Here is a 72,089-nt window from a genome sequence, read left to right on the forward strand (position 1 = left end):
TAATAATAATTCTGCAAATTGTTTTCATTGTATCACCATCAATCACCAAATGTTTGACATTTTTCAACAATATGTATACATATATAGTAAATATATGTCAGTTTCAGTTACATGTTCAAGGTCATTTAAAAATGAAGCTTACTTTTCTCATATAATTGCCTGAAAGTTGTGCGACTGTCCTAATTAATATTTATTCAAAAGCACATGCACTTGATAAATATAATAGGAGAATGTCCAAAGAATTTAATAATGTGTAATGTGTATATTTACATTATTTCATTATGAAAAGGTCATTTTATCACCTTCCAAATATTATAATAAATCACTGTCACTTATCTACACATATTATTATGCATGGAATCAAATGAGTAACATCAAACATGTCAAATGAGTAACAGTTTTAAATAATAATTAAATTTGGGGATTAATAAAGTGAGAAAAATAAGTGCAAGTCTGGCAATACAAAGAATACTGACATTCACAAGACATAGGACAAAACAAGACCTATGAAGTACAAACTAGCAGTATTGGGATGTTTTTTTTTTTTTAAATGACGCATTCTACATATTTTTTTTATGTCAGCTATTATATAGACAACCATAGCTAATAAGGAAAATAAAAATATGAATTGAGTGTATTCGAAGCACTTGTCTGTATTTTGCTTTCATCTGAAATGATCCAAACCAAACCTTTAAAAGCCAAGTGTGTATAACTTGAACATGAAAGCCGCTGTAGACCAAAAGATACCAAAAAAGAATAGCCCAATTTATCTACAGTAACAAATACCAAATTTGATAGACAGGAGCTCCGTCCACCTAGGCTATTTACTTGTGCAATAAATAAAAGCTGTATTTGACAGATGGGTTTCACTTAAAGAAACTTTAACATTTTGCAAAGGCCTATTTTACCACAGTCATGAGCTTTAAACATAGGTCTTATTTGATTTATTTGTATTTATCAAGTCTTATTAACAGACTTAAGTAATGTTTCATGGCATATTTTGATAGAAATAGTCTTTATATGGGTAAATTTAAGACACTGATCATCAATTTCATACCAATATATATAATACAATCAAAATACACAATTATGATCATTGATGATTTTCTGTTACAAGATCCTCTGTATGACAGTGACTTCCCCCTGATGTGGAAGAATTGTCACTATTATCCACATGATTTGTTTCTATGGAAGTCCTTTTCTTCACTTTTTTAGGAACATAGTCTGTAATTATTACTGTAACATTATTCACTGTAACAGAGATTTTCTCTTCAGATCTTTCTTGTTTATCTGCCTTCTTCACCTTTGGTAGTCTGAAAAGACAAAATAGATAAAAAAAGTCACTAATAAAAAAGGATCGAGGATTTCATTACAGTTTTACCTAACAACACGCCTTGAATATATAGTATAGACTTTACAACTGCCAATAATTATTATTATCATAATGACTCATTTTGATTGGATAACCTCATTTTTATGGCATTGATTCACAAGTGTTGTCTGCGCTTGCTACATGCAAGCGCAGACAACGCACTACAGTTTTAAATGTATGATTTGATTTTATTCCTGTCAGTTTCATTAAGATGGAGATAAAAAATAAATATTCTAAGCTCAGACCGCATCAATTGGTGATTTGATAGTCGCAACTACATGTTTACTGGCTCCGCTGACTCGTTGCCAGTCAACTTAATCTGTGACCATCAACTCACCAATTGATGTTGTCGGAGCTGAAAATACAGTTATCTCCTAAATGTTTAACAATATATAACAACTATTGTCCACATTAAGATATGGACAGAATACAATGAATGTCAGCAAACACACTATGAACTATATTATATACAAAATTTATTCATTTAATTCTGATGAAGAAATAATTTTAATCAATGGAAAGGCTTTAGTGATGATATGCAATTATTAAAAGATCATTTTATCTCCTCATAGTTCTTATAGAGAAAAAAAATCATATTGGGTTTGCCTTTTATTTCATAGGAATTAATTATACAATTCAAGGTTATTAATATATATTGCAGTAGCATTTTTTATGTAACCATTTTCTTTAAGTGACATGTTTATGCCCAATTAACACCTTTGATGATTATTAATCTATTGATCATTAGATCTTGGTTTTGACTACCTAATATAATGACTTTGCAATTTCCTTCAATCATAGCCCTCCTTAAGAGCTAGGTATAACAAAAATTTATTTAAGTAAAAAAAGGGTTGACCACAGACTGTATCTTTATGTATCTTTATGTAAACTGCAAAAAAAAGACCTAAGTATTTTTTAAATAGTACAAGGTAAAAAGATTTGAAAAAAAAAAAAACACATCTTTTGCTGTGGATACTGTATTTTGTGTTAATCATGTAAATTATAACCACAGACTTAACCCAACTGCTGATGACAACCTGAGAATGTGGGATCACTATATCTTCCTACAGTATAAAGATGAATTAATCTAAGTGATGTCCATTTTAAAATGTCAAGACAGACAAAATAATAGTAGTGACAAACAGAAGAACACAAAAAGTTAAAATATACTCCTTCTTCCTGAAAGTTTTGGATGTTAAGTTTTTTTTAACAGAATTTTTCTCACTCATAAGTTACAACTTTCTGTGTTCATTCAATCACTACAAAGAACTAAAACTATTTTATATATCTTTTTGCACAACACTAAAAAGCTTGTAGGTCTATTTAAGTCTAGAAATAGCCTTTGTTAGTCCTTATAATAGTTTTCTTTTCAAAGCAAGACCATAGATTTTTTTCTTTTTCCATAAACACAGTTTCTTTAATGTTGAAATATTAATATATCAGTTTTGGATGTTAGAATTTTTCGTTACATCTTTTTCTCACTCTAAAAATACAATGTTCCATGATCATGCCGTCACTTCAAGATTTAAAAATATTTCATATATCTTTCTACACAACACTATAACAGCTTGTAGGTTTATTTTACTTTCTACACACCACTGTAATAGCTTGTAGGTCTATTAAGGTTTAGAAATTGCCTTTGTCATTCCTTTATTTTATTAGTTTTCTTTTCAAAACAAGACCATAGAGTTTTTTTTTTCTCTTTCCATAAAAGCAGTTCTTTAATGGTGAAACACAACTATATCAATAACTTCTTAATGTCTATAAATTTAATTATAATATCATATTTTTTAGCATAAATCTTTACCTTCTTTTAATAAAGGAGATTATATCTAACTTATACAGAGATCTGACTCCCTATTAGAACACCAAGAAGCAGGCCACCCAAGCAATTTCAATCTCTACTATTAACCCAAGATCAAAAGATTCTGCTACTGGTGAATATGTATGGAAGGTTTGCAGCTATAATGACAACTCTGTTAACGACGATTGTTGCTCATGTGTTTAAAATGTAATAAAATTTCAAAACATTAATGAAGTAGTATAAATCAAATAGAATGGTTGACATTTGTGATCATGATGCTTCATAACATAAATGATATTAATGTGTTTTGTCAAATCTAACAGGTGTCACTATCAACACATTTTCCCCTTTCTATCAGTAGTGTTATAATCGTTAACTTATATATATATATATATTATATCTAATTATAAGGAAAATATATTGATAAAATATGACTAAGTATCTATTTTTTTTCTTTATTTGGTTTATTTATTTCTTTTTACCTGCCTAGTTATTTAATTATAAGCAAAACATGATAAATCTCTAACCATTGATAAATGGGCATCAGCGTTTTTGTTATAATTTTTGTCTATCATACTGATTCATTCATTGTTAAGGGAATTTGATGCATGCTTTCCTGTGCAGTTTTATTCATTAATTCTATTTTTTTGTGCACTGTCTCAATATGAATTTGTCAATCATGAACTAGTTTTCACAGCTGATCATTACTAATTGTTAAAATTAAAACTATAAGGATTAATTCAAATGCATGTGTTGGCTATTTTTAGGTACATTTTACATACTGAATTAAGTAAACCATTTCCACAGGAACAGATTGATATCTTGAACAATAATCTTATAGCCTGCTGAAAATATGATCTTTATTTGTACTGTGTGAATTATCGGATGAATGCACGAAGGAATGGATGCACAGACCAGAAAACATAATGCCCATAAATGGGGCATAAAAAGAATGAGGACACCTAGGGCCATTCAGATATTAAATACTAAAATACCTTTAAGTTTGCAACATTTCCTACATGGGACAAATTTTCTTGAGCATGAATTCAACAACCCTGTCCCATAGAAAATACATGTCATGTTTGCTTATAAGGATCTTTCATAATTTACCATTCACAAGTAATAATTTTGAAAACCCTATTTTTTAGTCCGAAACTAGACAATAATCAACAGAAATAAAAACAAATGGAGAATGCCTGTGTAGGTCACAGATCCCCCCCCCACACACACACACACACACTATAAATGAGTCAACTTCCACACACTGATACAGGATTTAGGTTGTCAATACACTTTGTAATTAAAAGCACTGTGTATAAGTTTCATAACATTTGGTTATGGCAAACTAAAATTAGTAAAACGGAAACCTAAAATCAGCATTTTTTATGTTTATAAAGGGCATAACATAAGAATGGTAAAAGTGACACCATCCCATTTGGAGCTTGACCTGAGTTTTGAGGTTATAAACATTGTGTTTTATACATTTGGTTGAGGCAAACTAAAGAAAGAGAAAGGAAACCATTTTTTGGGACAATTACAATGAACAAGGGTAACACTAATATATTATTAACACCCCCTCCGCTACAGCAGGGACATAATACTTTTTTTTACAAAGCAAAAGCTGAAAATTCGAAACTCAAGGTTTTATTGATCCTTTTCAGTTTCTTATAGATGCCTAATAAAAATAAATTTTGTAGTATAGTTAAAATTTTATATTTAACTTGAAAATGACCACTGCTTTAGAATATTGTAAAATGTACTATGCCCTCTTACCACACCACACCGATCTCTGCCTCAAAAGATCAAGAGTCACTTTACAAACTAAGTTAAATTATTCTAATTTCCAGATGTCCTATTTAGCAATACAATTATAATACATAACCAGATGCTCCGCAGGGCGCAGCTTTATACGACCGCAGAGGTTGAACCCTGAACGGTTGGGGCAAGTATGGACACAACATTCAAGCTGGATACAGCTCTAAATTTGGATTGTGATTAAATAGTTGACACAGCATAGGTTTCTGACACAGAATGAATGTGGTCTAATGAACTTAAAATATTTTTTTTGCCTTTGAGCAATTCACTTTGTTGTTGAATAGTAATCCTCTCAAAAAAAATGTTTGAAGAAATTTTCTTTTTATTTATGAAATCTGAAATGAGAAAAATTTAACCCCCCCCCACATTTTTTTTTCACATCCCCCTTTCCCTTTTTCCAAAACTGATCTTAATTCAAATTTCTAATGGAGTTTGCAACAATAACTACTCATTTAATTACATCATAAAATATTAAAATGTAACAAAAGGTGCTTGTTATCACTGAATGGTAAAGATTGTTTTAATTTATCAGTTGGTAGTAAAAGTGAATATACATTGTATATTGTATAAAACAATGATTTAAGTTGACTCAACTACTATTCTGGACAAAGAAAGATAACTCCAATCAATTGAAAATTTCTTGCTATTGCCCAATATTGTGCAATTAGATATTTCTGGCTATTGCGCAATACTGTGCAATTGAAAAAATTTGATATTTCACAATACTGTGCAATTGAAGATTTCTTGCTATTGTGCAATACTGAGCAATTGAAAATTTCTTGCTATTGCACAATACTGTGCAATTGAAGATTTCTTGCTATTGCTGAATACTGTGCAATCGAAAATTTCTTGCTATTGCACAATACTTAATATAATAATTTTGGATCCTGATTTGAACCAACTTGAAAACTGGGCCCATAAACAAAAATCTAAGTACATGTTTAGATTCAGCATATCAAAAAAACCCAAGAATTCAATTTTTGTTAAAATCAAATTTAGTTTAATTTTGGACCCTTTGGACTTTAATGTAGACCAATTTGAAAACGGGACCAAAAATTAAGAATCTACATACACAGTTAGATTTGGCATATCAAAGAACCCCAATTATTCAATTTTTGATGAAATCAAACAAAGTTTAATTTTAGACCCCGATTTGGACCAACTTGAAAACTGGGCCAATAATAAAAAAAATCTAAGTACATTTTTAGATTCAACATATTAAAGAACCCCAAGGATTCAATTTTTGTTAAAATCAAACTAAGTTTAATTTTGGACCCTTTGGACCTTAATGTAGACCAATTTGAAAACGGGACCAAAAATTAAGAATCTACATACACAGTTAGATTTAGCATATCAAAGAACCCCAATTATTCAATTTTTGATGAAATCAAACAAAGTTCAATTTTGGACCCTTTTGGGCCACTTATTCCTAAACTGTTGGGACCAAAACTCCCAAAATCAAACCCAACCTTCCTTTTATGGTCATAAACCTTGTGTTTAAATTTCATAGATTTCTATTTACTTATACTTAAGTTATGGTGCGAAAACCAAGAATAATGCTTATTTGGGCCCTTTTTGGCCCCTAATTCCTAAACTGTTGGGACCTTAAGGGCACACGATACAGTTTTGATCCTGTATTTACAAGTTGATGAAAATTTGCATATAGGCTATTTTAAACCTGATCAAATCAAATATGTTATAAAAAATATACCTTCATGTGCTACTTTTTGAGTAAATTGAGGTTCAAATTTCAGATATTTCCTCAAAATACGGATTTGTGGACATATTTTTCCTTTCGATAGAAATACATAACTTTTTTGTTTTAAAAGATAAACACGATCTGTTTTTTGTTAAATTATTTGTAATTTGTGAGTTATATAAATATTGCATAAATTTGTACATTTTATTTTTACAAATAACTTAACTTTATCAAATGATCATGAATGTAGGAAAAAAACGTAATTTTTGGCTGTATATTTATCAAATTAAAAAAAATTGCACTATTTACGTTTTCATGAAAATTGGTACACATAATCTTCTTACGTAATCAAGCCAAATGTCATTTTTAAAAAAGGGTGTCCATGAACTCGTTTTCAAGTTAAATCAGTTTGAATGCTAAAAATAAGCCGAAAACTGCATCTTTTCCCGATAAGTCACCGTTTGACGTCGCGAAAATAACTATTTACGTTAGCAACGTCATTATCTTCCCTGTAACTGTATCGTATGCCCTTAACTCCCAAAATCAATCCCAACCTTCCTTTTGTGGTCATAAACCTTGTGTTTAAATTTCACTGATTTCTATTTACTTATACTAAAGTTATTGTGCGAAAACCAAGAATAATGCTTATTTGGGCCCTTTTTTGGCCCCTAATTCCTAAACTGTTGGAACCAAAACTCCAAAAATCAATCCCAACCTTCCTTTTGTGGTCATAAACCTTATGTCAAAATTTCATAGATTTCTATTCACTTAAACTAAAGTTATAGTGCGAAAACCAAGAAAATGCTTATTTGGGCCCTTTTTGGCCCCGAATTCCTAAAATGTTGGGACCAAAACTCCCAAAATCAATCCCAACCTTCCTTTTGTGGTCATAAACCTTGTGTCAAAATTTCATCGATTTCTATTCACTTTTACTAAAGTTAGAGTGCGAAAACTAAAAGTATTCGGACGACGACGACAACGCCAACGTGATAGCAATATACGACGAAAAATGCGGTCGTATAAAAAAACAACCATCAAGTAGTGAACTGTGGTGACAATGTCAATATGTTTGTCAAAAGTTACATAAATATACATCAATTGTTTAACAGCAACATACACATAGTGAACACAAATGACTCAATCAATTATGTTAACAATGTTCTAACCATACAGGTGTCCAATAATACCTACATGCTCAAATGCAGGTTATGATTAATACAATACCAAATATCATATGCATCTCTATTATCATTATGCACATCTAACTTAAAATATATGCTGATTACAGGTGCAAATAATGTTGAAATAAGCTCTGACAGAAATAATACAGTAGATTGTCTAACTACAGTATTCATTGACATTTGAGAAGTAGTATCATGTCAAGCTATAAAAACATTTTGTACTCTACATTTTTAAATGAATTTGTTTATAGAAGTCATTTGGTGTTTTTCTTTTAATCAAAAAGAATAAAATGAGAATAAATTCATAATCTGAAATTAAAGGTAAAAAATGCAGTAGAAAATGAATATATTCACTACTAGAAACTTCGGAGTATAAAGTTAACCTCACACAGAAATGAACATAAGCTATTTATCTGAATTAACATTCCCCTTATACATGCATATGTTGTAGCTTAAAATAAAGTATACTGTAGAAACTTCTACATGTAATTCTGCTTCATACATGTACAAAATTGTACCTTGACCAATGGTACATCTACAGATTGGGTCGGAACTTAACTTTAGGACTGTAAAATATGATTTCAACTTTCAAATTGTGATCATTCCATTTCATCAATTTCCATACATGTATCAACATGCTAGCACTCTTTCATTTGGAGTAAATATATGTATACCGTAATCCAGAGACAGCAATATTCCTACCATGATTTCATAGACAGAATGATAGTTGTGAGTTTGTGACTACATGTAAAGTTTGGCAAAATTGTACTCTTTGTAACAAAGATAAAATGTTCTTATTGTTATTTACATTGCACATTGTTTTAAGTCAATATTTCTGAATATGTCCTTATCAATAAAAAAAATTAATTTTGTGAAGCCTACACTTCATTTACAGTTCAATGGGTTTTTTTTACCTGAAAATTATTGAAATCTTTTACCCAAAGTCTTAACTGTTGGTTTCAGCCTAATCTGCTTTAACCCAGTCATTGTGGAAAATTTCAACAATAACTCATCTATCAACTAACTATACTATTTTTTTTTATCTAAAGTACAGGAAATAAAAAACAAGCAAAAAACAACAACAAAATAAACTCCAAAAAACAACTAGACAAACATATTGATTTCAATAAAATTAATGATTAGTAACAATTACATTACCGAAAAATGTAAATGTCTATTTAAGGTCAGCAATAAAACAATAGAATTACACCTTAATTTGCAAAATAATTTATTACATATTCATTTTAACTGTAATTTTCTTGTTTTAATATTTAACCTATGATGCTTTTCAATATATTCTAGTCAATAACCATAAAATACTATATTTTTTTAAGTAGCTTGGTAACGTTGGAATTCGGTGGGTATTACATGATTTCAATGAGGTATCTCAAAACCTAAAGCTGAAAACCTCTGCATTCTCTTTTTGACTCAGCTATGGTCAAAGCTGACCGTTGGTGATAAAAAGTTGCTTCATCCTTCCTTTAATAGAATTATAAATCACTACTATTTCTCAGTCACTAAAGGGAAATTTTTAATTGTCAATTCTCAAACTTAAATTAATAAATTTAAAGACATGATAGACAAAGATTGACACATTTATTGCAATAGAAAAACCTTCTTTTATCATGTTTATACACTTCCTAATTTTAACTTGTAAAAACCTGTCCATCTGCCAAATTATATACATGAAATGTTTGTCAAACTTTATTTGCTATTACCTTACATGCCTCATTTACACAATTGATATGGAACCAGACTGATTAGAAGTAGGCTAGAATCAGAAATTGTTTTTTTCAGGAATTTTCAATCATCATATTTTATAGATAACTGCACATTCACAAATATTTTGCATTCATTTATCAATGTGATTTTAGTAAAATATGTATACATGTAGTACAAATGTAGTACAGCTATTTGTATTTGATATCAAAATGTTAAGTTTTTATCATTGCAATATCATTGCAATCCTCACCAAGTTGCATAATTCAACATAAAAAAACTTGTAATAATTTCTGAATTTACAGTATAACATGATAAACATTGTTATCCTCAAATCATTACATACATTATTTAAATATTTTTGTGGGTGATAATAATTTCATTACTAATTTTCATTTTCTCTGTGAATTGTAATTTATTTTAACCAAAATCAAATGAATGCATCACATATAAATTTCCCCTTCTTTTTTAACATGCAATTAACATATAACATTTGTAGAACATGGAGTAACAAACATGTAAATGAGCTGTTTCTGGTCCCTGTACCATGTAAAATAACACATTTCTTCTGTTTTTAGGTGAAAATGATTCATGTTAAGATTGGCCATGAAACATGCAGGATCATGGTTTGATTAAATTGTGTTAATCACATAATGACTAATTTTAATTCTTTTCCTGGTCCAATCTTCGAGCAGAAACTCAAGGAAGTTATCCTTGATGTACTTTAACATTTTAGAGACAAATCTTAGACAATTTTTATTGGAGATGTTTTTGTTACACTATTTAAATGTCAATACTTGATGTATACGATTTCCTGTATTTTCAATCAAATGGTAAATCATTTTTGATTAAATATATATCATGACAAAGACTATGTCCTTTAAAAAATTATATTGTGACCTCAATTTCTCTTATGTCAAGGTCACAAAATGAAATGTGATTCATTACTAACTGATTTCATTTCTTTTCATTCAAGCTATACCTATGTTTTACCTCTCTAAAATATAAGACATTCAATTATGTGAACCTTATAATATCAAACCTTTTACAGATTTTATAACTTTAAGAATTCGTACCAGTATACCTTCGGGAATGCACTTTGTTACTACCTAAAACTAACATTTATCTAACAGACATTTGTGTAGTTCTATACCAGTTTAGAAGCATACACACAAATTGTTTGCCACTTTCCAGACATCCTCCTGCCAAGAAGAATATAGAAGGAAGATTTGAAATTTTATATTAAATTAAATAATTTTTTCTTGCCAAAAAGAATAATTGATAGACTTGGAGATGATACTTGGTATTAAAATAAACAAACCTGTTAACTTTCTTTGGCCTTTTCTCTGGCTTAGCATGCTTTTCATGTTTAAGATTGTGTTTTTCAGGTTTTTCTTTTTTTTCATGCTTGATATTTTCTGGCAGAATTTGTTTTTCAGGTTTTCCCTGTTTTAAAATTTCTGGAAGCTGCTTTTCCTTCTCTTGTTTTATGTTTTCAGGGAGTTGTTTTTCTTTTTCTCTTTTGACTTTTTCAGGTATTTGTTTTTCCTTTTCCCGTTTGACATTTTCATGGAGTTGTTTTTCCTTCTCCCGTTTGACAATTTCAGGGAGTTGTTTTTCTTGCTTGAGACTTTCAGGCAGTTGTACTTCAGGTATATCAAGAGAGTGATCTAAACTGTTGTCATTACTTATTGGATCTTCAAAAAAATGAGAGTTAAATCCTTGATTACTATTGTCACTGAATTCAAAATCACTGTTGAACTCTAATCCTGTAGAACTTCTTTCTCTCTTACAGGGTGGGGCAGCTACTGGAACAAACTGCTGAGCTGCCTGCTGGGCCACAAGTTGTGAATTTAAACGAGGTTTTCTAAAAAATAAAACAAATCCAAAACAAATTATTTACTACTTTTAACCTTCTGTTTATATATGTATGTACATATGGAAGTCATATTCTTAAATCATACATATCATGATATAAAAGTTAAAATAAATAAAATTTATGGAGAATTCATTTATATACTTTTCACATATTAACAGGAAAGCAATAATCTTTATAAATATAAATTATATATATAACAATTTTGCTTCTCACAATAAAGAGTCCAAACAAGCACTTACAGCAATTTTTTTTTTTTGGCATGCAATATATGAAACTTGAGTTGGATGTTAATAATTAAACAGAAAATTGGTTCCTGTACTAATATTGTACATGAATATCTCTTCACCTCAAATTTGCCCTGATGTTTGTAGATTTAACCTATGAACTATGACTATAATATACATGAGTTGTATAAAGTCTGTTTTTGGTTGTATGCTAATTCATTTATTTATGGCCTGGAAAATTCAAAAATTGTATTTTTTCTGAAGTTAATGAGCCAAAATAAAGAATGACATAAAAAAATTGACAAAAGTCAAACCACAAACATTAAAGATCAATATGATTACAAACTGTTGACTCTCGAAAGAATGCTCTTTGATGACAATGTCAAATTGACTTAGTTTCAACTGTTAACCAATCAAACAACAAAAAAATATTTACCAATCATTGATTATGTAATCAACAATTTGGATTTATAATAAATATTTTATTGTACATCTATCCATACGATATTTGTGTACAATGTATATTATATCAGCACCTCATCCCTACAATGAGTATAATGCTTCCATGGTCCTATATTGCCCCTGGCATAAAAAATTGAAAAAAAAAAATGTGGTATGCCTGCCAATGAGACAGCTCTCAAATAAAGATTAAATGACACAGAAATTAACAACTATTGGTCACCATATAGCCTCCAAAAATGAGCAAAACCCATACCTCATAGTCAGCTATAAAAGGCCTAGAAATGACAAATGTAAAACGACATGCCATTGTGCTTTTGACGGTAAATATAGCAGCCATCAATCAAATAATGTGAATTAAAAATTGCGTATGTTTGGATGCAGAATTATAAGAATTAAACACATTTTTTCTAGAGGTTATTGATGTGTAAACCAGGTCTCTAACTCACAAACTTGACATAAAAGTCCTTCGGACTTTTATTCAGTTTGTGAGTTAATCGCCCCGGTTTACACATCAATAACCTCTAGAAAAAATGTGTTTAATCCTATAATAACCGACCATGCGAGGGCTTTATAGCCAGTCAAGGTCGTTAAACACTTCCATTTGTTGATGTAAAACAATTCAATTTACAACACCTGAAATTTATAAGTTTAGGCCAGGGTTTTTTAATTTGTTGGTTTACGGATTTTCCCCATGAAAAAGTCGGGTCGGTCGGTCGGGAAAAAAAAAATTAAAAAAAAATCTTTCAAGACAGAAAAATATGCAAAATAAATATCTTTCTAACAATATGTTTGTTATGCTATTTTGTCATCATTTCTTAGATTTTAGTTCAATGAAATTTTATTGCTCAGCTGTCATAAACATCCCATGACATTCTAAAAATTTCCCGTAAAAAAAGGGGGTGCACTGACAAAGACGAAATTAAATCGTCATTTCACAAACAAGAACCAGGTGCTCCGCAGGGCGAAGCTTTATACGACCGCAGAGGTCGAACCCTGAACAACTGGGGCAAGTATGGACAAAACAGTCAAGAGTGATACAGCTCTGAATTTGGATTGTGATCAAATTTTTGACATTACATGGTTTTTTTTTACACAAAACAAATGTCAAGATTTTACAAATCAATTAAAGATTTCTTCTTCAAACTTTTTAAACCTAAAATTAAATAGTTGACACAGCATAGGTTTCTGTCACAGAATGAATGTGGTCTAATGAACTTAAAAGTTTTTTTTTGCCTTTGAGCAATTCACTATGCTGTTGAATATTAATCCTCTCAAAAAAATGTTTGAAGAAATTTTTTTTTTATTTATGAAATCTGAAATGAGAAAAATTTAAACCCCCCCCCTTTTTTTTTCACATCCCCGTTTCCCTTTTTTCAAAACTGATATCAATTCAAATTTCTAATGGAGTTTGCAACAATAACAACTCTTTTTAACACATCATAAAATATTAAAATGTAAAATAAAGTGCTTGTAATCACTGAATGGTAAAGATTGGTTGGTAGTAAAAGTGAATATACATTGTTTATTGTATACAACAATAAAAAAAACTTCATCAGCAACATTTTATATTGGCAAATTTCCAATGAAGTTATTTACATAAAGTTATTGGCAAATAAAAATAGAAAATGACATCATAGTCATGTCTGGTAAATGTCCAACATACATTATCTAAAAACATTTTAGATAAGATATGGAAAAAAAGCTTCATCAGCAACATTTTATATTGGCAAATTTCCAATGAAGCTATTTACATAAAGTTATTGGCAAATAAAAATAGAAAATGACATCATAGTCATGTCTGGCAAATTTCCAACATATACTAGATATCATTGAGATGGGAGCCATCTCTGTGGGCCCCGCTGTGAATAATGTGCATTAAAAAATTGTATCTTTACCATAAGACATGGGTTTGTCAACTGAAATCAAAGTTTTTGACCTTGACCTTTGACCTAGGAAGTTGTAAATAAATTATGACACACCCTTTGGTGTTGGTTTATAAACATGTCAAGTATAAACTTTGAAATGATAATGGTTCTCAAGATATAGAGCGGACACGATCTTTACCATAGGACATGGGGTTGTCAACTGAAACAAGTTTTTGACCTTGAACTTTGCCCTAGGCAGTCGTTCATAAATTATGACACACCCTCTGGTGTTGGTTCATATACATGTCAAGTATAAACTTTGAAATCATAACGGTTCTCAAGATATAGAGCGGACACGATCTTCACCACAGGACACAGGGTTGTCAACTGAAACCAAAGTTTTTTTACCTTGACCTTTGACCTAGGAAGTTGTACATACATCATGACACGCCCTCTGGTGGTGGTTAATAAACATGTAAAGTATAAAGTATGAAATCATAATGGTTCTCTAGATATGGAGCGGACACAAAGTGTTACGGACGGACGGACGGACAGACTGATCACTATAGGGCGACCCGCCTTTGGCGGAGCCCTAATTATCAACTACTATTCTATACAAAGAAAGATAACTCCAATTGAAAATTAATTGCTATTGCACAATATTGTGCAATTAGATATTTCTTGCTATTGTGCAATACTGAGCAATTGAAAATTTCTTGCTATTGCACAAGACTTGATATAGAATCCTGATTTGGACCAACTTGAAAACTGGGCCCATAATCAAAAATCAAAGTACATATTTAGATAAAGCATATCAAATAAGCCCAAGAATTTAATTTTTGTTAAAATCAAACTTAGTTTAATTTTGGACCCTTTGGACCTTAATGTAGACCAATTTGAAAACTGGACCAAAAATTAAGAATCTACATACACAGTTAGATTTGGCATATCAAAGAACCCTTTTATTCAATTTTTGATGAAATCAAACAAAGTTTAATTTTGGACCCCCATTTGGACCAACTTGAAAACTAGGCCAATAATTAAAAATCTAAGTACATTTTTAAATTCAGCATATCAAAGAACCCCAAGGATTCAATTTTTGTTAAAATCAAACTAAGTTTAATTTTGGACCCTTTGCACCTTAATGTACATTGTAGACCAATTTGAAAACGGGACCAAAAATTAAGAATCTACATACATAGTTAGATTTGGGATATCAAAGAACCCCAATTATTCAATTTTTGATGAAATCACACAAAGTTCAATTTTGGACCCTTTGGGCCCCTTATTCCTAAACTGTTAGGACCAAAACTCCCAAAATCAAACCCAACCTTCCTTTTATGGTCATAAACCTTGTGTTTAAATTTCATAGATTTCTATTTACTTATACTAAAGTTTATGGTGCGAAAACCAAGAATAATGCTTATTTGGGCCCTTTTTTGGCCCTTAATTCCTAAACTGATGGAACCAAAACTCCCAAAAACAATCCCAACCTTCCTTTTGTGGTCATAAACCTTGTGTCAAAATTTCATAGATTTCTATTCACTTAAACTAAAGTTATAGTGCGAAAACCAAGAAAATGCTTATTTGGGCCCTTTTTGGCCCCTAATTCCTAAAATGTTGGGACCAAAACTCCCAAAATCAATCCCAACCTTCCTTTTGTGGTCGTAAACCTTGTGTTAAAATTTCATTGATTTCTATTCACTTTTTCTAAAGTTAGAGTGCGAAAACTAAAAGTATTTGGACGACGACGATGACGCAGACGACGACGCCAACGTGATAGCAATATACGACCAAAAAATTAAAATTTTTGCGGTCGTATAAAAACAGATTCGCATAGCTCTTGATCAATTCCAGAAAACTTATTTTGAATTATGATATTCAAGCACAAAAACTGATAAAGAAAAAAAAATGTAAAAACGTCGTACGAAAATAAGTTTCAACACACGTGTCAAACATGTTATAGACTCGTCCACAAGAAAAACGAGAATATCGGGTTAATCTGTTGTCCTGCATTCCCGTTTTTTTTATCCAAATGGACGATATTTTTTTATTATCTATGAAACAAGAAAATACCAAATGATCATTTAATTATCGACTCCTAGGAGTCGATATTAAGAATTGAACGATGGACAGTTAGTGCGTGAATTTTTCTTGCTACCTGATGGGAAGATATTACGAGACGTGAATAATCAAAGTTTATTGATTGGTTAGGACAATCCAAACCTAGTAAATGTCCTTCAATCCCGTAGAGTATCGGATTTGTCCTTTCTATTTTAGCAATTAGATTTTGCCTGGTCATTAATCATGCATATTCATGATATTGGTACACAGGTAACTTCTATCTATAAATAGTCGAATCTTCTGGAGTTTCGTAAACAAGTTAACAACGTTAAATGATATATACTACTTCATAACGTGTGACCTCACGTGTGTGGTAAAATTTGTTGATTGATGCACGTGGCTATTCTAGTAAATGAATTAATATACAAAGCGAGAGGCTAGAGCACTTTCCATATCCCTCAGCTAAGAGTCGACTAGCCCTTTTTGAAAGGCTAATGCTTGTATTCAGTAATTTAACTTGATGTCTTCCACCTGTCCGCATTTGGACAAGTCTATTTCTATCAGATGATGCATCTTACGGACTGATGACAAATACGGGAAACCAACTTATTGTGTAATAGGTTTAAAACACAGGTTTCGTTTTGCAAAATTATTTGCGCAATTGACATTTCAAGGTCACTTATAATTGATTTGTCTATTTTTAGAAATGTAAACTTGAAGTTTTATTTTTTCACTTAGAAAGTGTTATCAATTTTGTTAGTGATTAATGCAATCATTTCATAAGAAAAGAATATTTTAATTATTTTTTAGGGATAATGCATTTGTTAGGGTCGGCGAGAATAAAAAAGTATGAAAAGTCAATTTTATTTTTATTCTGGAAATCGGCAAAATCGGGTCGGCGGATCCGTAAACCAACAAATTAAAAAATCCTGGCCTTATAGAGGTCAGAAAATGCCTCAATACTTTTTCATAGCTTGGGTAAAGTCTTTTTTAGATTGATTGATTTTTTTCAACATGAATATATATATATACATTTTGTACATGTATCAATCTTGGTGTTTTTTCCCTGATATCATGATCTTTCTACATAAATGAACACCTTTTTTTTCTAGTATCAATATATTCAATGAGCCAAAATAGTAAACATGCAATTTTTTCTAAAATAAGTGCAAATCCCATTTTAATAACTTGACCATGAATTAATTTAATGGTTTAAGACCCCTTAAAAAAGTTGCAAAAATGGGAGGAAATACCCATTTAAACAATTCTCGACAAGTAACAGGATAGACAGACAAAAGAAAGATCGCATGGACAAACCACCCCAGGGAAACAGTGATTCCTATATACCACCAAACAAACAAAAATTGTTGTGGGTGTTATAAAGAGAACCTTTTGCTTTTAACAACACAATTAACATACACTGACACAAGTCATGTCCTGAAAGTAGTTTATTATTAAATTACACATACACATACATGTACCTGAACATGTTGTCTGGCACGGGACTGTATCACCCATGAGTGAGTTCCACTCGGCGAACTATCAATTACCACAAGAGAAACCTCAGTGTAACCACAGAGGGTATAGGAGGTGATTATAAAGGTAAAGCAAACTTTACCACCATACAAATTATCTTCACCACTTCCTTACCTTGTTATTTAAGTACCCTTGATGGCACATTTACAAGCCACTGATTATGTATACTTATTTAAATAAGGTTTCCGGTTTTTATTTCTGTTTAGTATTATAATACCTTATAAATAAATTGATGGTACATTCACCCTATCATTAATTAAATAACCCGTAAGATGTCCATTCAAACATCACTCCTTTCTCCCCCTTGAAGTATCAGCATAACTTACCAGTAATAAGTATCAACTTTAATATAAACATAAACTATTATAATATTTTACAGTCAATGGGTATTTTTTATTCATTCAAAATCTGCACTCCCTCATGACATGTAACATAGGTACAGAAACTGTACAGTATAAACCAAAGGTTAGCTCAGTCTTTGGCAATAAATCTAGACAACTGTAGAATAATGCCCTAATTATTTTTTTTTACAGGTCAATAGTTTCAGTACACATGCCATGGTGTAGTACTCTTGCACTTAACATTTGAGCAATTCCATTACTTTTGTCTTCCAAAAAATGGTAAGAAATTATAGCTTGTAAAAAACAATAATATAAATTTATATTTTTCTCTATTCAAATGAAAAATTATAACTGATATGGGGTGGATATACATCATTTTATAAAGTAAATACATGTACTGAGAAATACAAAGGAATATCCACTTCATGCAAGGAATAATTCAATTTCCCATTTTCTACGTAATAAAATTCCTATACAAAGTTAGAATTTATGATGATCATGAGGTTGATGTGTTTATGAGCTTGTTATTTTGCCATTTCATAGACTTTCCCATTTGAGGTTGATATTTTTCCATGGAGGTCAATATTTTTTGTTATTCTTCTTTTTTTTTGACAGGTGTTTAACAACATGTACATATCTGAAAGACTTAGTCCTAATTACCATGATTACACTTGAGTTACATGTACATGTGTATGTCATAATGTGTACAAAAGACAATTAACATATAAACAGTATATGCACAACATCAAAACTGAGTTTAAGGGGTTTTAATGTCTCAAACTGAATGAAAACTCATTTACCAAACTGAATGAAAATTAGAAAAGCTAATTAGCAAACTATATATTTGTAAAAAAAATCTATTAATAGAAAAAAAAGAAGACAAAGTTAATTGGGGACCCTTAGAACCTCAATGTGGACCAATTTGATAAACAGGCCAAAAAAATCTAAAATCTAAATACACAATTGATTCATCATATTCAAAGAACAACATATATAAAATTTCTGATAAAAAATTAAACAAAATATCATTTTGGACCCTTTGGCATTGGACCTTCCTGCAAACCAATTTGAAAATGGGGCCCACCAATTCAAGAATTCAAGACTTTGAATGAAGCGCCATTGAATTTTTTTAAGAAACAAGCAATTTTTAAAAAGTTTAAGCAGTCATAGGAATTACTGGTCTAGGGGTTTCATTATCTTTCATGTTGACTGGTACTTTCCACGTTTCTAGGTGGTACTTTTCAATGTATTCCATGAATATCTTATATAAAAATTCCTACATTTAGGCGGTACTTGTCAATAGCATAGGAGGGTAAAAGTACCGGGTACCGCCTCCTAATGAATGGCCTGTAATAGAGTGGTCATGCTGATTCAAGTAGAATTTTTTTCAAGAAATGTTGAAAGTAAGCTTTAAGAGTTGTCTTTCTTTAATAATCACCTATGTATAGCTATTAAAGTAGCACACATAACTCACTAGACTCAAACTAAGTAATTTAATTTTATTGTAGCCTTAAATATATATAATACTTAATTAGTATGATCAAGGGACTTATTGTTCATGTACATGTATGTTGCTTAAATTATCAGAACCAACATGTATATTTATAGGATGAACAGTCAAGTCAGGTGATGACCTTGTACTGAATCTGGGATAATGACATGAAAATCACTTGTTTAAGTATCATACCTCTTTGTTTTTCCAAAACAAATCACCAATTAAGTATACATACTATCATTCCAACTACCCACACTTATTTCAGTATCCCCCAAACAGTAAAGTTTTGATTGTGAACAGTAAAATTTAATTACATAATCTTATCTGTAAGATGAAACTTTGAATTTTATTGCTCTGTCAAACATCTGTTAAGAAAGTATAAGATGTTATCCTTCATTACAAGATTTTTTAAAAATGAATATAGAATTTACAGCTGAATTATTGCATCAAAGCCAAAGGCATAAACCTTGTAACTTAAAAGAAACAATTTAAGTTTCATTTTTTTTCATTTTACTAAATACATGAAATATAAGAGTGTTCTCCCTGGGGCCTTAAAGCACCATGGTACCCTGGTGCTATATTATCTACCATGGTGCTATCTTGCCTTATTTTATAACAAAGTATATACATGTAGGGGTCATGTTGCTATAATTTTTGGAATTTATTAATATGAAATCGAATATCACACATATCACATTTATAAGCTTCTGGGGAATTTCTGTTTTAAGTAGGATTACAGGAGATTTACCTTGTAGAAGTTCCTTTACGAATATCACACATATCACATTTGTAAGCTTCTGGGGAATTTCTGTAAGTACACACACTACACTCCCAAAATCCATCTTCAGGGGGCTTCTGTCGCTTAGATCTGAAAAAAAAAAAAAAAACAATCATAAAAAGTTTAATTGTAATTAATATTATCTTTTGATTGTAAGAAGCTTCTGTCCCAAGTTGGGTAAAAATCCAGGATAGTTTATGAATCTTGTATATGTTTTAAAAACTTTAACTGCAGACAGTATATGCATGATATGTAATATAAACTGGAAGAAAAACTAAATCCATTTATAAGTAAATTACAGAAAACAGGCACAATATTTGAACAAAATTTCCTTCTAGATACTAGGTTTTGAGCATAAACAAGCTTCTGTCCAAGTTTGGTAGAAATCAAGGATAGTTTAGGAAAGTTATTAAAATTTCAAAAATTTTAACCACAGAGTAAATGTAATGTTTCCTGGCAGAAAAACTAAGTCCATTTATTAGTAAAATACGGAAAAACAGAATTTTTATTTTTACAAAATTTACTTCTGGATACTATCTTATAATCATAAACAAGTTTCTGTCCCAAGTTTGGTAGAAATTCAGGATAGTTTAAGAAAGTTATTAAAATTTCAAAAACTTTAACCACAGAGTGAGTATAAATTTGTGGATGACGCCGACGATGACAACGGAATGTAGATGATCTATGTCTCGCTTTTTCGACAAAAGTCAAACGCTCAACAAGAATGCATGTTTTGGACCCTTTTTGGCCCCTAAAATCTGAACCTTTCGGGCAAATACCCCCAAAATTTATCCAAAAGTTTGAATTTAAAGTATTAAAAACTTGTGGTACAATTTCAGAGCAATCAAAATACTTTCATACAAGGTAGTGTCCTAACAATAGAAAAATGCTTGTTTTGAGACAGTTTTTTGGCCCCTTATTCCTAAATTCAAACTTGGTCAGTAAATTGTCATGATATATGTATATACATGTATGTAGGACTCTGAACCGCGATGGTACTCAACTGCAAAGCCAATGGTCATGATGGTTTGACACTGAAGTGCAATGGTGGGCATTGGTGGCATTGTGACACTATCTTGAAGATAGTAACGCCAAGTGACATGGTGGTCATGCTGAATGCTATGGTCTATATTACAATGTAACTACATTTTCAATGCATTTCATATGTCGATGTAGAAGACAATTTGTATGTACATGTAAGAAGCAGTTTTCCAGGTTTTTAAGTTGTTTGGGAGGCTTACAAAATTTAATTACATTGTACAACAGCAAACGGGGAGAATTGGTGGAAAGTGAACCTTCTGTAGCGATTTTTAAAAAATCTACAAAGTTCCTTTTTTTCCTTTTTATGTACATGTATACAGTGGAGCATGACATTCTTTAAAAACATGGGTTAGCAGACAAACTATCTCTATTATAATAATACGGTTATGGACGATCTTTTTAAGAGGATCAAAGTAGAGATAAAATGTTAATTTAGAATTATAATGTCAACAAAAAAGTCATGTATAAAATCAAAGTGGACAATCTCTCATTTAGTATGCAACTGTAATTTAAAGGACAGACATACATGACATACATGTACATGTAGCAAATAATGAATGCATGTAGATTTATATTCAGTAACTAACTATTAATAAAATCCATGCACTTCTCAAAATAATCTGTATGATTTAAACTTGCCATCATGCATTTGATATACTTGTACCATCTCACATCAGTGAACGGACCATTGCACTTTTGTGTAGACCATTGCACCTCCGAGTCCTTCATATATACCATTTATCAAATCAATAACTTCAAGCCAGGGGTCACCACACCTGGGGGAGTTAGTAACAAAGTTGCTTTAGGACTCCCCAGATAAGCGCCAGGCAAAAGTTTATGAATTAAATAATATAAAAATATTTGTTTTCTTCAAATTCATATAAAATAATGTGCTTATTGATTTTAATACAACATTATATGACACTGAAGGGTGGTAATGGGTAACTTTGTTAGTTTTAATTATGTCTAATTATATTTTTTTAAAGCAATTCTTTTGAAATTTATGGTTAAGAGGGCATACCTGACAAGATTTAAATAAATGATCCAGTGAAAGCTTATGCTTGATTTTGGTTCTTTAGCAGACTTTGGCATGTAGCTGTCATAAACAGTGTCCATGGACTTTAAACTGTTTCAGTTTCCTGGTAAAACTTTTTTAAAACTCAATCTCTTAAAATATTTTTCATGGGTATCTGTATGGGTACTTCATAGAACTTTACCAATTCTGGCCTTTGATACTTGAGCAAATTGAACCAACAAGGACAAGGATGAGTTGGTTATTTTTTTTATACATATTTTATCATAGGCATGAATTGGTGTATTATTTTGTGTTGGTTTGTGATATAGATAAACTTGATCAACACCAAGGCTTCCAAAACGGTCATATATTCCGGACATTTATATAATGTCCGGTAAAAGTCCAGCTGGGCAAAGCATGAAAGTGCCATCTACTTTTTAGTTTTCAAGGCTTTCTTAAGAGATGGTCATTTTAACATAATTCGCTATCTTTTTGACCCAACACTTTGCCTTTAATTATTAATTAATTAAACCCTTTCATTCCTGACGTTGCTTTGAGGCATCGCCTGACGTTGGCCTGACGGTGCTTCAACGTATCGCCTGACGTTGGCCCAACGATGCTTTGAGGCATAGGTTTTCAGTATTTTTTAAATCAGTTTTATGACGAAACGACGGGGCTTATGAACAGGAAAATGGATGTAGTCATTGAGCGTATTTTGAAATTTGTTTTTATGCTTTGTTTAGTGTAATCGGATGGTTTAAAATAAGAAAAAAACAGTTGAAACGTCATTCACAATGGGAGAAATTAATGGCGTCCTCCGTGGAACAACTTGTGTTCAACGGCCGTTTATTTCCATGTTATACGTTTTGAAAAAGGCCTTCTCCGTTGAAAATTGGAAATGTTTATTCCGTGACCTCATTTGCGATCAATGCAGATATTCAGGGGGCATTTAATACAACATTTCATTGAAAGTTGCCGTTTTCAGATTCGGATGTGCTTACCTTTTTGTTCCTATGTTATTTCTTCATTTGTGCCTGTAAATGGCCACAACAAACATTTATTAGTCCAAAAATGAGACCGCATGCAAGTCTCCATTTGTGTTTTGTTTTTCGATTCTATTTTATAAATATATTGACCTTTGAAAAAGGCCTTCAGTTGACCAATAAAAATGGGGATTCCGTTTCTTACATTGTAATGTCATGTGAGATGTCATGTGCTTGCAGTAAAAATAATGTGCATTTTTCGAAGTTATGAACACAAAATATACACCAGACTGAGAGAACAGTTTCTTGTGAATGGAACAAGGTATTAAATTTTTCTCTTCAGACATTTAATAACGTGCAAGTCTTTGAACTTACACTCCCAGGTATGCAGATCACATTTTTTTAAAGTCCAGTCACACTCACAGCAGACTGGATAAAAATAAATTACAAAATACACAAGCTAATAATACACGTGTATGTCCAGTCTTTTTACTTTGATTTATATTAGATATAATGGAAAAAGAGTTGGATATTTTAACAGATTAAATTATAAAGATTGTAGTTAGCTGGTATTGCAAAGTATATGTTGACATGTAGCTATAGAGAAGAACAATATCTTACTGTGAATGGAAAAGAACATGTGTACCTCCAGATTAATGACATATATATATTCAGTGTTTTCCATTCGGCATTTAAGCTGGGTGTGCCGACCACCTTCTTCTGAAAGCCGACCACCTTTCGATTTTAGGAGGTGGTCGGCTTTTTTTTCAAATTTCGGTTTTTTTTCGGTTCCGTACCGTTAAAATTTGAATACTAATCGCGCCTCGCTGATTTGTTTTCATTGACAAAGATGGGATCCAATCTTCAAATTTCAATGTTTTCATTTATCAATCGGGATACAAGAAAGGCAGATGACAATGATGATAAAGAAAATACTAGACCAAATAAGTTAAATAAAATTGATAGTAATGTTGAAGTTGTGGAAATTGAACAAAAATCAACCAAACAACGGAAAAGACACTCAAGTGAAGACAAATATGAGCAAGACTTCAAATGGCTTATTGTCACAGAGGAAGGATACTACTGTTCTATGGGCCAAAAATACGGCACAAAAGCAAGAAACAGGACATAAAATTGTAAATGAAAGAAGAGAGAAAAGAGATAAATTGTTGAAAAAAATCAAATCAAAGAATATTTGACAATTAATATGACTACGTCTATTTATGTTTGTTTTAACTCCATTAAATGTGAATATTATACTAATCTTTATTTTTGTGACCTCCACGTGCACCCACAGTAAATTAAAAAAAATATACCCTAAGTACTAACTACAGAAGAGGAGTGATCTGAGAGACTGTTCTTCTGAAATATTGAGTCTGTTCATATTCAAACCCTAGAAAATAATACTTCAAGTGACATATTATATGATGTTTCATAATGAAACAAATTAAACAAATAAAATGTATAAAGGCAGACTTTCAATTCAAATTTGAGACACCACAGATAATACAAAATTCTTACATTTCCAATTACTTGGAAAACAAACTAGATATCATTGAGATGGGAGCCATCTCTGTGGGCCCCGCTGTCAATAACGTGGGGTAAATAAGTTGTATGGATAATCTGATATGAAGCATTATTTGAAGTTATTACATAGTCTCATGTGTGATTTTGATCTAAGATTTTAAGTTAAAACTGATAAATATTCTCATCTTACTTTCATAGTATAATAGTGATATGACTGCATGATGTGAACTCATTGTTTACTACTCTAAGGTGACTTCTGGATATATGGATTGATGTTTGAACAACATGTTTAAAGGTGCTGCCCAATTGATATTTGTCACATATTTTTAGAATTATGCCTTCAATATATTATGACCCACCAAGTATAAAGTATGAAATATTAATGGTTCTCGAGAGGTAGAGCGGACACAATTTGTTAAGAACAACGAACGGATGGACAGACCGACAGACTGATCTTAGACCTAGGATGCATACATTATGACACATTCTCTTGTGTTGGTTAATATATATGTTAAGTTGAAAATGTTTGTCAGGTATAAAGTATGAAATAATAACAGCTGTCCTCTCAAAATATAATGTGGATCAAATTTGTTAGCGATGGACAGACCAACAGACAGACAGACCTTTGACCTAGGAAGTGGTACATACATCATGACACACCCTCTGGTGTTGGTTAAAATGGATGTCAAGTATAATATTTGAAATCATAACGGTTCTCAAGATATAGAGCGGACACAATCTTCACCACAGGACACAGGGTTGTCAACTGAAACCAAAGTTTTTTTGACGTTGACCTTTGACCTAGGAAGTTGTACATACATCATGACACGCCCTCTGGTGGTGGTTAAAATGTATGACAAGAATATACTTTGAAATCATAACGATTATCTAGATATGGAGCGGACACGATCTTCACCACAGGACACGGGGTTGTCAACTGAAACCAAAGTTTTTGACCTTGACCTTTGACCTAGGAAGTTGTACATACAACATGACACACCCTCTGGTGTTGGTTAATAATCATGTTAAGTATTAAGTATGAAATCATAACGGTTCTCTAGGTATGGAGCGGACACGAAAGTGTTACGGACGGACAGACGGACGGACAGACTGATCACTATAGGGCGACCCGCCGTCGGCGGGGCCCTAATTAACTGTTTTCACATGAGATATAAACCAGCTAAAGGTATATGTGAAATGCCAGTCATACATATTACTATAAATAATATCTTGTGAAAATATACATGAGGGTAAATGCTGGGTATACATACATGTAACAATTGTTAGACAAGCAACCCAACTACACCAAAAAAATAAGATATTCAGATATCATTGAGAGAGAGGATAAAGACATGCATTGCAACTCATATATGTATAACATTGATGTTTACTGGGTGTAATTCAACACAAAATATTTTGTTCAGTTGACCTGTCCCAAATACAAAAAAGAAAAAAATATTGGTACTTGAAAATTAGCTTTACGTTAACATCCACACATTTCAGGTCATAAAAGTGACATTATGATTAATTACTATCAAAACAACCCTAGTTCAATACTTTCTGATTTTAATCAGGGCTTATTAGTTGTTGGACAGCTGAAATCTACCTGTTCAGGTGACAGGTAAACTATTTTCAGTACCGGACATCAAATAAATTGATCGGTCTATTCAAAGTTATTTTCTTCTATTTCAGCAGTTTGATTTAGTCCAAATGATTAAAATTATAAGAAATACGTTTATAAACATGATTTGATGAAAAATTGAAAAAAGTTGTGAAAAATCATCAGAACTATGTTGTACGAGCTAGAACACGTGTGCGCATGTGCGTAGGTGGGAAATTTAATTATGCAACTTATGTTTCTTCAAAAATGCTTAAATTATCATTGATAGCTGTATTTAACGTTTATTTCAAGTATTTTGTTGAAGAAATAACGTGGAAAGAGCTTCTTCAATCAGTCGTGCTTTGTAAACGTACACAGATTTTACGTATCCTTTTCTGGTCCATGTTTTACCATTGTCAAGTCAACATCCAGTTTTGGAAAATGTGATTTGAAAACGAAAGTAAAAAGTTTTTGACATCATTTTACACAAATTAAGAGTCCAAGGCAGATATGAGCACGTTGATGTGCACTCTTCAATTGATGCTCTGCCAATTTAACCGTTTACGTCAGAACATCAAATTCATATCAAAGTAAAGTTTAATATCGGTTTTTTTTAATCTAATGTCAATCATTGGGATGGCCATCTAATTACCATAATTGTCTTTAGCGACTTAGTCTTTAATAAGGGATTAAAATCGGGATCAGATATAAAATCTCCGGCTGGCTCAAATATTTTTTGGGAGCCCTGATCAACACATTGTTTTCTTTCTTTTTGATTCCCTCCTGTTCTGGCCTGCAACAATATATGTTTGTATACATTGTATATACATTTTAACATTGTAGGGGATGAAAACAAACATTTTTTAGGGGAAATGCTACCTCATTTACAAGTAACCCTGCCCTTTTCAAAAAGACAAAAACGGCAAGGAAAAATAACGATGACTGCATGAGTCTATTAGTATTATTTTACACAAATCTAGAGTTCTTTTCAGTTTAACATGAACATGTTTTATAAATTACTTATTTGGCGTAAATTTTGTTGTTAAATTATTATCAAGTGTTGTTTTGTGAGAATACATGACTTTATTACCAGCAAGATTCCATGCAACCTTGGGATCTTGGGATTAATGTGCACCAGTTAGATCACCATTATATATATCTCCAGTTAAATACAGGGAAAAAAATTAACAGTCGCCCTGCAGGGCGACCAGAAATGGACCTGGGCAATCTTTTTACTCAGTTGTGGTAGCCCAGTTGGTGAATTGAAAAAAGTACTTGACTGACTGATGAGTCATATTGCATCAAAGTCACTATAAACAAGGATGTTAAATCAGTGTTAACCTTTGACTAAATATAGTTCAGGTTAATTCAGGTCACTGATTGGTTGTCTATTTTTAAAGTCAGAAAGTATTGTAAGTTTGCAAGGATAACAAGAGAAATGTTCCGATGGTCATTAACTGAAGCGATCACAGTTTTGGCTTCAAGCAGGCGAACAAAGTCAGGGTAGATGACAATAGCATGTTATGAAATAATATCAGTCAAATAAAAGAAAGTATGATATATAATGTTGTTAAGAATTGGAAAACAGTACCTTTTGTAGTTGCGTTTTCAAAGCCCACATGGTCAATGATGGTGTTCAGAGAATGAAGGTCAAAACAAAAGTTTAATACTGTTGACCACAATACATGAAAATAACATTTATAGTTCAAAAATGATTTTAGTTTCCTGCATACTGAACAATTTACAAAAAAGAGAAAAACAGAGAAGATATCGATTTTATGACAATGCTTTTGAAATATGTGCATAAGACTTTTGAGAAAAAAGGAGGGTCATTTATTTACAAATGTATGTAGTTTAATACATAAAATAAATCAACCAAGATATTTAATAAATTTGATTATTATAAAAATAAAATTAAATAATTTATCTTATCATGTACATTTATTCAAGGACAGAGAATTCTTTAATTGTCTTAAAGAGATATGTAAAAAAAAACTGGTACACAGGGCATGAAGATATATATCACATTTTGTAAATGATTTTTTTTTTTTATTAAATTTGTTTGAAGTCAACAACTAAAAAAAAAAAAAATAACATTTTCCCCAAGCATCAAAATCACCTCCAGGTATGCTCAGAATGCAGGATTTTGAGTCTAAAATTTCAAAATTTTCTTGGGGGAAATGCCCCCAAACCCTCCTAGCAAGTTCAGCACGCTTCACCAGTGATATTAAAGTGGGCTACTAACTTTTTGTCTAGGCTAACTGATTTTCAAGTCTAGTAGCCCAGCTGGTTACTGGCCTTTATAAGTTAATTTTAACCCCTGAAACACCATATATACATGTATATTGTAACATATTATGTGGAAACTGCATGATTGTGAAAAAGTTTTTCAGAAAGACACATATTCAGGACTGATATTGACAGCAGCTCTTGTAGGTTGTAGTATTATACACGGGTTAAAATGCTCTTTGCTGTAATAGGTCTCAAATGATTATAGTTGCTATTATTTCTGGAGGAAAATTCAACGTGATCATGGTGATTAGTCAAAATCTTGATTTTTTTATTGTCACAGAGAACATTTTATCGCATCATGAACCCAAAAATTACATTTACGTCATTTGAGAAAAATTTTTACTACATTTTGTTGTGAAGGCAGACTGATGGAAGTAGTAACGACCTTGACTGGCTTTACAGCCCTCGCTCCGTCAGGATTCAAACCCTCAATCTCGGGATCTAAAGGTAGCACTCTAAACAATTGAGCCAAAGAAGATCTTTCCTAACTCAACTAGATTGGACTACCGTTATATCTCAAGGTCTACAACACTCTTCCTCCTTTTCTATTTTCAGGCTTTGAACCATCCATACCAGCAACTCACAGATCCACTACTGGGGGTTCCGATCCTGGATCCCACTTACTGTTTTGTTAGATTCCCGTGTCCCGCTTACACTATGTGCATAAGCAATTCTTATTTTTTTGTTATTTCATTGGTCCCGCAAGACCTCATTTCCCGTTTTCACGACACAATAATTTGACTTTCACGTTTCACTCTTACAAAAAATCAGCATTCCCGCATCACGCTTAGACCCAAATGAGACCCACACTACTGTACAACCCCAAGACTTCTACCTGGAAACCAGTTCCCTAGATGTCACCTAGACATGACATGGTATCCTATTACCAGCAGGTCAAACCTCATGACCATATCATATCCAACATCTAACTGCCAGGCAATTTTCTATGACTTTTGTACACCGTTTGTACTAGTAGCAGATGCTTGCAGCACCATAGTTGTAAAAAATCCATGGATTGTACCAGCGGGATTCAAACCCTCAATCTCGGGATCGAAAGGTAGCACTCTAACGGATTGAGACTACCTTCATATCTCAAGGTCTACAATACTACTATGAAGGAAAGTAAACATTAGTACGTTGATGGTTTACTGAAACTAAAGAAGGGACCCCCATTACAACTCTTATAACCAGTGTTCAAGTGATAACGTAAAGCCAGAATGATCAGCTTGCAGATTGAGACTATAATTCGACTCAAGCAGATATCAACATGTCACCTTATCAGTAAAGATATCTTTTTTACTAATTCAGAAATTTACAAAACAATAACAATGGACATAACCGTGGAGAGGGTGAGATCGTGGTAGAAATTGCGATTGTTTGAGAAGCAACTTCCATTCAGAAAGTTTTCTGGAATTTGTACCTGTTCGTAGGTCGAGTTTCATCCATTTAAAGTCATTTAAAAAGCTTAAAATATAAGAAATTCTGCTGTCTGCTGTGGTAAATGTTATTAAAATGGCGAGGAAATATTCATGTGACAACTTCAGCCAATCGAAGAAACCCATTAAAAATCTATTCGTCGCGGGAAAACATGAAGTGTGTAAAATTATGTCCGATGGACCCGAATAAATAATATATTGCTAGTCGCACCAGTCACTGGTTATAATTAATTTATATGCATAATAAACTAGAAATGTAAAGTAAATGGATAATATTTCTTCTCAGTTTATTAATATTACACAGATATCGTGAAAACAATTGAAATTAAAAGATAAAAAAGGATTTTTGGAAAAAGGGGGAGGCAAAATCAAAATAGGTATCGGTTCCATTCGACCCCTGGGTCCGTTCGACTCCTAGGTTAAGGGCTTTTTATAATGTGCAATGCGCTATGGTTTAATCTTAATGTTCATTAAACAGGTGTGAAGATGTTAATTTGCTTCCTTATCCCTAACTGTTCAGTAGGTTCTGCATGTGCTTTGCCAAGCGGAAATCAGAAAAAAAACAATGTGAAATTTTTAAATTATAAAATACAAATTGCTACAACTAGTGTGTTTTTGATAGATTACATCATTTTGGATCTTGAAGATTATTTTGAAATAAATTTCCACGCTGGGGTAATGATGATGGAGAAACAATAAACCGTAGTTTTTTTTTTATCCTAGGATTCAATTTTAATAATAATTATCTTATGTTTCCTTGGACTTTTATGTCTGCGATCTACCCTTATATTCAAATAAAAACTCAAAACGTACAAGACGGACAGTTCGGGTAAAGAATAATTGACTTTACTTGATTCTGGATCAAGAGGTATCATATCTAGGATAAGATGTATGTGTTTAATCGTAACACTGAATATATTACTTTGATGCACATTAACATAAAATGACAAACATCATTGATAATTACACACCGGAATTTAAGGTTTTACAAAAAGCTTGCCTCAATACCGCAACTATATCATGAATATAAATAAAAAGTAAAATAACATAATACCGAACTCAGAGGGAAATTTAGAGTGGAAAGTTCCTAATCAAATTTCAAAACCAAAAGCTCAAACACATCAAACGAATGGATAATATTCCTGGCTTGGTACAGTGCGTGAACCGGTGACAAAATATTATCGCCTCTGTAAACAGTGGGCTCTTCTGACTAGAGGTAATCGGTAAAGAACAGCGGAAAATGAGGCTTGTTTAGGGGGGGTATCAATATCCCATATCCCATTAAGTTTTTATCCCAATATACCGTATCCCTATAATGTTTACCCCTAATATCCCAATAAATACTTTTTACAAATATCCCATATCCTTAAAACTATTTTGAAATATCCCAAAAAATCATTATAGTGATTCATTCCCAAGCCCATTTTTTTCCTCATCATCACAACGTCAACAAATTTGACTGGGAAAACAAACTGCGTTAAAGCAAATTTACAGTGCATACTTCCAGTGTTAAATAAGAATATATGTGTCCAAAAGATGAAGTATTCCATCTTAGAGCCTTGTATAACAATCTCTTTTATGTTATCTTAAACGATAAATTTAGTTCTAATTTCAGACTTTTTTTTAATTGTTCAAACCGTGATGCATATGACTGTAAAATTTCATTTTGATAGCATTCTTCTTTCATTGATATAAGAAACTTCATCCTACACGTTAACCTATGTTGGGAAGAACAGAAGGACTCAACCCTGTACGTCTCTTGTCCGAGATTGCTCTGACATCCAACGGCTGTTTTGCCAGACAAGCTGAGACTGTGGGACGTCAGAGCACGTCCATATCAAAAAGTGGATATTTAGCATGCAAGTTCAATAACTCAAAATTTAACACAAGAAAGCTTTCTGCTAATGTACGTACATTACACTTAACTGTTGCAATATTTTTACAGCAGGCAAAATTTGAACAGCTCTTGTTTTGCAAAGAAATAGCACAACATTTGACTCTGTGATCTTGAACTTTATGAATTACATAGATCCCAATATTTTTGTTACTTTTAATTTCCTTCCTCACAACATCAGTAGTAGAAAGAAAATATATTAATTTACAGTGATTGTTTAGTAATTATCCATTAATAACATAGTTATACGGCAAAATATCTACTTTTTATATGGGACGTGCTCTGACGTCCCTCGACCCCAGATTTTCTGGCAAAACAGCCGTTTACACATCAGAGCAATCTGTGAAACTAGGAGACCTCTGAAGATTCTCGCCACGTAAAAATAAGAGGTAAAATACTAGAAAATATCCTGTAATCATATAAAGCATCAAAACAAATAAAAACATTGACAACAATAAAGCTTAACTCATCAGATGGATACATCTAACAAAAATCTATGATTATTTCAAGAAAATTATCAATACATATGAGCATATAATATAAAAAAAGATGTTGTATTATTGCCAATGAGACAACTCTCCACAAGAGACCGGCATGTGACATAGAAATTAACAACTATAGGTCACAGTACGAACTATAACAATGAGCAAAGCTCATACCGCATAGTTAGCTATAAAAGGTCCTGAAATGACAAATGTAGAACAATTCAAACGAGAAAACTAACGGCCTAATATATGTATAAAAAATGAACAAAAAACAAATATGTAACACAGCAACAAACGACAACCACTGAATTAAAGACTCCTGACTTTGGACAGGCACATACATACAGAATGTGGCGAGCTTAAACATGTTAGCGGGATCCCAATCCTCCCCTTAACCTGGGACAGAGGTGTAACAGTACAACATAAGAACGAACTATACAAATCAGTTGAAAAGGCTTAACTCATCAAATGGATACAAATAGAAATACATCTAACAAAAACAGAGAGTGCACGTGACCAAGTACTTGTACATTCCATCAACAAAAAGACACTGTTTATAGTACAGATCTGAGAGTACTTGCAGTTACTGACAACTAGTTCAAAGCCAATTACAACTAATAAAAAGTAATGCATCTGAGACTAAATTATCAATCATTTATCAATCATTATACATCCAGGATCCAATGGCACGGTAAACAACATCTCCATAAAAATGAGGATGTGCTATCCCGTTTGAAATAAGTTTTCTACAGATAGAACCAAACTTCAAAACTAAATCCCTGACTTAATAATTTAACAGTAATACATAGATTTCGTTCATTAAAATCTAAAACGTTACAACAGACACAGGCATAGCGGAAGAGTTTTGATATACACACACCGTAAGATAGTGCCAAAGGAACATCACCATCCAAAAAAAGGAAAAGTAACAATAATAATTTAGGAACGAATAGATATAGGTAGATGTGGTGTGAGTGCCAATGAGACAACTCTCCATCCAAATACTTTTAAAATTATCAGTACATATGAGCATATAAATATCGAAAATAGATCAATACTTTTCGCTTGGGTTTGGATGACTTTTAAATAAAACGACCATAAACTCAATTAAAATCAACAAAACACTATAATGACCTTTATTAAACTTTTTCGGGCAATTTTATCAAGTAAGATGTAAATATGTCTGTACTTAACTTTTAAATTCCACTTATTTTATTTTCATGTTAAAAATTCAATATCCTTATAAATGCATCAATATCCCATATCCCATTTACTTTTAGGACAAATATCCCATATCCCTAAAATTAAAATGTCAAATATCCCGTATCCCAATATACCCTATACAAGCCTCGAAAATGATGTACATTGTTTACGAGCTTGAAATGAGCTAACACAGACGAACTGAGACGTTTCAACGTAATGTGAATATGATAATGCACCAGGTAAATTATTAATTGTTAAGTTTATCACATCATCGTATCTTCATATGATAGGTAAATAAGTGAATTTTCGATTTTAAGTGTCGTCAGGGTTCAAACCTGGAATCATGCCAACCTTTCATTATTTTTTTTTAATACTAACCTATAGTCGGAACATCTTGATTTTCTCCCAATTTGTAAAGTTAATTATGCTGCTTGACATATATTTTTTTTGGGAAAAAAAATTGATATGCAGTCAAATGTGGCAGTTTTTAATATTTGTTGCTATGTGAAATAAAGGGAAGTAAATTAAAGTAAAAGAAGGCGCGCTTTTTCAAATAGTAAACAATTTAATACAGATGCATAGTATTTTGTCAAATGATAAAGAATATCGTAGAAACTTGCTAGAAATTCATCTAATTTATAAAAGATATACAACATGACATACTGAAATCTGAAAAGGGGTAAAACCACCATACCTTGAACAAATTCAGTTAAAAAAAAAAGGGGGGGGTGGTAAAATGCTACAAAATTTAGATTTTATTTATTTTTTGTCGACAGCCAAAAGATGATTTGACATGTAACTAACTACTTTTTCAATTTCAATGTAAAGTAAAATTGGCTTTTTTTGGGGTCTCTGTTTATTGTGGTCTGATGTTTTCAGGTTCTCTTTGGATTGCCAAATAATATTATAATCATCTAATTGAATGTTCAAATTATTTTGCAGCGATGGTGTGTATGGAAGGCAGTCTGTCATAAAACCCAACAGTTCCGGATGGCCCTTTAAATAATTGCTTAACATCAATAGCGATGTAAGATTCAAGTGTTTGATTTAGCACAAGTTTAGCCAGGTTTTCCTTGTAATTGTGGCAGAAAAACCACTAGACAGTGTCATGCATTGAAAGGATATCAAACGGATATTTTATGGAATGATTCTCGTACATATAAAATCATATGCATAGGAATGTGGAGCTAGTGTCTTTCATGCAGCAATTTTTAATTTCCAATATAAACTCTGAAAAGACAAGAGCATAGAAATGTATACCAATGAGAAACATTCTTTGTGAATAAAATCATTCCAAAACTTAAATGTGTCATTAGTGTTGCATTATTTATCAGTAGAGATAATCAGATTCCAGTAAGATCGTCCAACTGATGTTTTTTTTTTGTAATCGTTTTTTGTAAATCTTAGTTGTTTTGACAATCCGGGCTGTGCATGTTGCCCGGCTGACCCTTTCAGTGTGAGACAATATTTTGTTTATGATAAACAAAATCACTGATTCAAGACTGGAGCGGACCCCTTTTAGGCAGTTAGTGCGAATCCTTTAGGTTTAAACCATTACATGCAATACGGGGGGAGGGGGAAGATTTTTTTTTTACCGAGTCAAACATTTTTCCTAATTATAATAAATTGAGATTTAATATATACTTTGCTATATGTAGTGTGTATATTAAAGTATTGCCAACAAAATTCATCAAATTTGGGATCATAATATTGTTTAAGAAAAACCCTTACCCCCTGTACATCATAAAAGTTCATAATCTTCTGTAGCACACGTGCATGGTTAATTCGGATCACATATTTTCTATTCCGATGTTATAAGAATTCGAAGGTTCATATCATTTACAATATTATTCAAAAAATTTCTGGGATACTATCAACGTTGAACCTCGAGGTTACATTGTAGTAAAAAAAAATCCAATAAAAACGTTGAATGTAAATGATATGCACCTTTAAATCTTATATTGTAGGACTCATGTTGTTCAAACATAATGTGTTGATCAATTATGTTATGATGATTTTGATAAACTTCACATTAGGTAATCTTTCACGTATATTGATTACATTATATCGAGTTGTCCCAACGATATACTTGTCGGTGTGCTCGATCATACGAATTTACCGACATTCATATAGACAAAATGACACAACTTTGAAAAATTCTTGTGACGAAACTACATTTCGGAACACGTTAAAAATTGGATATTCAGAAAGCTACATTATTAAGGTTTGATATATATTTTTTTCAAAAAAAAAGAAAAATATGCAGTCAAATCTGGCAGTTTTTTACACACCCCTATGTTGAACAATAGGTTGTTCAATTAACAGCATGTTTGGCAATTAAAAAATCATATATTAACACATTTAGCTTTAACATATACTTTATTTATAGTGGTTGTATAAAAGTTATATAATGGTTTTGTGTTTTAAGAGATATTCATCCCTATGCATATCGAGTTTTATGCGTAAATTGTCTCTCCTGTTCTTAGACCTTTTCTATCTCTTTCATAAGAAGAGTGACTTTTCTATTGTTCTAATGTCACTGGAAATCCCACTGTGGAACAATCATCATAGATAACATGATTAAAATCCTCAACGTCAGACAAGCGTTTCGTCTACAAAAGGCTCATCAGTGACCTTCGAATAAAAAACGTTAAAAAGGCCAAATAAAGTACGAAGCTGAAGAGCATTAAGGACTAACACATCTGAAAGATTTTGAGAAATACAACTGAAGTAATCTATTCCTGAATGGGGAAGAAAACCCTTAGTATTTCGAAAACTTCCAAATTTTTGTAAACAGCTGATTGATAATTATTACTATATCAGCGATAATTCATGTCAACAGAAAATCGTTGAATACTGGACTGGTAATACTCTGGTTTTTTTTTAGGGGAGGGGGCATCAACAGTCGCATAAAAAGAAATAGTTGGTATGATTACCATTGAAACAACTACCCACCAGATTCTAAATGCCAAAGGAATTTGTTTGAGTAACTATATATATAAGCCAGCATAAAACCTTCAATAATTATCAAAATTCATACCGTGATATTTCAATAAAAAAAAACCCGCCAGAGATATAAATCAGAAACATCACATCTCATATCACATCTGAGCTATATAAATCATCAGAAATAACACCGCACTCTTATTATCACACATGATATATAAACCAGAAACAACACACCTATAATCACACCTGTGATATAAATCTTAAACAACCAGAGGCGGATTTAGGGGGGCGGGGGGGGGGGGGGGGTCAGGGGAACGCCCCCTTTCTATTTTTGTTTAGTTATATATGGAATCACTGAAGCGTGACGGAATTGGGCCCCTTTAGACAGTCAGTGGGCCCCCTCTTATGAAAATTTCTAGATCCGCCACTGACAACATTCTTATATGTCATGTCGACCTTCCGTCTTTCAAAGCAGGTACATGGTATTTTTCCAACATCAGCTGACTTAACTTGTGTGGAACTGTCCCATATGCATTCGCTATAAAAATCCAACCAGACGACTGAAAGCCTTCCCTTTGAATATAGGAATATCTGTGATAATACATTTATGTGTTCAATACAGTCTGAAATACCCGGTACACCCCATTTCTGTCACTGCAATGTCAATGTAGTTGTTGCTCAGCATGTAGTTTGTCATCCTTTTGGCAAGAATAGCAAGAAACATCTTCCCTCCCATATTTTTAAAGCAGTGTCTCTGACTTTGATATAAAGCACCCTTCTGCATTGTGTTTACTTTCTGCAAGTCGACCTCTTCTCCATATGACCCTTATCTTATGGGGTTCGTGTTGTTTATTCTTTAGTTTTCTATGTTGTGTCATGTGTGCTGTTGTTTGTTTGTCTTTTTTCATTTTTAGCCATGGCGTTGTCAGTTTGTTTTAGACTTATGAGTTTGACTGTCCCTTTGGTATCTTTCGTCCCTCTTTTATGAGTTTCCACAGACGTCTTTTAATTCTCTAGCGGTTCTTTAATATATACTTTATATGGTACTCCATTTGGACCAGATGCTGATACTGCTCTTCCTTTGTTGATAACATCTACTACATCTTTTAACTTTGGTGGTGATTAATCAAAAACCTGCTCTGAATCTTTCGGGCGTAATAGTTGTTCTCTTTCCGATAGGTCTTCTTCCTTTTTTGGATCACTGTGCATGTCACTTAGATATTCTTCTACTTTCTCTTTACTAGCTTTCAGTTGCCCTGATCCTTTCTTTCCAAACACTCTTGATGTAAATTGGAAAAGATCGGATGTGAATTGAACTCTTACTTTCTTTTTTTTTCTCCTTTTCCTAGTTCTCTCTGCTCTTCTTGTGATCTTGAGGTCTTTCTGATGGTGTTCCTGAGTTCAGAGAATGCTTGGTTTTCATCCTCTACTGCCGTTTATATCTACGCTTAAGTTGCCTAAGATCTTTTCTCTTCTTTGCTTTCTTGGATTCTCGTCTGTTCTTTTGACCCTCTTGTCAAACCACCTCTTCCTCATCTGCACCAAATCTTTCCATACCAATGCTGTACATAAATGATGTCATCGCTTCTATCTTCCTGTCTATGTTACCTGCTAACGTTTTGTTCAAAATTGCATTCACATCCTCATCAAACTGTTGCCATTCCCTTTTGCTTTTATTGTTGGACCATCTTACTTTCTTTCTCCGTATGTTGTCCTTGCTTGTGTCTGATGTTCTTTTTTGGCTATTGTGGCTGACTGTTGTTGTCTAAACCCTCCTGAACCTGCTGACTCCTCTCTACTAAGCTGATCTCCTCATTGCATAACAAATTGTGGATGTGATCACTGTGGTCTATATCATGAACCACCTCCCCCTCCGTCTCACCAGGCTGCCCTGTGCGTTGTGTTATGCTCTGATTTGGCTTGCATCCCATCTTTCTCTTATGTATCGTCAGATCACTTTGGTTCTTGCAAACTTCTCCAAAGATGCATACATTTCCGTTGTTCAAATTCATAGTCCTAAATTAATGTTCGGTCCTGTGTCTTCTCCGGTGTTTCCAATACTGTAGGTCGCTCATCCTCCCCACTCTCGCGCAACCTTGAGGGACTGACATTTAACTCACAAATGTAGTGTGAGAAGAAAGAAACAAAAGAACAAAGGAAAACTACAAGAATGCTGTTACCTCAGATATAGAACACGAATAATGACAAAAAATATATAAATGCAATGATTTTAATTGTCTTAATTGACACATCGAGACACAAAATGAGGGTTAATGAAACCTTCAAGATGATAACAAGTATATATTTTAATTTAATCATTCATCCCTTATTTTTATCAACTTTCTATTTGCATTGTATTATAGATCAAACTTTTTTGTTCAATGTATGTTCATTTGTGTTACTATGTCTTTTGATTGAGTAAAGCCATTTCAATTTTATAGTGTGTTTTTTATGTTGTGATGTTACACTATTGTTTCAGACAAGGGTGAAGGTTTGGTACCATTACAACGTTTAAACCCGCTGTAATTGTTTTTACCTGTCCTAAGTCTGGATTCTAATGTTCAGTAGTTGTCGTTTTCTGATATGCTTCATAAGTCTTTCTTTTTCTCCTTTTTTATTATAGATTAACTGTTTGGTTTCCCGTTTGAATGGATTTACACTAGTTATTTTTGGGCCCTTTATTGCTTGTTGTTCGGTGTGAACCAAGGGGTCGTGTTGAAGACCGTACCTTGACCTATAATAGTTAACTTTTATAAATTGTGACTTGGATGGAGAGATTTCTCATTGGCACAACAGCGTATCCAGAGAGACGTCCCAAAATGCAGCTTCACAAAAAGAGAAGTACATTCCATTTGGATAGTTAACTATTCATCTGACTGTTTTAGAACAGATGCCATACATATTTGAAACTACCAGCTTCTGTATGTTTATATATAAAATAGAATGTATGGACCGCCACTGATCGGTAGAAATTTTACTTATTTAGAGGAAGAAGGGAATGAGGAGTTATCCTGAGTCACCTTAAGACAATAAAGGCATATACAACTTAAAAATTGTAAGGTGACATTATATATGTATGGTAATATTCGACGTTCGGAAATTTGCGTTTACCAGACAATACGTTTAATTTATGTAAAGTCATAAAATATATCATGGAGACGAGGAGGAACTAAGAAACAATTATCTTTTGATATAGTTTTTTTCTTTAAAGGATTATAATGATACAATTTAAAGAAATGTATGTTTCCTTAACTTCGTTCCGTCATTGAAAAGTAGAAATTGATCTTACTTGTTTCTAGATCAAGTAGTATTATAGTTAGAATACGATATTTATACTACTAAAGAAAGAGACAGATTTCATTGAGCTGCAACTCCTCTGAAACTATATATACAAAGTCGGAAATATTTGTGATATGACGTATAAATTTAGTGGTCGGAATTCATAAATTTGTCATTGAAATAACCGAAAAACGCTATTTTTTTGAGAAAAATCAAAACGTGGAGACAGTTATCGATGCGTGTCTTACACGCTTTTGCGCATGTTCAGTCAACGTACTGGCCGCGAAAATTAAAACTCTTTCACTGTTTCAACACTTGCCCAATTGTACAGCGATTTCGCGGTCATCTTATAGTAGTTGTTGAACCGAGTCATTCCATATGTAAGTTGCTTTGATGTGCAATAACAAAAACCATCGGTTATTAAACTTAAGAAATAATTCCTTCATGTCTTGCTCTATGCTCATTTCAAAAAATGGGTAGGCATTATATATTTCGACATTTTGCACTGAGCGTTAGCGAGGTGTAAAATATGGTCAAATATAATGCCTAACCATGTTAAAATTAGCATAGAGCATGACATGAAGGAATTATTTCGAGTTTAATAGGACAAATACAGTATTAAAATTATTGGCTTTTTCCGTTTCCTCCCAACGGAGTATGTACATAATATTTTCATATTTGATAAGTTAAAAAACTAATACCAGTTACATATATGTTGTTTCATTAACAATATATAATAAAAGTTTATATAAGCTGCTAAAATGTGTATGAACAATGAAAATAACGAGAATATATGAACAGTAGGTTTGTGCGCATGTGTCAAACATATTTTGTGCTCATTCGAACACGGCTTTGTTTACAAAGCGTAATAAGGACGTCATATTAGAATATGGAATTAATCATCTTAATTTATCGTATAGGCACGAAAAAATCATGCTTTTAAGTTACTTTATTCCTTTCATTGATCATAGAGTTCGTTAATATTTTATTATAAAATCAGAATGACCACCGCTATATATTATAAGTTATCTACGTTCATATCCGTAGATATGGATATTTTAACACCCTGAAGTACCCAAGTACACCGTGAGGTAGTCAAATATAAGACGTTTTTAATACGGAGACAGAGAAACTGGATTGAGTCAAATTTGGCGCTCAATGTTGTGAGAGTTACGTCATAGATTGTGTGACGTCAACGTGGGTCATTTGCATAGCTAGGTCAGTAGTCCCATTCCTTGAAAATGTGGCAGTCAAGTGATGCATTTAATGTAATGAGTGAAAATGATCGGCATTATAGGACAAAATCGTTAATGAATTAAATATTTAATTACAAACATCATGGATAATCTACAGAATTCAATATTCCACAAGGAGCAATCATAAAACTTAGGAAAATTTGCGTGAAGTTCCTTGGGATAATGGTTAGCAACGTCCGGGGATATAGGTTAGCAACACCCAGGGGCTATGGGTTTTGTAACGACGTGCGTTAACCAATCAAAATCCTAGATATATACTAAGCCGGGGATAAATATATATATCCCGGCTTAGGGCTTGATATAAACTCTAAGCCGGGAATGTCACAGTATATACCCTGTCTGAGGCCTGAATAACATATAATATATAATGCATGTTTTAAATATTAAATACCACCGCTTTTTATATATATGGATGTGTTAAATATTTAATACCACCGCTATTTATATATATATGCACGTGTTAAATATTAATTTATATTATCTATTTATAGGCGCGAAAAACACGTTTACTTTATTCCATCATAGAGTTTGGTAATATAAAATGACCGCCGCTATTCACCGCTTTTTATATATATGCATGTGTTAAATATTTAATACCACCGCTATTTATATATATGCATGTGTTAAATATTAATTTATCGTATAGGCGCGAATAACACGTTTACTTTATTCCATCATAGAGTTTGGTAATATAAAATGACCGCCGCTATTCATATGCATGTGTTAAATATTTATTATAACTTTTGGACGTTATGAAAATCATGCACGAATTAAAACAAAAAGGAATGTCAACTCGGTGGAGAAATAGAATTTACTGATGCGTTTAACCATTCTATATGTATGAGGGACACCACATAGTGTGAGGAATTTGTTCTCAGTTAGAAATAATACCATGTCAACGTAACGGGCAGAGTCGGTTTCTGAACATTTGTTTACGTAACTAAGGTTATCGCTTTTTAAAGAAAATTTTCTTTGATCTTACTTACTAATAATTTCTCAGCACAGTAAAGTGATATGAAAAAATATCACTAGAAACTAAGGGCGCATGTGTCATTGTCAATGAAATTAACAACGTCGGCATATGTAAAACAGCGATACTCGGTACTCAATATTCGAGGACTCGAGGACTTGTGAGGAACTCTATCAAAAATTAGTATAAGGTTTTGCTAAATGCTTGCATAAATATCACAAATATAATAAGTAGGAGGTTTTGATATGATTGTCCATAATCATCAGAAACAACACTCCTGTTATCACGCATTGTGATATAAATCAGAAATAAATTAACACTCCTTTTATCACGCCTGAGACATAAATCAAAACAATACCTTATTTCACGCCTGATTCAAATATGAAAAAAAATCCTGTGTTTTGGCCTAAGATATATAAGAAACAGCATTTCTTTACTTATACAGACCTCTCATAAATACGTCTGTTTTTGCGGCACTTCTGTGGTCCTATTGTTCCTTTGTTTTCCTCTTATAGTTATATGTTTCCCTCGAATTTAGTTTCTAACCCGGTTTTGTTTATACTAGTATCAATTAATTATTATCATGTACTATAACAAACAATTATACAAACACCTTGATATATTTACAACTGAAGTAATTATCTTTTTTGGATTTATAGGCGCTAAAATTCATTATAGATTAGAATGACCACAACTTTATATAAATAGCAATGTCATCTGTGTGCAGATATATAATTTTCTAAATAGTTTAACTATTATCTGAGGGAAACCACATGTTTCAAATAATTTGTTCTTATTTATCAAAAGACACTCATAATTCGAAAATAAACTGATCACGACATGGCTTAAAAAAGACCCACAGACAAACAATAGTACACAAAACATAACATACAACACTAAAAATTGGGCAACAGGAACCTCAACAACAACTTGATTTAACGTGATGCGAAAAGGGTAAGCAGATCCTGGTCCACATGTGGCACCCTTTGAGTTGCTTAAGTTAGTTCAAATACAGTAATAAGTTTAATTCGGTAGGTCAAACGCCTTAGTGTAGTTACGACATTATAAAAACATCCGTTATCATAAAGGATTCCTTGTTCGCCTTTTGCTATTCTTTTTTTAGTTAATAAGCTCATCAGTTTTTATATTTTTGTCTCAAGCATCACTGAAGAGAAATTTATTGTCAAAATGCATGATTATCCTGTACAGTGAAATTTGTAGTGTGAGTAGTGAACATATACAAGAAAAACCCTCTGAATGTAATTCAATGCGCACCACTTTTTTATGTTATTTCTTCATAAACAGAAAACATATAACAGTCATGCCGCATAATTTAATTCCAAAATCAATTTCTAAGGAGTAAATCACAAAGAAAACGTTGAGGACGTCAAGGTCACTATACAAAATTATGTAAAATAAAATAAAAGTAGCTCCTTATTCATTCTTTATTAGAATCGACTACATGAATCGCCTGTAACGAATAAGGAAACAAGTCATCAAGAAGTGGCGTCTATTTGGTTCCTTAAAATTGTTTTAGGGAAAACATCTAACAAAAGTAACATATATGTTTTCAATGATACATTACACATTTTGATTGATTTAATTATCACTGAGCATCTTGTTTGAATAGAACTTTGTTCATAAATAATTAGTACTTTTAAAAACGAGATAATTTAATTATCTTCGAACATATTTCAAGCCTGATAGTTTCAATTATTTTATTAAGTTTAAAGAGGATAACTTGTGTAAAAGTTTCAGATACTAAATGTCTGTATACTATACAGGCCTTTGGCTGTTATCTGCTCTTTGGTCGGGTTGTTGTCTCTTTGACACATTCACCATTTTCATTCTCAATTTTATAAAACAGTTGTTGTCTATTCGTTTGATGTGATTGAGAATTTGATTTTGCCATTCGATTGCGGACTTTCCGTTCTGAATTTTCCACAGCGTTCGTTATTTTTGTTGTTTTACTTTTTATTGAGCAAGGACTTGCACTGTATATTTTTAAACAGTTCATTTGCATTTAGTAGCATTCAAATCTATAAAGTTTTTGTTGTATTTCTTTATTTTTTATTTTTTACAATTCTACAACTCAAGCCTGTGGAACTCCGAAAACTTGATCCATTCTTTCTTGGTGCTTCATATTAAACTTCTCTTGTTACTACAACTTCGCGAAAATTACACGCATTTATATATAGTTATTGTATATAAATTTATATGTAGAAATAAAAAATAAATCCTTAGAGAAATTAAAATTGATTGGATTTTTTCCGGAGATTCAAAATCCCACATTGGAATGACAAGATTGTTTTTTTTTTTTTTTTTTTGGTATTTTCCATCACGACGGAAGAAAAAAAACACAATTCACTCAGATTTCAATAGGTTAGATAAAACATGTAGGAGAATGATGTTGCAGAACGAATTTCTATAGTAGTCTCAGTAGATTGAGATTACGACTCTGTGGTATCAAATGTACTAAACTTAATCTTCAAGTTCGTTATGAATAAAGTGAAGAAAATGCACGAAAATATCACATTAAAACAAAAGCTTTATCATGAAGATCACTGAAAATATGCATTTAAAGTCGCCGATGATAATATTCTCAAGAAACCAATACTGGAAAAGTGTCAAAAAGTAACAGCTATTATGAAAGTTCATTTCGACCGGAAAAATTATTGACACCTTAGAATCTTGACAGGATTTCTTATGACGTATGACATTTTCAAACAAGATATTTTTTTTATCATTACTTTCATTCGAACCATTCAAAATTTACAAATCGGTATTCAGTTAAAGATTAGCGGATTTTCTAAACATTAAGTAAAAAAACAAAACTAGAAATAAATATGTTCTGACGAAAGCGAAAGATTCATCTGCTACACTATATATGGCGTTTAACTATCGCAACTAACACGCTACTCTCGTGCATGTTCATATTCCTTTGACTTTAAGGGATGTCATCCTTACACAAAGTCTACCCAAACCGTTTTGATAAAGAACGACTGAAATCGACAAACAATCAATTTCGGCTGATGTGCTGGTTTAAGATGTTATGTAATGTATACATTTGTTATTCTGTAGTTAGTCACCACTTCGGTTTTATCATGTATATCTATCATATAATCATTTTGTAAAATTAACTGTTTGCAAAATGTGAATTATTCTAAATAATAAGGATGTCCTTATCCCAAGCAGAAAACCGTAGCCGTATTGGTGACATTTTTTTGGAACATTCGGTCGTCAGTTCTCTTCAACTTTGTACTGGTTTTGGCTTTCGAACTTTTTTCATAAGCGTCACTGGTTAGTATTGTGTGAACGAAACGCACGTCTGGCGTATTAAATTTTAAACCTGATACCTTTTGTTAGCTATTATTCGTGAGTTTCTGTGTCCTATATGTTCTCCCATTTATTTGTATTATAGTCCTGTCATGTAATGTTGTCATTTTAATGTTATATTTAACATTGCCTTTTAAGCGGGAGGTTTGGCATGCCACAAAACCAAGTTCAATCCACCATTCTTTTTTAAATGTCCTGTACCAAGTCAGAAAAATTGCCATTGTTATATTACAGTTCGTTTCTGTGTGTGTTACATTTTAATGTTGTGTTTCTGTTGTATCGTAGTTCTACTCTTAAATTTGATGCGTTACCCTCAGTTTTAGTTTAAAACCCGGATTTTTTTTCTTCTCAATCGATTTATGAATTTTGAACAGCGGTATACTACTGTTGCCTTTATTTACGGTTACCATCCCGATTTGGTTTTAACTCTCTAGCTACATATTTTCATGGTCTTAGATCCCTAGATAGTCGTCTAATCTGTTAGTGTACCGATTTTGTTATATTCCAGTGACATTTAAACTGTGTTGTTACTCGCATTGCAGATGATGCATTAGAGGAGACGCTTACCTTGTAAGCCTATCCAGTCTAGTTCCTTTTGTGGCTCATGCGATTGCGTTAGTTTTTTTAAATAACTTAATGGAAATCTTTTAATGGTAAACTAATGTTAAGGTTTAGCTAGCTATAAAACCAGCTTTAATCCAACATTTTAACATACGAAAAAAATGCCTATACCAAATGAGGATTATGAGAGTTGTTTTCGATTCGTTTGATGTGTTTGAGCTTTTAATTTTGACATTTGATCACCCCAAGTTTTTAAGGGGTTCGTGTTTCTGTTGTACCCCTATTTGGGACATTTTTACTTATTGTGTCTGTTTGATTGTTCACAAATCGTAGACAATATAATGGAATTCGATGCGACAGTCATACAATGCCTCTATCAAGCTAGGAATAAGACAGTTGTTATCCATTCGTTCGATGCGTTTTATCTTTTGATTTTGTCATTTGATTACGGACTTTTCGTTTTGAAATTTCTTCGGAGTTCAGTATTTTTTGTGATTTTGTTTTTTACCTGAAACAGACGATTGATGAAAATAATACTGATAATGCTTGCGTTAAAAGGATTTTTAGGGAAGTTATATATGGGAACAAGATTACGTTTAAGTAGGAGATTATAAGTCGGGAAGTTGTCATGAAATATATAAAATATACAACTACAACAGAAAACGTTGGACGATGTAAACTCTCTAGCAAGAATGATTATTATGTCAAATACAAGTGATAGGAATAAAAACAATAACAAAAAAACAAACACAAAATTCCCAAAACCACAAAAACTCCGTTGTCTTCACAAACATCAAACCTTGGAACAGAATCTTCAAAAGAAAGTGAATTTATATAAGTTAGATACAATATTTCCTCGTCAAAACAAAATGTGCTTTATTATACGATTGTGCATTGTAAATATACTTATGAAGCCAAACACAAATCACCATTAATAAGTAATGTACAAATCCATTGATTTACCTCAATTTTACCTTACCGTATTTGGGATTCATGACTATTCAAAAATTCTTATACATGTATGTCTATTTGGTTGATGTTTTTCTTCTATGCAACAGCAGTATTGGAGTATAGTGTTCATTACTAAAATATTTCCAGAACTGTGCAGAGATGGAAAAATGATATTATTCCCAAACAAAAATTTGAATATCCCCCTCTAAAGTTATATATTTTTACAAGGAGCCATCCGGATAGGTGAACGTCTTAACGAATAACAATATCGTAAGTTGTTGTCTATGTGTGTATATAAGTGTGTTTTACTTCTACAAATTTGATATTGTTTGTCCAACTTAGGTAGTATATATTAGATTAACTCCCAACTTTGTTAAAATTGGGACATATAAGAAGTTTACATGCTATACATACACTTGTGTATTGTTGAAGGCCGTCAGCTGACCCTGAAATGTCTACTCTAGTTTCATTATTTTGTAATTTCTTTAAAGTTTACCACATATCTCTTTTTATTCAAATATGCCAAATGCATTATGACAGTTATCTACTTAATCCTATATAGTAATACCCACAATTAACTTGAGTAATACTTTGTCTTTATATCTGACAGAAATAAACTAGGAATTATTTTCATATCTAATCCTCTGGTGTATTTTTACCTTGAAATGAATGTTGTTAACTACTAGTTAAAATATGTGAAAGATGGTCACTAAACCATGCAATATATTCATTCCTATTTTGAAATCAGATTGTTCGGAAAGAAATTTATCTGGTGAAATCTACTAGATTACCTCGATCCAACTCCTTCTAGATATAGGCTCAATTCCTATGAAACATATGCCTGTCCAATAAGACGAACGTTATACCATACCATCGTATTCTTCAGATGTAAAATGTAAATACCACTAGGGAGCTACCATTTGATTTTTATGGGGGAAGGGGGGGGGGGGGGCTAGGATGAAATTTGAAAAAAATAGGCAGGACAGGAGTTTTGAGTAAAAAAAAAGGCAGGATGAGACACTTGCAAAAAAAAAGTCAGGATGACAATTTATGTAAAAAAAGTCAGGATAAACTAAAAAAAAAAAAAAAAAAGCAGGACCGAATAGAGTGAAAAATAAAAAGGCAGGACAGAGATTACAACTAAAAAAAAAATGCAGGACAAAATTTTTCATCCTAGCCCCCCCATAAAAATCAAATGGTAGCTCCCTTACATGAATTCCACATTTAAAAAAGGTTACAAGATCGACATCGCGAATGATTTCGTTATCAAGGGTTTTTTTTTTCTTCAAATTTATAAAAAGGAAAAAAGGCATGTGTCCATAAAGAAAATAAAGCCATGTAATTTAAAAAGGCAGTCAACATAATTTATTCTATCAAAACTAATGTCATATTAACCAATGCGTTTATATGGTTGTATTTATGTAACATTAAATAATATATTGATATCACCTCAGTTGTTAATATTTTATGGCTAGAACACTTAGTAAAATGTTGATTTCCATGCAGTTTTCAGTCAGAGAAACTCTAATGTTCGAGTAAAGGTGACATCAAACTTAGAACAAATAGTAATGAAGCTGAAACATATTGTACAATCTTTATGACATTTACACAATAAACATAGATACCAGGATTGAAATTTTGTATTTGCGCCGGAGAATCATTTTGTCTGCAATAGACTCATCAGTAACGCTCGAATAAAAAAAAGGCCAAACAAAGTTCGAATGAGTTCTTTTGCGAATTTTTAATGATAAGTAGCACCGTTTAGATATAAAAGAGGGAGTTTAGAAAGGAAAAATTGAAAGATTGAGTTTGTGATAGTTCCAAAAATAATATTTTAGAATAGGAAGCACATATTATTATGTCGTATCCATCGTATGATGATTTAATGAAACAAAATAGCAATCAGCAAAACATTTTATTTTAGATTTGATGTCTTTTGATGATAAACAGAAATTAGTGTTTTTATTCACAGATATGAATATTACTATTTTATAATAGACTTCTGAACAGAATTGTTTTATTCTATATCTATATTTTACACCTATATTTTACACCTAATGTTATGTTGTATTAAAAAATTGAGAATGGAAATGGGGAATGTGTCAAAGAGACAACAACCAGACCATATATATAACAGACAACAGCAGAAGGTCACCAATAGGTCTTCAATGCATCGAGAATTTCTCTCACCCGGAGGCGTCCTTCAGCTGGCCCCTCAATAAATATATATACTAGTTCAGTGATAATGAACGTCATACTAAACTCCAAATTATACACAAGAAACTAAAGTTTAAAATAATACAAGACTAACAAAGGCCAGAGGCTCCTGACTTGGGACGGGCGCAAAAATGCGGCGGGTTAAACATGTTTATGAGATTTCAATCCTCCTCTATACCTCTAGCCAATGTAGAAAAGTAAACGCATAACAATACGCACATTAAAATTCAGTTCAAGAGAAGTCCGAGTCTGATGTCAGAAGATGTAACATAAGAAACTAAACAAAATGACAATAATACATAAATAACAACAGACTACTAGCAGTTAACTGACATGCCAGCCCCAGACTTCAATTACACTGATTGAAAGATTATGTCTTCATCATATGAGTATCAGGCACAATCCCTCCCGTCAGGGGTATAGTATCATACCATCAAAACATTTATGAGAAGAACACAACGCGTGTCATGCCAACAACTGGTTTTTAAATAAATGTGTTTAGTTCCGATGCAAAGACTATATAAGTGAATCAATATTAAAGCCAAAATATGCAGTCTTTAATGACCTGACAACAGTATCGTAACTATATCCCTTCTTAATAAGTCTATTTAAATATTTTGTAAGCTTCTGTGGTGAATACTGACATTTTCGTGCTTTATAAAGAATATTACCATACAAGATTGGGTGTGAAATACCTGAACGTATAAGAAATCTACATGTAGAGTTATATTTACGAATGATGTCCTGGTACCGATGATAAAATTTAGTAAATGTTTTGACTAGTTTGTGATATAGAAAACCCTGGTGTAATAATTTTTCAGTAATACATAAATTTCTCTCGTTAAAATCTAAATCGTTGTTACATTCACGAGCGAACCGTACAAGTTGGGATATATAAACACCGTAAGATGGTAACAAGGGAACGTCACCATCTAAAAATGGATAATTTACGATAGGAGATGAAAATCATCTCTTTTATCATAAATTTTAGTATTAAGCTTTCCGTTAATGATATAGATATTAAGATCGATGAAAGGGCAGTGGTCATTGTATTTGCGCCAGACGCGCGTTTCTCTTACAAAGACTCTGCAGTGACGCTCGAATAAATAAAGATTAAAGGGCATTGAGGACCACACATGTCTTAAAGTTTTGCCCAATTAGTTCAGACTAAAAGTATGATGTTTACACTACTATTAGAAGATAGTGACTGTCAATAATGAATAATCATGAGTACCGTTACTCACGGTGTGTGTGTGTACAGATGACTGTTAGAGACCACCATTTGGTTTTCTAAGAGAAGAAGGATTTTGAAAAATTTAAAAATAAATAATAAGACAGGATGAAAAGAAATATTCTGTAACAAAAATTGCAAGAAAGTAATGTGTACAAGAGTGAAAACAAATTTTCGCGGGAAAACAAAATAAACCTTATAATGTTTTCTTTTTCAATTTCTGTTTACAGTGGTTTATTTTTATGAAAATGTTAAAAGATTAAAAGTTGACAAAAATGAATACGTTGAAGAAAATATTACCCTATCAGGTACCAATAATAAGCTTAGATAACTATTCTTATATTCTAAACTTAAAAACTTAAGTAATGAACAAAATGATTTTTTTTTCATTTTTAAAAAAAAGACGAACCTCCCTTAAGGTAAATAACCCTTACAGAGATTGACATTAGATTTTGGTTATGAATGTTTAACACACTTACAAAGGTACTTTTCCGTTACTTGTAACATTGTAATTTATTGCATAATCATATTGAGAGAAGACCGCCTTATTTCTTATTAAAATTTTAGATTGATTTTAAAAGTAACATATGTTATCTATATGAATTTCAAATAAGGCAATTTATATATTTTATATTTTTTGTTTGCATTTCTACATCTCGGAAATTGATTTTCAAAGACTGATTGAATTTTTGTATAAATGAAAATGAGACTGGATTTCTATTAAATAAAATGTGATTAAAACCTCTTTTTACTTGTAAAAGAATAAATAATTGGCTGATTTGGTAAGGTTGTATTACAACAGTATATTGGTAAGCACATTTTTTTTCCTTTTAAGCCAAGAGTTGATATTTTAATCATTTACACAAAGGTATTGAGACGGAGAGGGAAAAGTAATTCAATTTTAATATGAAGAGATCGATTTATTAAAAACCTTGCTATATTAATTCACTACACATAGACAGATTCAATTTGAATAAAATCAAAATGGATTAAATTTTTGTTAATATAGAATTTTTGTTAAATACATTCCTATTTCGACCGTAACTGTGTTTATGTCAAATTTTCAATGACTCCAATGAGTATCTCTAAAGGGAATTTTAATGTTGTTCTTTCAAGTGTGTAATTTGAACATTTTTAAAAGTCGAATTAAACACAATCTTGAATAATATAATACAGTTTGTAATTATCCAGTGAAAAGGGTTTAAAATCAAATTTGAGATTTAAGCATTCTAGACGTTTAATACTGTTGAAATGAAGTTGAAATTTTAATTTTGAATTTAAAAGTATTAAATCGGACAAGATTAATTATTTTCTAATTTTCTAGCAATGAAGTGAATTAGTATTTCAGTGAAAAGAATTATTGACTCGCAAATTGTCTACAAAATAATGTGTTCAGCTTTACTGGAAGATGTTATCCATGATAGACTGTAAATCGAAACAGTTGCATGATAACAACCCGTTATATACTCCATGTCTATATATTATTGAAATTGGATACCTAATAAATATGTTTAAATTTCAATGCCAATTTAAAAAAAATAATTTTATACTTACATATCATGTACATAAAACTGAACAAAGAAAAAGTTTTATCCAAAGCAGTTTTCTCAAATGTACAATTTATCAACTTAAAATAGCAAACTAATGAAATAAGATGCATGTTTTTCTTAAACAATACGATTCTGTTGAGTTTGGATTTTTAGAAGAATATGGAAATTAAAAAAAAATAAAATAATGTAAAACGAAATCTTTCTATCATGTATGTGATCTATGTATTAATGTGTATGTGACTATCTCCATGCATTGTTATTAAAAAAAAACATATTATTCATGATTTTGTTGTTTTCAAGCACTGATGTCATTAACATGCTTAAGCTAATAAATTATTAATATTCAAATTTAAGATTGCATTTATATAGATTGGAAATATTGGTCGGAATCAGGCTTTAAAAGTCGTCGACTGAATCATTACATCTACATAAGGAATTGCCTGTACAAAGTTATATATAGGAATATTATAGTTGTTTTCCATTCGTTTGATGTATTTGAGCTTTTGATTTTGCCATTTGATAAAGCCCCTTTCGTTTAGAATTTTCCTTCGAGTTCGGTATTTTTGTTATCTTACTTTTTCTCAATACTAAGCTTATACATTAACAAAGTATATATTAACCTGTGCATGGTTATAAATTTATATATAAAATGTTCCTAAAATAAAGAAGTTACTCGTGACATATATTGTCTGTAGAAACAATCTTTTCGCTTAAAAACTTCATTTCCTACACGCTTTTTCTATTTCTTATTTTCAATTCATCGGTTTTGTCTGTTTTCAGCGGCCATATTTCAAAATTTATCTAAAAAAAGCAGAAAGATTTCAATTTACGTCTAGTGGTTTTCTATATCTTTCTGATAGGCATTATAAAAACTGTTTCAGATCGCGTTGTCGCCAATAGTTAATGTTAATGTCCTAAATAGCGCAAGTAATTTTTATTTTAATCGGTATGTTCTTTTTTTAATCTATCGACAAGCGATTTGGGTTAGTCCTCTTACTAAAACGTAAATGTTCAGAAGAAAAAAAATGTTTTCGTTGGTTTTTACCCGTTTATATTGTTCATTATGTTATTGCAATCACGAAATACTTAAATTTTCAACACCAGTTCAATTTACCTTTTTTACAATTTTAGCAAATTTTTGTTTTAAAATGTATCCATCTACAAACCTTATGTAAAAAAAAAATCAACGGAGGCGTAATAGATATGAAGAGGGGTGGTTCGTTTCTTATACATCCCAGTAACAACTTCGAATCCCTTCCATCTCACAAATCCGTTTAAAGACAAAAACTCGAGTGTTATACAATCGAAATACTATGAACTGCGGACAGATTCACGATTGTCCAAAATATAGGAATCCCGAGATATGCATGCATCTATCGAATTTTCATTCCAAACTAATCAGTAGTTATCGAATAGACCGTTTTCGTGTATGTTGGCGTTTGGTTTATACATTTCAGTGTTTCTGTTGTTCCGTTGTTTCCCTCGGTTTTGGTTGGTGACTATGTTTTATTATTGCTTGTTTTTTCTAGTTATATTCTTTTCAGCATGATTATTTCAGGTGAAGTTTAACAGACAGTGAATTTTAAAGTATTTCTATTTGCAATATCGGCTTTTTGACATTTCATCTCAAGGTTTGCGAGGATACTTTAAATAATGGGTGTTAGCATTGTGCCTATTATTAAAAAAAGATGAAGATGCTTAACTGCAAATACACGAAAAGGATTTATAAAATTAGTGGATACGAAATAGTCATTGAGATAGTAACACATAAAAGAGATACAAAACAGTTAAATATGTTTACCTGGTTAGACATCATAATAATTTTTATTATTATAATGTTTGTACATTTGCTTTTAATGGTATCGGAATCATATTTCTACTTTCCCCCAAAAAATATCGAATTATGAAATTACAGTCTGTGTCACGAACACACTCCTACACCTGTCCATCAATTAAATGTCCATCAATCAAAAATCACGAGGTTTTGTCACACACAAAAAAACTTCTAACTTTAAAAGTTGTCCCATTTTTAAGACATAATAAACGAAACGAAATATATTTGAACAATTTAACAATGAGCTTCTTTATTTGTGTTTCATTTAGAACAAATGATTTGTATCACGTAAAGATCGGAACTCTAGAATTATTAATAATCATTATGACAGTCAATTATCAGAACTCGTGTGGATCATCAGCGAACAGGTGCAGGAGAATGAACCCCTTTTATCAAGTTTGTTTGTGTGGTTTGAATTTTTTGGATAAATATTCATTTTTTTTACTATCTATTATCGATAGGATATGACAAAAACAGAAGTTTATAAATTGTGACCCTTTAATGTAAAAAAACAGCCGTCAAAATTAATAAACTACTGCTATTGTAAAAGAGCATGACCACATAAGATAAGTGAAAATGACTTAAAATATTAAAGAATATTAATAACAAGAAAACATTATAACACCACAAAATGTATCAAAAATAGAGAAATAAGGGGGTCAGTTCCCAAGTACACGTGAACACCTATGAACTTTTATTCCTCATTTTTTCCAAAACAAATGTGAGGAACGACAAACAGATTTAGACACAGCCTACGGAGTATTCTACGGAAGCGAATTAGCAAAACACATTTTTTTTTATAATTCTTTCTATGTTTGCGTTACAGGGAAAACGGTAGTATTTAATTTTCCCAGCATTAGGTTGGCCTTTTGTGTACCCAAGGCAGGTGAAGGAAGTCAAATTAAGAGCGCTGTGATTGGATGTAAGGGTACAATATATTTTTTATTTATCTATGAATAACTGCAGTGTGTATATTTACAATATAAATTTTAAAACCTATTGAAATATTTTCTAGAGAATTATTCGAAAAGACTTGCAAAATTTCATAAATTTGGTGCAAAATGACGGTGGGCATGGATAACATAAACAAGCTCCGTTGGAAGTTGGTCATGATACTATTTGGCTTTAATTTTTAAAACAGAGTAATAAAGTACTAACACAACATATAACTGTTTTATCCAGGTTTTTATCTTAAAAAGTGGTAAATTTAGAAAATGTTAACATTGTCGCCTATGGCAGAATAAATAGTACCGTTTTCCCTACAACGCAAACATTGGAAAACTTTAAAAAAAAAATGTGCACGGCGCTAATACGCTTTCGTAGGATTCTGTTATACTAAAATGGAAAATATAATTGATCGAACCCTTAGGCTTATGTTAATGCTCGACCGATATATTCTAAACAAATTGTGACTTTAACAGTAATAGGCATGAGACAATATAGGGTTATTGCATGAATATTGGGGAATATTGTCCCGAGTAGAATTTTATATTGCACGAGCTTGCGAGCGCAATATATGTTCTACGAGGGACAATATTCCCCAATATTCATGCAATAACCCTTTTATTGTATAGCAATATAATATTTGAAAGTAAAAATTGATTTAAACTAAGATTTTGACGTTGATGACGTCATTAATTTTGAACATTTATTGCACTAGTGCAATATTGGAATTTATTGCACGCTAACTTTTGGTTACTTTCTGTGGAAAATATTATATTGCTATACAATAAATAAAATTATTGTATAGCAATATAATATTCCCCACAGAACGTAACCAAAAGTAAGCGTGCAATAAATTATAATATTGCACTAGTGCAATAAATCTTCAAAATGCATGACGTAATCAACGTTTAAATCTTAGCTTAAACCAATTTTTTACTTTCAAATATTATATTGCTATACAATAAAAGGGTTATTGCATGAATATTGGGGAATATTGTCCCTCGTAGAACATATATTGCACTCGCAAGCTCGTGCAATATAAAATTCTACTCGGGACAATATTCCCCAATATTCATGCAATAACCCTATATTACCGAATACTATGAGTTATTTTTGTTTATGTAAAGAGTATTCAATAAACTATCAGTGCAAAAGTTTGTTATCACAATGGCTATCTATATAAAAATGTTGTAGCAGCAGTCACAAAGGATTTCCATTTTTGAAATTACCAGCATTGAATGCTATTTTGGAGAGATTATGAATTTTCCAGTTATGTAAGTGCCACACGTGAAAAAGTAAGAACATTCCAGAAATCAACCAGAAAAATACCCAGAAGTACGATTGATCACACATTGTTTGCCACATCATCAACCAAAACTAAATCTTTTGAAGGTGGTCTTATGTTTATAAAAATAAATTAACTGTTTACAAAACTTTGAATTTTTGAAATACTAAGGCTTTTCTACTTCCGGAATAGATTACCTTAGTTGGATTTGGCAAAACTTTTAGGAATTTTCGGTCCTCAATGCTATTCAACTTCGTACTTTATTTGGCCTTTTAAATATTTTTTGATTCGAGCGTCACTGATGAGTCTTTTGTAGACGAAACCTGCGTCTGGCGTAAGTGTAAAATTTTAGTCCTACTATATATGATGAGTTTATTTACCTTTTACTTGGGGATGATAAGGCTTAATATCATGTTCGATGATGGGGACGTTTTGTCATCTACCGTTTTACCTGCCCAGTAGTTAGCACTTTTATGTTGGTGTGTAACATTCATGATACCGTCATTTTTTGTAAGTGTTCTGTCTTTAAAATTTACAGAAAACCACCGTAAAGTTTTTTTTTCTATCCTAGACAAAGATGACAAGAAACGTAATTTGCACAATTTTGGGGGTTTTTGGTTTTCAACTTCCATTTGATTTGACTCTACAACTGTTTTGATACGAGCACCACTGATGATTATTCTGGAGACAAAACGCGCGTACTGAATAACCAATTATAAGACTGGTATCGTTTGTCAGTTTTACAGGATAACCCTGCACTTTCAGATGGACTGCATATAGTGTAAAGGAAATCATTTTGTCGTAGGTCCGTTCGTTTGTTCGTCAATTCAGCATTCGGTTCTATATCATAGTGTATTCACTATTGCTCCTCAACACCTTAACAAAAATTTATGGAACTTTGATAGAACTCTTTTCTCATGACGTACTGTCTTTTTTAATTATTGTTATGTTTTTTCTGACAGGACATGGATTGTGTCGTTTGCACAGTAGTGTATCTATAATAGCTTCTCCTCTTGTATCTCTGATTATGATTTGATGAAATGTTCTCACCATTACTAGTATTAACCGAATAATTAGTTTATTTGAACTATTTTGTGGACTTCCTTTCTTTCTAAATATTATCCCAGGCATAGATAACCTTAGCCGCACAATTTTTTTGAATGTTGGGTCATCAATGCTCTTCAACTTTGTATTTGTTTTGATTTCTTACTATTTTGATCTGAGCGTCAATGAGTTTTATGCCTCGTTCACACGTACCTTTAATTTGAATGCGAATCGAATTAACTAATCGCGTTCACACACTCTTCTTTTTTAATTCGAATTAACTAACTCGCATTAGAAATACGTTTTTGTTAGGGGGCGACCATTTGATATTCTGGGGGGGGGGGGGGGGGGGGCAGGAGGATTTGTTTTTGATCGGTTATTTATTTTTGTAAACTAAGAGGACAGATTATTCATTTTCTGCACTATTGAAGCAAGATTTTTCATTTTCATTAAAGCAAGGGACTGATTATTCATTTTCACAACTATATTTTTAATTTTCGAAAACACAATTTTTTAAATGATTTGTTTATTAAAAATAATACATACAGCCCGTAACAGAAAAGTGATCGATACCGTCAGCATAAGTTACGTTATCGACAAACTTATTTCAGAAGTGACATAATTTAATTTTCTTCATCGACAAAATATTTAATGTGCAACGTGTAAGTTTTCATTGTTTAAGTCGAAGATTTTTTAACACAGTAAAACATTTTTTATAATCAACCTCTGTCATTGGCATTTTCATTTTAACGGTAAAACGTTTCTACAATAAAACATGACCTCATCGATTTGCTCAATGTAGATATTATATACTGCTTGCACTGTGAATATTTATGGGATTCAACACTGTAATAGTTTTTCTTTCGTCTGATACAGAATACCCCATATCTTTTCTTTTTCATAGCTATCTGTTTATTATGTCCCCGGGATTATGCCAATCATACATTGTTGCAATACCGACATGCCTATACTTTGTCACAGAAAAAAAATACAAATGTACCCTTTAACATTTGAAATGTTGAAGACAAAATTGCTCTTTATCTTAAGTTATTGACGAATATTTGAAATTTAAACCTCTATACGATGTGATGTACGGCATTTCATTTTATCATTGGTAATGATCCATATCTGACAGAGAAGAAATATTCATAATTCTCAGAAAGTTTTCATAAATATTGTTAGATACCACTAATCGTTCCAACAATCAAGACAACAGAGACAAATATGGAAAAAAATATGAAAACGAAAAGATATGACTTAAGTGTTAGCATGTTCACGGAGATGGCACTCAATTTACAAAAAAAAAATAATTGATGTTTTAAGTAACTGTAGAGGTCTCCACATGTTTTCAACAAGGGTAGAATTCAAAACCTTGAATATGAAAGCCTCGAAATCCATGATACTTTTTCTGTGCGGTAGTTATATCTACAAATTCCAATCATGTACACGACATATAATACATGTATATTCATACATGTATATTTATATATTGGGAATTTATTTTTGTTTCCAAACAGAATTATAAGGTTATGTATAAGTGCCTCCGTTCACTGCACAATTGTTAATTGTCTTCCTAAAGACCAGCAAAAATTAATGGCACAAGTTCACGTAGTCATAAAAAAAGTCGTATAATTTACGTTATCGAACAAAAAATCAGAAATACGGAATATTATGTGAATCGTTAGGAAATCCGTTTCCCCTACATGTTTTAAAAGTCAAAGAAAAATGTTTTCCCTGATACAAACGTTTTAAGAACCAGCTTTGTGTAACCTATAGACAAATTCGACTGGATGTAAGGAAGTTGATATGTTTACTCTGATTTGAAATTATCTTTTAGAACTTTTTTTAGTAATTGAGAACCTATGTTGTTTATGGGTAATAGGTGAAATGTTGCATGATCCCTCAAAATGACAGCAAGCGCAGTTTTCCGGACGATTTTCATTTGTACACTGCTAAAAACTGTCAGGTCCTGGCCATGGTATATTTTGGAGAATTTTTTTTTTACTGATTTTTACTAAAAAAAATATTCTCTGTGTGTGCCATTGCAAGAAATAGTTTTGCTCATTATTTTGTCATATTTAAAAAAAATCACAACTAAATTTTCCCGTTTAAACTGTACTAGAAAAAAGTTTGGCATGTGAAACGGACGAAGACATATTCTAACAGAAGTACAAATACAAGTCCTCCCCTTTGTGTATACATATGAGAAAACATTTCAAAGTTATTGATTGAATTCAAATCCATAACACATACGGTACACATTGTAGTCCGAAAAAATAAAGGACTTCATTCCTATCAAACACCTTTTTAATTGTTTACCAGTATATTTCTTTTAGTTTTGGGTAAAATTGTAAATTTAGGAAATAATACTATCAAGACGTCCTTCCATAAATCTTTTTTTTTTCTGTTCTGACTTTGAAGAAATGACTACTTTTCGCCCAATCGAAATGGTGCATGGACATATTTTGTTTCATATTATTAGAATTATTTTCAATATTATCAATATTAAACTTGATTATCGACACATGAAAGTGTGTCAGCATGGTAAATCTTTTTAACGTTAAAGTACCAATAGTTCGGTCACTACTCAATTAAGTTTGTCGGTAACGTAGCTAATTTTGACGGTAAAGAAACATCAATTCGATCATTTCTTTGTTACGGGCTGTAGTATAGTCAAGTCATTATGTACCATTTAATTAGACTAACCACCCCTCTGCAGCAATGAATCGTTTAAATTCCCAATTGCATATACATGTATTGCATACATACATAGTATTAAAGTTTAGTTATAACTAGGCACTTAAAATGTAATGGCAAACATACTACGGCGAGCGGAGCGAGGTAAACAAAATTTGAAGAGTTTTGGAGCCACTGAAGGCCAAAGAAGCTGTAGAACAAATGATGCAAAATCATTCTTTCTGGGTGTTTTGAAGACCCTTTCATAATCTGAAAATGAAGTTTTGTTTTAATAATTTTTTGACAATATTTTGGTCTCAAAGCAAAATGTATAAATTCAGGGTAAGACTGACGTTTCTAGGGACAACATCAAAAGACCAATGTGCATGATAAAGCAAAAATGGAATTCACATAGTTAAGCCTGTGGCTGCTGTTTTTCTTTTTTTTAAACTCATGTCAAGTTCATAACAAAATTACTAGATTACAAAAGGAATTCAGCACTAACAGAATACAGAAGGGCAATCAATGAACAAAAGACAAATAAATAAGAAACATTGATCCCAAAAAATCAGGGCTATAAGTCTAAGGGAAAACAGAACTTTCTTCTTACAAGGCCGTGAACACAATTTGATATGAAGACAAGCGTTTGGTTTTGAAATTCCCTACATGTAGTTACGGCCCTGTTAAAATAAAAGTGAGATATGGTTTCCTGAAACAATATACCTCAAGTTAAATGAAACCAATTTTCAGACATTTCAAGTATATTGAAATAATATTTATACGTTTGTTATTAAAAAATTTGGGAAGTGTTTCTCGATTTTTTTTGGGGAAAAAGATGAACTTACGAAGAATCTTGTGCCATCTCATACTTTCAATTATACCTGCTGAGTTATTTATTTTTCTATACACTGCAAGTCAGGTAATTTATTTTCAAACTACCACAGAACAAACCATTTATTTTTGTGATTATCAAGGCTGAGTTATTTATTTTCAAAATCCTCCTGCCCCCCTCCCTCAGAATATCAAATGGTCGACCCCTTAATCCAAATTAAAAGTTAACGTCGTTAGGACAGTAAAGCGAATTTGACGCGCATTCCAATTCGAATTAGAATTGATGTTACCTACCAGGACGTTAAACGTTTCGAATGCTTATTAAACAAATTCGAATTAGTTAATGCGAATCGAATTCGAATTACGTGTGAACTCAGCATAATTATGTAGATGAAACGCGCGTCTGACGTATTAGATTATAAACCTGGTACCTATGATAACTATTTACTTTGTCATTGTATTAACTGGGGTACGCATTTTGTACTTGCGATCCATGCTAAACCTCTTGTAGTTAGCCATATAATGTTAATGTGTATCTCCTTTTAGTTAATTCATTTGAAATAAATTTTGAATTCCCTCAGAAATTTATGATTTTTTTCATTGATACTACGAGATGGGATAGCATTTTGTAAGCTCTGCTTGCATTAGTGAGCTACGGAAGCGTATTAGCGCCACACATTTTTTTTTTTTATTTTTCTTCCTATGTTTGCGTTATAACGCAAACCTTTGCGTTACAACGCAAACCTTTGCGTTTAACGCAAACCTTTGCGTTATAACGCAAACTTTTGCTTTGTAACGCAAACATTTGTTTTATCTTATTTCTTATTCAACATCCAAAGGAAACCGTAGTTATTAATGGAGGAGGCTGTATATATTAAAATTTATCACCTTTTTAGTAATTGCAAAGTAAAATGCTTGAATAATTAGATCATATCAATGACTAATAATGAGCAGAATAATATAAGAAGATGTGGTATGAGTGCTAATAAGAAAACTCTCCATCTAAGTCACTATTCGTAAAAGTAAACCATCATAGGCCGAATTACGGTCTTCAACACGGAGCATTGGCTCACACTGAACAACAAACTATAAAGGTCCCCAAAAACGATATCCATGTTTCTACTAGTATATATATTACAAAGAAAATTGAGTAAATTGAGGTTATACCTAAGAAAAAAATCAACCCTGGTAATATAGCTATAACCGAATATAAATATACTTCCAAAGTAAGCTCTCGTTTGAGAACTGTGTAAAGTAGGTTAGATTCAAACAAGCTACCCTTTGGCAATAAATGTATAGAATGAAGATGTTTTATTAATAAAATTATGTTCTCTCTATTCAAATTGCTTCCCAAGCATCTTAAAAAATACTTCATTATATTGAAATGAAAATTCAATGACTTTCTATCAAAGAATCTTGATCATATTCTGAGATTTAAAAAAAATGTTTCCTTATTAATAATTCATTTTAAAGCAGAAAGATCATTTTGTCTATTTGACTTGGAGGTTGGTTTCACAATTGTATGACATTATTTTTTATCTTTCAATTTTAATATGACTATATACTAAACTATATCTATTTTCTTGTTAAATTATATACTTTTCTGATGCACAAATCAGTCTTGATTTATGTATAATTGCACTTCAATTATTCCATTATTCCTATGCATATTTATTATAATGATTTGGCCTTGTATGTATGTTTCTTTTTTTTATCTACTAGTAAATCACATCCGAAATGAATGACAGATGGACATATATACAAAACTTAATGAATAATTGAAATCAAGATATTTGCGTTATAACGCAAATGTTTGCGCAACATCGCAAATGTTTGCGTTGTACATAACGCAAAGGTTTGCGTTATAACGTTAAGGTTTGCGTTATAACGCAAATGTTTGCGTTGTAACGCAAAGGTTTGCGTTTAACGCAAATGTTTGCGTTAAACGCAAAAGGTTTGCGTTACAACGCAAAGGTTTGCGTTGTAACGCAAAGGTTTGCGTTAGAACGCAAACATAGGAAGAAAAATAAAAAAAAAAATGTGTGGCGCTAATACGCTTCCGTAGTGAGCTTTAATCTATCTTTCAGTCTTTTTTGCGAGTACTCTTTGGTCTGTACGTGGTGTCCTATTTGATATTTGTGCTTGTGTTGACTATCGATTTGATTAATCAATCCCATTTCAAACTGGTGTTCTCAGTTTGATCTTGTGGTGAACTGATACACCTCTCTCCTAGGTAAGGGTCATATGATTGAGCGCCGGTGACTGTCCGGTGGCTGTAATCACGTGGTTGTCGTTGGTTTCTGTCTGTCCTATCTTCATGTATAAATCAGGCCGTTGTTTTCTTAAGAATTGTTTCATACTTTGTCATTCCAATGCCTTTTATGGTTATAACTTAATAAAAGGTAAGGACAGTGAATTGTAATTGTAAGTCTTATGGGATACATGTAGCTGGCTCGTTTTTTTTGTGGGTTTTTTTTTTATGTGTGTTTTTTTAATGTTTATCATACTTAACAGTATAAAACAGACTTCATTTTTTTATATGAATAATGCCGTTAGTTTTCTCGTTTGAATTGTTTTACATTGTCATTGGCAATTATACCACATCTTCTTTTTTATATTCGTAGTTCCAGGTTCAATGGAGACATCATAATAATAACGGGTCAGTAGGTCATGAACTGCCAATGCTAATACCACATACACTACAAAGTGACAACTTTTAAAACTGTGTGCTTTCGAAGCGCTTTAATGGATTTAATTCATCATGGACGCTTAAGCCCTAACATTTAAAAATCCAGGATTGGATATATCTATATGACTATTAGGATCCTGAAAATGATATCCACATTTATCAAAGGTCAGTTTTGCTTGGGGAAGTGGAAACCTTAGAAAAGTATAAATAATGTCACAATTACTAGTCGTTAAACACCCCCGTAGTATTACTTGCATATGCATTATGAACAATTAAGTGATACTTAAACATGATGACACAGAAATACTAAGGAAATGCATACTATATACTGTATAGATAATCAAACGAAAGGTTAACAATGATATGGCATCCAGTTTACGTAATTTTGAGGAGGAAGAACTGTTAATCTTTTGAACTCGTATCAAGATCTTAAAATTGATTGGAACATGATACCACGTTTTCTTTAAAGAAGGCGTCATATATTCACTCCACTTTGTTTGTTAATTTATTATATTTATATACGGAAATTGTACAATTTATACTATATGAGCATGCAATTTTGCATTCCAGAAAGTAATTTGTAGTTCATGTTTTTTATGATATTGTTGTAACACTTTTAGATTATCTACGGAATTGGTTTGACCGTGCAGAACATTTTGTGAAGTCTTTTTCTTATTGACCAATGTCATTGAATAATGAAGGCTATCGAAAAATAAAAAAAATAAAACAATGTATAACTTTGTTGCGTCCAAACCACTTTTCTGGATGTTTAGTTCTGTTCAACTTTATTATAATCAATGTAAGAACCAATAAAACCATGCATATTCAAATATCTTACTTCATTAATTTAAAATCTTTGAGCATAAGATCAATGTGTTTGTATGAATCGTATCTAAAACGCTGTATCTGTGATGGAATTTTGAAACAGTTTTGAGCCATTTGTAGTAACGAAATCTCTTCCTCAATTTTTCACAAGCTATTGTCTGACGGCAAGGCGTCAGACAACGAGATTAAATTGACAAATGTACATCAACTGTAACCGAATTCGACAAATTTGATCTCGTTGTATGACGCCTTGCCGTCAGATAATAGCTTGTGAAAAATATTGAGGAAGAGATTACGTTACTACAAATGGCTCAAAACTGTTTCAAAATGATTTGTAGGCGACTATTGTGTTGCAATGCCGGTATCCTTACATCGAGGTAATCTTTCCTGGAATTATTGTTTTTAGAATGACCAACGTTCTTTTAAAATCTTTTATTACAAAGGGTTTTAGAACGAAACGTTTTAGCATTAATACCAAAATCAGGAATACATTCTGTTTTAAAAATAACTGTCGGCATCTATTGTGGTGCTATACGTTTATTTTGTATCGTGGTATTGCAAAGACACCTGTTTCTATACAAAGTGTACCATGTCTATAGATATAAGAATATGTGGTATCTGCGCCAAATAGACAACTACCCATCAAAGTCACAATTTGCTAAAGTAAACCGTTATAGGTCAAAGCACGGTCTTCAAGACTGGGCTTTGGCTCACACCGAATAGCATGCTATAAATGGCCCTAAAATTACTTGTGTAAAACCATTCAAACAGGAAAACCAACAATCTTATCTACAGGTCTCTACAATAAAAAAAAAGAAGCAAGAAACAAGAAGCACTTATGAACCACATCAACAATGAACAACCATTGAGCATCAGGTTCCTGAATTATGAAATGTGCGAGTAAATGCGTTTAAATAGGTAACAACCTTTATCCTTACCTGAAACAATAGTGTAACATCATAACAATCCGGATCACTTAAATAGATATAAAAGTCAGACAAGCTTTATTTAAAGCTAATATTTGTACAAGAACTACGTTCTTGATTCATCCTACACCACTTCGTCTTATGGGCAGTACATAAATTCACTTACTTAAAAAACATTTTGTTCATTTGGAACTTTTGAAATTTTCATGGAAACAAAATTTCGATCCAAATGAAACTTTGAAGTTTCTCATAGGAAGTTAGGATTTTTTCAATGGGATTTATCATTACTTTCTCTCGGGAAAGGAGTAGGCCCGGCAACGGAAGATTTTGGCCTCAAATTTCAGGTTCGCCTAACAAAAGATGTTGGACACTTTTTAAACACTTAAGTGTCTATTTCAAATGATTCAATTAGTTTATGTGAAAGATTTTAACTGATTTAGTCATAAAAAAACCGCTCCGATTCAAGCTTAAATATGGAAAACCTATCAAATATGCCAAAAAACGTCACTTTTCAGATGGTTTTTGTCAAAAATGAAGGTCTTCGCGTCCGTGGTAATCCTCAAACCTTTATATATGTTATGTATTATCATCAAATACAACTTGCATTTTAATATTATAAATGAACACGAATGCGGCCACTTTCATTTCAGACGGAAACCGTCTAAAATTTTACTAAAATGCTCAAATTGTGAAGATTACAGTAATTAAGCATGACTTAAAGATGCTAGTACCCGATATATGTGCATTGTATTGACAAAAACAGTCCATATTTATGTAGCAGAAGCATTCCACTTTCCATGAAATAGCTAAAAGATTACATTTTCACAATTTTGTAAAACTGCTATATTTTGGGGCCAAAAAGGGGTGTTACTGAACCTATTCCTTTATTTTTAAAAATACATATGACATTCTGAGGTGACCTTGGTGACAGGTGTCATTATTTTTGTATAACTTTTTTCTTTCCTTGTTTTGATAAAAATATTGCAATTTCGAATTTAATGTTACCTAAAATTGGTATAATCCTACATTCTCCAGACTCGTCTGACGCATTCTATATTTGTCTGTTCATTAATTTTACTTGTTTTGTAAGCTGCTTCTGCTAGATTGTCATTTATCTAATGTGGTTTCGTTTTTTTCATGCTGTTAGATATTTGGCTACAATAAGGTGTATGTAATGTAGTAATGATTATCGCTATTTTACGAAATTTTCCTTTGATCTTACCGACTGATCGTTTCCTTTCTCAGCACAGTAGAGTGATATGAAAAACTATCGCTAGAAACTAAGGCGCACGTTCCCGTTGTTAATGAATGAAATTAACAATGTCGTCATAGGTAAATAGCGATAAACAGATTACCATAGTTCATCTCAACTCGATTGCTTTTCTCACTTTCGCTGTACCGTCTCAAACGAGAAAATCAATCACGTTGAGCTGACCAACGATAAGCTATAATTATCAGATGTGAATAAAATAGATGCCTGATGCGAAGTCATTTTTTTTTATAAGTATTGAATAGTCGTGGTTTTCTCAAAAATAGAAAAACATTATCAAATATGACCAACGTTTTTTTTTGTCAGTTTATATGTGAAACTATTGACGTAACACCTTTTATTTTCAATTCATATCAGCATATTTGTTTTCTATTTTCACAAAAGTAAAATAATAAATCTAAAATAGCTATTATTGAAATTAAGTTTTTTTAGTTAAAGCTATATTTTATTTTTCTAAAAGTGCACGAAATATAATTATACAATATAAATACTCGGATTCGGAAACAAGAAAAACTTACATAAATCCGTCTCCCTAGGTATTTTTAAAATAAGACATACATATAAACAAATTATTGGTCAAATATCAAAGTAGTATCTTAATGTGTCAATGTATGTTGACGTTTCTTAAAGGAAGTCCCTTACTTAGTATATAGTAGATCTATCTAAACGATCATAAATGTCGTCGCGGTTTCCTTTTATCACTCATCGATTATTATTTTATGATTTTTTATACAAAATCCACTGCGGCCGGTGTGATCTTAAATCATTACAATATATCTTTCCTTCTTATTGCCCAGTAATGGCTATTCAATTAAATGTAGGCGGGTTATATTGTGAATCTTGTCAGGGCTAATCATTGCCATAATAATCAATGTCATTTTTGGTCAATAGTTAAACAATTAGTTGTATCAATTGTACGTGGAGCGGACAATTGACAGCATGTGTCATAATTCCAGATGTACTATAATAGTAATGAAAGTTGTGCTTACCAATAAAACAACTATCCACCAGAGCAGTTCATATAAAATATATGAATGTGCATTTTATCTAGCATATAACTTCAATCTTATTTAGCAGAATATAGATACTTAAAACAAATTGAAATGCAGTTATATAAATAAATGAAAAAATATATATATATTCTCATGATACGTAAGACATTGGATATGTTCAATACTAAAATATATGTGAACTGTTTATAGCGAGGGAGCCATAGTGTACCTATGGACTACCTTCAATCATACACGTAAAACAATTTGATCCAATTTTAATAATGCATTTTGTTTCGCTTTATGATTGTTTGATTGTTCGAGAAAGAAATGATGGACAGTAATCGAAACGAGTTGAGTAAATAAAATCTTTATGTATATTATTCTCTTTACAAATACCCCTTTCGTTAGCAAAAGTCTCCTGTTCACAAAAGAGGATCCGTGCTGAATATTTGAAGCCCATCGGTTTTGAGAAAATTAATTCGGTAAACTTTTGGCATTCTAACATTTTCATATCTCTTTCTCACTTCAAGTACAGCTGCTGGCTTATCAAACCATCTATCTAAGTTTTGAACGCAGTTTGATATTTAATACAATCGAAACTCCGTATTTGTGCATTGGCAAACATTTGAAGCCCACAGAATTTTAGAATATTAATTCGGTCAATTTTTGGCATTCTAACATTTTCCCATCCCTTTCTCATTTCAAGTACAGCTGCTGGTTTATCAAACCATCTATTTTTTTTACGCAGTTTGATATTTGAGACAATCGAAACTCCGTATTTGTGCATTGACAAACATTTGAAGCCCACAGATTTTCAGAATACTAATTCGGTCAACTTTTGGCATTCTAACATTTTCCTATCTCTTTCTCACTTCAAGTAAAGCTGCTGGTTATCAAACCATCTATTTAAGTTTTTAACAGCGTTTATTGAATGTCTTTAGCCTTATCGCTGAATACATTTAAGTTTTGAAGAACCAGTCTTTACATTCGACTGAAACAATTTTCAACATGGTTTTTTTTAAAATGCCACATGCTCATATTTTTTTAAATTTTGACTTCAAAATGTTTCAGTTTTTGTTTAGGCCAATTTGGTTTTTATCCTTCCAACTGTTTATCATATTGGTTTCCCAAGCATATGGTTTCGAGCAATGACGGTCATTCCAGAAAGTCATGCACACGTACATTGGAGTTATATGTTTTTATTGTAGATTATAAATAAAATGTGTGGCATTATTTTAATTCATGTTTATGAAATAACAATTGCTCTTATATGCATAAAGTCCAGTTCTTTTGTCATCGTATCAAGGCTGGTGTTGACTGATAATTGTCAAGAAGTTCAGTGTCGAGACATTTGTCGATTTAGCTAGTTGTATTTCTCAGACTTGCATGCTAATTTTTTTTCATTGTACAGAAATTTCATTTTTGAAATATAAAACACCGGACAAAACTTTTGTCATTGCATAATCGAAACTTCAATGTATGACTTTTCAGTTGATAAAACAAAAAAAAAAAGGAGGTACAAATTTCACCTGTTTATGAAAACATATGAATATCTGTATGTTTAACATGGGAATGGCTCAAAATTTAATGCCAATTTTACAGTTTTTATAGCAATTTTCAATTTTATTATAAATGATATTTTCAAGAATGATATTTATTTAGCACCTGAAAATATTATCAATACATTTAGACTTTTAACGCCTTCTCTTTTGTGTTTTTCATTAGCACACACAGTGTGTGGTTTTTTTTTTTTTTTGTCGCACTTTTTGGGAAACTAGAAAAGTATCAAACACATTGATGTCACGGTGAACGGGGGTGATAAACTTACTTGCACTTTTATACCATTTAGGTTTGTGAGTATTTAGACAAGTCAACACGTGGACAACCTCTAAAAAACTGTAACCCTTACATTTTCCAAACACAAACAAGTTCAATTTTTTATAAATATTTTTGTTAATGGCAAATCCATATTTGACATGTCGTAAACTCTAGGATTCAAAATTGACTTGCTGAAATCTATATTTCTATTTCTTATTATGAAACCATGCATGTATTATCTGGAAAGTTAGGTCCGTCAAATTTTACGGAGTTCCATTTTAAATTCTTTATCGTAACTCTACGAAAGTGAAAGAAACAGCAAAATACGTAAAAACTTTAAAGAATAAGAACGGGATCGCTATGGCGATAATCATGGTCATAACCGTGATCTGTTTTCGGCAACTAGAAACGATAGAAATGTATGACCAGGTACATGTAAGTACCATGCGGTTCAAAAGTATACTTCATATGGCCGTTCGAAAACACAACTTTAAGAAGACTTTGTAATTTTCAAACTATGAACTTGGTTCGCTAAGGTGACAAATACCTTTCCCACTCAACTGAGTCATTCTTCCGAAGTTCTAGCCTTTATCTTGGCATTTATAATGGTTACTTCCATATTTGGTATTTAATCGATGTACAATAAGAAGATGTGATATGATTGCCAATTAAACAACTTTCCACAAGAGACCAAAATGACACAGAAATTAACGAATAAAGGTCACCGCACGGTTTTCAAAGAAGAGCAAAGCCCATACCGCATAGTCATCTACAAAAAGCTCTGAATTGACAGTAATACAGTTCAGACCAGAAAACTAACGGCCTACTCTATGTACAAAATAATGAACGAAAAACGAAGATGTTACACCGCAACAAACGCCAACCTCTAAATTACAGACACCTGACTTGGGAAATCAAGGAATGTGGCGGGTTAAATCGTTTTAAGGCGCCAAACCTCCCAAAACATGGGACAGTTGAGTAACAGTACTATGCAAGAACAAACTATAAAAATCTGTTGAAAAAGGCTAAACTCATCAGATGGATACAAATAGAAAACATTTAACTAAAATACACAGTGGACATACTTAAATATTCCAACGAAAAAAAGAAACTAGCATTGCACTAGGTCATGTTTTTCTCCGACTGTTTATGACGTCTTTACACTAAATCCATTGGATGCTGGATGTGTACGGATTGATAATTTAGTCTTAGATGCATGGTTTTTTATTACTTTGTAGTGGCTTTGAACTAGCTGTCAGTTAACTGCGAGTACTCTCAGATCTGTACCTAGTGCCTTTTTTGTTGTTAGGATGTACAAGTACCCTGTCACGTCCACTTGTATTTTTATCCATCTGTTAAGTTAAGCCTTTTTCAACCATTTTTTATATTCGTTCTTATGTTGTACTATTATACCACTGCCCCAGGTTAGGGGAGGGTTGTGATCCCTCTATCATGTTTAAACCGCCACATTCTGTATGTATGTGCATGTCCCAAGTCAGGAGCCTGTAATTCAGTGGTTGTCAGTTGTTCATGTGTTACATATTTGTTTTTCGTTCATTTTTATTTGTACATAAATTAGGCCGTTAGTTTTCTCGTTTGAATTGTTTTACATTTATTAAATTTATTTTTTAGCTAACTTTGCGGTGTGGGCTTTGCTCATTGTTGAAGGCCGTACGATGACCTATAATTATAGTTAATTTCTGTGTCATTTTGGTCTCTTGTGGAGAGTTGTCTCATTGGCAATCATACCACATCTTCTTTTTTATATTACGTACAGATCTTCTCTACTCGCAATTCTGACAGCTAGCTCAAAGTCTATCTATTCTATTAAACGAAAAGACCTCATTGTGTGTGTCGCTTATCTTCCTTCCACAATAAATCAATCATCATGCCTCTGTATCCTATAGGTAACATGCATAGTCGCATTTGTCATCCATTCTTATGATTATTCAGATTGAGTTATTTTAGGAGAAAAACGACAAAAAGGAGTTCGGATATGATTCTGTCATCGGACTGACTTTTAGTCATAGATAAGACTTCCGGTTTGAAAGATGCACAAATACAACCAATCGTATTACCACGTATTTTTGTTTATAAATTTACACGTTTTTAGAAATAAATAATAGGTTAAATGTTTTTTATTGGATAACAAAAATGAAAAATAAATAAGCCAATCAGAGCGTTCTCCATATCATGGTGTTTAGATCGCAAGAACCAAAACTATTATACCTAATTATAGAGGACAATTATTTTTCGCGTTTATCTATATGTAAACTACGATTATACTACTTTAATATATAGAGACTCTCTGTATTCTGTCAGGGACTTTCTATGTTAGTATATAAGTATAGAAAGTCGGCCCTGATTCTGTCTACTGTTTTCTTTGAAATGTATAAAATACTAATTAAGGGGTCATACCACTTGCATTTATATTAAAAGAAGAAAAAAATGCTTAACTTCATCTAAAACTACCTCGACCAAAAACTTTAACCTGAAGCGGGACAGACACGGACGACGGACGAACAAACGAACGGATGTACAGACTAAAAACATAATGCCCACAAATGGGGCATAAAAAATTATTGTTGAAAGGGAAAATAGTGATTTTGATACCTTTTATGAAATTCTCCATACATAATATCTTTTACAAAAAATCATCCTACAACAGTCCACAAGCTGTATATGCCCACGATTTCGCGGGTGTGTTCTAGTGATCTCTAGTAACAACTAATACGAAAAGTCATACATCCAGTTGTAAAATGGTATGTTAAGTGGCAGTAATATCAAAGCAAAACTTGAAAAACTTGTGAATTTCATATATCTCCCCAATGTGATAAGAGTAAAAAACTAAAAGGCGATGAAGTATGATTTGAATTGAGAAAACTAACCTAGAATTAAAAAAAAAAAAAAAAAAAAAAAAAAAAAACACGGACGGCCAGGGATG

General features: G+C 32.0%; 1 protein-coding gene and 1 long non-coding RNA gene across 2 annotated transcripts; one reads left to right on the top strand and one right to left on the bottom strand.

Moving 5' to 3' along the window:
* Positions 1–927: 927 nt before the first annotated feature.
* LOC143045568 (uncharacterized) lies at positions 928–30,246 on the bottom strand. Its single transcript, XM_076218173.1, has 4 exons — positions 30,113–30,246; positions 20,205–20,324; positions 10,912–11,457; positions 928–1,313 (listed from the first exon to the last, which is right to left on the bottom strand). The coding sequence occupies exons 1-4, from the start codon at positions 30,136–30,138 to the stop codon at positions 1,094–1,096; spliced, it is 912 nt and encodes a 303-aa protein (XP_076074288.1). The 5' UTR covers positions 30,139–30,246; the 3' UTR covers positions 928–1,093.
* Positions 30,247–33,864: 3,618 nt separating this feature from the next.
* Positions 33,865–35,015, top strand: LOC143045579 (uncharacterized). The gene is made up of 2 exons (XR_012968980.1): positions 33,865–33,949; positions 34,653–35,015. It is a non-coding gene; the product is annotated as an uncharacterized LOC143045579 (long non-coding RNA).
* The last annotated feature ends 37,074 nt before the right edge of the window (positions 35,016–72,089 follow it).

The sequence above is a fragment of the Mytilus galloprovincialis genome, chromosome 1 (genome assembly GCF_965363235.1).
Source record: "Mytilus galloprovincialis chromosome 1, xbMytGall1.hap1.1, whole genome shotgun sequence".
Taxonomy (NCBI): Eukaryota; Metazoa; Mollusca; class Bivalvia; order Mytilida; family Mytilidae; genus Mytilus; species Mytilus galloprovincialis.

Coding starts and splice junctions, on each gene's coding strand:
- LOC143045568 (XM_076218173.1), bottom strand. CDS start 30,138: ATGGATGAAACTCGACCTACGAACAG. Junction 20,325..30,112: donor GAAACTCGACCTACGAACAG/GTACAAATTCCA, acceptor TTTTTTTTTCAG/ATCTAAGCGACAGAAGCCCC. Junction 1,314..10,911: donor AGGCCAAAGAAAGTTAACAG/GTTTGTTTATTT, acceptor TTGTCTTTTCAG/ACTACCAAAGGTGAAGAAGG.